The sequence below is a fragment of the Ambystoma mexicanum genome, chromosome 8, assembly GCF_040938575.1.
Source record: "Ambystoma mexicanum isolate Mex_15411 chromosome 8, UKY_AmexF1_1, whole genome shotgun sequence".
NCBI lineage: Eukaryota > Metazoa > Chordata > Amphibia > Caudata > Ambystomatidae > Ambystoma > Ambystoma mexicanum.
Window position 1 is genome coordinate 220,107,524 of NC_090929.1, and position 72,089 is coordinate 220,179,612.

Consider the following 72,089-nt stretch of genomic DNA (forward strand, 5'->3'; position numbering starts at 1 on the left):
GTTTCTCTACGAGCTAGGATTCTTTGGAGGGTTCTCTCATTGTTCTCAGCCTTGCTTTCCCCTAGACCTGATACTTTATATGTTGATGTGGGCCACATGATTTTTTCCCAGACACACTCGGGCCACAACATATATCTCCATCTTTTTTCCACTCTCTGCGATAAGACCCTGATGGACATATCCTCCGACAGGGATACATTACTTACAAACCCTAACAAGGTAAAGGAGTCTCTGTTCAGCCATGATTGGAGCAACACTATCGAAAAACTTCATGGTTATTCCTCACTGAGTGATCTTCAATTTGATCATAAGAAGAGAGGTGTGATGTCCTTTATTTTGATCCAATTTCCTAATAGACACTACCGCTCTCTTCTTATAAAACTCAGATGGAACCTTCTTCCCACTCGGGAAGTCCTACGTAAAAGGAAGAAGTTTTCTGATTTGGATCCCACCTGTCGTTTCTGCAAACTTTTGGGGGTCACTGAAACTTCTCGGCATCTCATTCTTGACTGCAAGGCTTTGACCTCTTTAAGGGACAAATATCTAGGCATTTTTAATGTTATGGGGCGACTGGGGGTAGACAATTGGATTTGGTCACAATGTCTCTCAATCTCGAACATCAAGGTTGGTCTGGCTGTGGCGGGCTTTATCAGAGCCCTTGACCTATATGCCCCTTTGGTCTGATTTCTGCTCCTATTCTTGGAACTATGAATTTTTTACTATATGAGCACAGTGTTTTCAATATGAGCAATGTATTTCATATTTTATACCTTGTATTTATTCTATCTGTTATTCTCTGTAACTAGTACTTTATATTGACTTGACTAATCTTAGACAATCAAATTTCAAATCTGAAACCGGTTGATTATTTATTGTCTGTCCCTTTTCTGTAAAATTTGCAAACTTTTGCAACTTATGTAAATCTGTAATTTCGTATTTCTTTAGCGGGCATTTTCTTTTTCTTCTTTTTTCAAATGCAAATGCAAAGCAATGAATGTTTATCTTTTTTTTTTTTTTACTATTTTGTTTTTAATTATAAAGTTTGTTCTATTTGTAAAGGTTTTTTGTAAACCATATACAATAAAAAAAAAAAAAAAAAAAAAAATTGCAGAGGCTGGTGTGGAGTCTCCACTATGATGTGTTCCCCCTGGATAAACAGGCGGTAATTCTTCAATGCCCACACCGTTGCCAGGAGTGCCTTCTCACAATCGTTGAATTTTTCCTCCACAGAGGATAAAGTTTTGCTCGCATAGGAGATTACTTTATTGACCTTGTCATGCTTTTGGTATAATACTGCCGTCAAGCACGTATTAGAGAACCCTGTCTCCATGAAGAACTCCTTGTTTCTGACAGGGTAAGCTAGGCAAGGCGCTTGTGAGAGGCTTCTTTTGAGTTGTCTTACCGCCTCAGATTGTTCTGGACCCCATACCCACTTGACCCCCCCTTCAAGAGATGAATCAGGGGTCTAGTGATCTCTGCGTAGCCTTCAATGACTTTCTGCTGTAATTAGTCAGTCCAAGGAGGCTCCTTAGTTCCCGCAGAGTTGTGGGGTCTTTCAGTTTCTGGAGTGCTTCCACTTTCTTTTCTTGGGGACAGAGACCCTGAGGAGTAATCTCATGCCCCAAGAAATTAACACGGGTTCTACACCACTGTGCTTTCTGAAAGGAAAGTTTTGCTCCGGCGGACCTCAACTGTGTCAGAACATAACGGATCTCCGCTATGTGTTCCTCCACAGATGAACTTTTGATGAGGACATCATCTACATAAGCCAGGTTACCCCTCGCACCCAGGTCGGGCATGGCCTTATGTAGGAAAATGTTGAATTCATTGCCGGAGTTGAGGTATCCGAAGGGAGTCCGGGTCCATGTGTACTGCTGGCCCCCAAAGGTAAAAGCCAGTTTGTATTGGTCCTCCCTACTGACAGGCACGATCCAGTATCCATTGGTCAGGTCTATTGCTGTGAAACCTGTGACCCCTGAATCTGGGCCAGCCCTTGGTCAATGTAGGGCGGAGGCCATGGGGAAGTATGGACCCGTTTGTTGAGCTCCCTAAGGTCGGCGCAGAGTCTCCACTGGCCGTTTGGCTTCAATATTCCCAGCACCGGATTATTGAAAGTGCTGTGGACTGGACGGATTATTCCCCGGGACTCTAGGTTCTTAATTATTTCAGTAAGGGACTCCATGGATGCGAGAGGCAAGCGATATTGCTTCACAAACACTGGAGTCATTCCAGGGTCCGTGGGAATTGTTGTGGTGTGGATGTCGGTGCGACCACAGTCATATGAGTCTACCGCAAAGAGATCTTGGAAATCCAAGAAAACTTGTTTCAACTTTATATTCTGTTCCAGAGTCACACAGACATCAGCTAGGTTGACTCTCTCTTCCACCATCTGCCTGAAGCCTGGAAAGACTTCTGGTTTGGCTATCTCAGTGGCCTCCTCCAGCTGGGTGGAGAAGTCCCTGGTCAGAGTGCTGATTTGGACTGGAGGCTTCAGGTGGGAAAGGCAGCCCTCATGGACCTGGAAAATCACCTCATCCCTCCTGAAGTCACAAGTCACATCTTCCTTACCGTAAGGGCAAGAAGTGTACACCAGGAAGTTCCCCCCATGCCGGGTGAAGATCCTGTCTGGTGTTGTTTTGTTATCACTGTCACTGTCAAAACAGTCCTTGGGGATTGGTCCTAACAGTTCATTTTCGTAGATCAATGGAGAAATGTCGGTCATCAACCGCCATTCCAATAATGGTGCCTGCGGCTAGAGTAATACTCTTTAAGTCGCTGTTATCCACCTCTATTTGAATGGTGTCATGTTCTATGTTGACTAATGGAGTTGGGTTTACCCCCAACCCTTGCTGTTGGAGAGAAGCATTTGGATGTATATAAGCATCAGGGTTTTGCAATGTTTGTCCTCTTTTAACTTTCACTTCCAGGGAGAATTGTCGGGTAATTTCTGGGATGGTGACTTCCTCTTTGATCTGAATTTCAACTGCATAAGGTAGCAATTGAGCTGACCTAAATGCTTTTTCTGGATCATCAAAGCCCATGGGATTATCCACTAATCGGGACCAAGCTTTGAAGTTTATTAGGTCCAAACTAATGGCAAAGCGATTGAGAATGTCACTGCCTAAGTAAAAGGCGGCAGTGATGTCTCGCACGACCCAACAATTATGGACTATGCTCTTGTTGCCAATGGAGATTTGGAGCATACACCTGCTTGGCAGGAGATGTTTGGAATTAGGTGCTTCCAGGTCCATTTCCCATTTGTCTATCAGTTTGAATGTGGGAATGGCTGGATATTTTGGGAGTTGGCGGAACATGGCTTCGCTGATGAAGCTCTTACCGTTGTTCACACACACTCGAGCGAGAACAGAGTCCTTCCCATCATTTAACTGAACAGGGATGAACAACTGCTCTCCAATTTGCTGAATATCAGCCAGGCTCTGAGCTGATTTCACATCTTTCTGGACTATAGGAGTGGGAGTTTCTGATTGTGGATTAGTACAGAATTTCAGGGTGTTTCCTTCCAGTGTGGAATACCACCTTAAACTGGAAGGAAGGTTGATTTTCAGAAATAGAGAGGACCCCCCATCACCAGTCTGTTGTCCTACTGCTATTACTGTCACATCTGGAATTTGGTTGTTCTGGAAGTGAAATTCTACTTGGTCAGATTTTTGCTCAACAATGTGGCAGGTGCCATTTAAACTAACATGGTTGACACGCTGTTTTAATTTTATTGATCGGCTAGTCTGGGTCCAGAGGACCTTGTTTAGGCAATCTATTAGGGGTAACAACCTTCTCAGGAGGTCATTCCCTAGTAAACAAGGGGTGCCCTCTGGAGTCACTACTATGACCGGTTGTTTCACCTTGTGTCGCCCAATTTTGATGTCCAAATCTGCAGTCCCCTCGACAGGAATTTCCTTCCCGTCAAAGTTCTGCAGTTGTCCAGGAAGAGAGGTGAGGGGAATTTGGTAATTCTCCCCCCTTCCTGCATTTAGTTCCTCAAAGGCCCTTTTGGACAGAAGGGTAGCTTGGGATCCAGTGTCCACCAGTGCCAAAATTGTACCCTGCCCCTGTACTTGTACCGGGGCATAGTATCTTCCCTCCTTCTCCTCAAGGGGGCACAGATAATGCACATTTTTGGACAACTGGTGGGCTAACTTTCTGGTTTTGGACATTGCGAGCAAAGAGATTTGGGCAGAATTCTGTGGAGAGCCTTGGGAATCTGAAAGAAAAAGTTGGCAACTGGAGATCAGAGCCATTGTGGGTTCCCCTGGTTCCGGTTCTGGGCCACCCCCCCCCCTTTTCGGAGGCAGTCACCAGGATGGGTTTGACCCTTGGGATTTTGGTATTGTTGGTTCTGGGATGAGATGATGGGCGGCGGTAGCTCAGTCTCCACATCTCCCCAGTTTGAATTGGAATCCCTTGGGAACCATTTTTCCTTGGGAGGAGTTCCCCCATCTCTAAAGGAGAAGATCCTTTCCCCAGGATCCTCTGCGGATCCCTCTCCCTCAAATTGGAAGATCTGTACCTCCTCCACAAACTGGGTCTGTTTGGGTACTTTGTTTCTCCTATCCCCCATCTGCTCCTTGGGAGGCAGGCTTCAGGGGCAGGAGATTTTGTTTCCGGTTCCTGGTTTTCCAGGGGTTGTTTGCAAGTTGAGAAGGAAGCTTCCTCCAAGGCTTTACACCCCCCTTCCCTGTGTGCCTCCTCCCTGGGAACCGGTGGGTTATCGGGGTGCTGCCCCCGTCATTGTTCTGGAGCACCAGGTCCAGAGTTTGGGGCATTCTGCGGTGGCATGCTCATCTGAGGGTTCTGTTGAGCCCTCAGTATGTGACCCAGATCTCGTGCCATATTTTGGACCTGGCGCTCAAGTTGTGAAACCCGCTCAGGCTGATACGGGGCTCTATTTTCTCCCCTGGGCTGATCCCAGGAAGGGTAGCTATCCCTTCTCTGGTAGTACCCCTGGTTGGGAAGATTTTGGTACCCCTCCACCCTTTGCCTCCCCTCTACCGGATTAGGTTGTCTGGGCTCAGGGAATTGGGGAAAGAAGGATGGATGATTTTGGGGCTGGAAATTGGGCGGATACCTGGGGAAAAAGTTCTACCCAGGATTTGGAGAATTTCTGCCCTCCTGTGGGAAGTTAGGAGGGAAGTTCCCTAGGTTGGGTGCTTGGCTGCATCCCCCCCCCTTGGGCTGGAGGAGTCCACTTGTAGCGGGGACTTACATAGTCAGGGGAGCGGGGGACCCCATTTGTGGGACTACCTCCTCGACTCCCTGTCTGTGAATGGCCCGAGGTCCTTCTGGGCTGTGAATTATTTGGTGCAGGCAGGTTTTTAGGCCCCCCCATCTCCAAATCTAAAACGGGGGCAACCTTTACCTCTGCCACCTTGGCAGCAGCAGGGGTGCTGTTGGTTTTGGGGTTTTTCGGCGCATTATTTTTATTTTCGATGGGCTTCTGCACCTCATAGATCCGGGTAGCCTTTTCAATGACCCAGTCTAAAGATCTTTTCTCATGAAAATCTCTCACGAGCTGGGTCATTATGTATTTGGGTAAGGCATGGAAAAACGTATTGATAAATTCTCTGCTATCCGTGCGCACCCTTCTGGTGGTCTGCGCAAAAGCACGCTTTAATTCTTGCACAAACTCTTGTGGGGCCTGATCCTCCCCACATTGCAAATTGTAGGCTGCCTTGCGAGCCTCTTGAGGATTTCTGTGCACAGAAAAATGTTTCAAGATGGCCGCCCTGTATGTGGACCACCTTGAATGATTTTGATCCTCCAGCCCCGCAAAGAAACTGGAATATTCTAGGGAGAAGGTCCACTTTACATATTGAATACAGCTTTGGCTGTCCTTCAAATGGAAAGTCTCCATCATTTGCTCATAGAGCTCCAAGTGTTCCCAATCAGAATACTTGGCGTTCTTATGATAAGGCGTGATGACACTCCTTATTGCCTTTATTTGTTTCAATGGGTCCTTAAGCAAGGCCCTTTTTGCCTTATTGGCATTTTTGGTTCGGGTAACCCTGGTCCATTCATCCTCCGACTCAGAAGCGCTGCTCCCAGAGGTGCCCGTCTGATCTTCCAGGTTTTCCCGGATTCTGCGAGCCTGGGAATGGCTGGCAAAATGTGGGGACCTGGTCTCCTTTGTCCTGTAATGCTCAGAGGAGTCTTCAGACCCCTCCTTGCTGCCAGGATTTGATGGGTACCCCCCCCCTCTGACCTAACTGGGCAGAGGTTTTCAGGATGCCCTTAGTGGGCCTACACTCCTGGGGTTCCCCACTAAATTGCACTGTGCTTGGTGCCCATACCCGGATGCCTGCCCATCCATTCCTGGGAGGTACTGGCCTATGAGCCCCATACTTCTAGCTGGATAGTAATCTGCCATCCCCGTGGCCCTGGGTTCATGTGCGCAAGGGGACATGGGGTGGCAGAGTCCAGGGACTGGGAGAGATGAAGGCCTCTGGTACTAGAGCTCCTGAGGCTATGCTCAGGAGTTTCTCTTTCCCAGCGAACCTCATCTCTATCCGCCCCTGCTTCCTGTTGCAATGCAAGAGCCTGCGCTTTCAGTTCCTCAGTTAAGGCCTTACTAGACTCTATCAGTCTCTCCTGCATGGCTACCTGTTGCTGGAGCCTATCATTGTGCTGACAGAGAGCCTCATTTTCTCTCTGTGCCTCCTGATTGGTCCTGGAGTACTGGGCCAGTCTCTGCTGCAGGGGGGTTACCTCCTCAGTCCCATCCCTACTGGCCTGCTCCTTTCTTGCCAGAGCCTCCTCCACCCTCCTGGTGTGCTCTAACAAGTTCTGGTGTTCTTTTTGGAGGTCACCCAGTCCCTGGAGGGCCAGGTGATTTTCTTCCATTTTCCTTTTTAAGTGGCAGACTTCCTGGCCTAAGGTATCCCTTTCCTGACTAAGAGCCTGCATCTGTGCCGCCAGGTCGTCCCTTTGCCTTTGGAAGGCACCAGCTTTCTGGCGCTCCTGGTCAAACTCTGCCTGGGTATCCAGGTCTTTCAAAATCAGTTTATTGCTCCCTATCTAGGTGGCTTTGCAGGGTGACTACCTGCTCGGCACATGCCCTATTGAAATCTAATTGTTGCTCCAGCTTTTTCTGGCTCTGCAGTAGGGAGTCCAAACCTTCTTGGTACTCCTTCTGCAAGGCCAGAAATCTGGTATCCTGGTCCGCCTTTTCCTGTTGCAGCACATCCATATCCTCCTTTATTTTAGTGATGTACTGTCTGCTGTCCTTTTCTGACTCCTGGCTCCTGAGCAGCCTCTGCTCAGAAGAGTCCAGATCAGATTGGGCCTTCTCTAACGCCATCTGTTACCTATTTGCCAGATCTTGGCCTTCAGCACATTTGTCCTGCATGGCTCCCATATATAGATACAAATATGCCGCTATCCTGGCAATCTTATTATGTTCATCTTTGGCTTTAGGGGCCATATATAGTTCACTCAGGGCCACATGTAGGGGACCCTGATCTCCCCATTTATCTGACCCTGTTTCAGTGACCTGTTGCGCGATTGCCTGCAACCAGACCGTTTGGTCCTGATGAGTCCACTCACCTCTCACAAATAGCTTATGTAAGAAGTGCTCTCTGGCTATTTTGATGTCTACCAGTGTCGTCATTCTGGAATTTGAGTTCCTTCCTGACTTACAGAAGTTTGTATTTTATTTTTGCAAAACAGACCGTTTCCTTAGAGCATTCCTTTAAGGAGTGCTTTACAGCGTAACACAGCGTGGTGATCCGACCGGATGTATGTCTCCTGTCAGTTAGCACACTGTATTAATCTGCACAAGTGATAAATCTAACCCAGAATATACCGGCTCGAGCCCCCACTTCTGTAAGCGATATTTAATCAACACTACAGCCAAGTCAATGCCTAGTCTGGGATGCTGAGGAAAACCCTTATTAATGTATTTTTATGTCTAGTTCAGTACTCTGGATGACCACCCTTGTATAACACCCCCCTCTTAGAATCCCCCTGACCCCACTGAGCCAAGAAGTAGGTTTGTTTTGCAAATTAAAAGTTTTATTTGAAAAATTAAACAATATATATATATGTCACACTTTTATAATAAATTAATATCTGATAGTACACTTAGACATATACAGGGTAATTCATAGAATTCAGCGCACAAGTAGCGCACGCGGCTGGCGCACAGCGTGCGCGTGCGATAGTCTGCGCCAGCCGCGTGCGCCAAAACCGAATCCGGCGCACAGCGTATTCATGGATTTTAGCTTCCCCAGGCAGCCGTGGCGCACAGTGGCGCAGCGACTCGCTGCAGCGCCAGTTACGCCCCCAGGAACGCCCCTTGCGCTGGGAAATCTCATAAAAATCACAAACCAGCGCAAGGGGCTGCGCTAACCCTGGACCATCACGGCAAGCGGCCCATGCGATTTTCAAGGGTGCGCGGGAAGTTTCACACGTCAAATCCCAGGCTACGTCCATTTCAGGGGTGCGCGGGAAGTTTCACACGCGAAAAGCCAGGGTACGTCCATTACAGGGGTGCGCGGGAAGTTTCACACGCGAAAAGCTAGGCTATGGGAATTCCAGGGGTGCGCGGGAAGTCCCACACGCGAAAAGCCAGGGTACGTCCATTACAGGGGTGCGCGTGAAGTTTCACACGCGAAAAGCTAGGCTACGGGAATTGCAGGGGTGCGCGGGAAGTCCCACACGCGAAAAGCCAGGGTACGTCCATTACAGGGGTGCGCGGGAAGTTTCACACGCGAAAAGCTAGGCTACGGGAATTCCAGGGGTGCGCGGGAAGTCCCACACGCGAAAAGCCAGGGTACGTCCATTACAGGGGTGCGCGGGAAGTTTCACACGCGAAAAGCTAGGCTACGGGAATTGCAGGGGTGCGCGGGAAGTCCCACACGCGAAAAGCCAGGGTACGTCCATTACAGGGGTGCGCGTGAAGTTTCACACGCGAAAAGCTAGGCTACGGGAATTGCAGGGGTGCGCGGGAAGTCCCACACGCGAAAAGCCAGGGTACGTCCATTACAGGGGTGCGCGTGAAGTTTCACACGCGAAAAGCTAGGCTACGGGAATTGCAGGGGTGCGTGGGAAGTCCCACACGCGAAAAGCCAGGGTACGTCCATTACAGGGGTGCGCGGGGAAGTTTCACACGCGAAATCCCAGGCTACTTCCATTTCAGGGGTGCGCGGGAACGTTTCACACGCGAAATCCCAGGCTACGTCCATTTCAGGCGTGCGCGGGAAGTTTCACACGCGAAAAGCCAGGGTACGTCCATTACAGGGGTGCGCGGGAAGTTTCACACGCGAAAAGCTAGGCTACGGGAATTGCAGGGGTGCGCGGGAAGTCCCACACGCGAAAAGCCAGGGTACGTCCATTACAGGGGTGCGCGGGGAAGTTTCACACGCGAAATCCCAGGCTACGTCCATTTCAGGGGGGCGTGGATAGTTGAACACGCTACTCCGATCGTTGGGTCTTCACAGGTCTTCCCTGTACAGCCTCCAAGTCCCCTGCATGCAGTCCACACCACAGGGGATTACCCTGCACACCTGCTCATGACTCCCACCCCCCAGCAGTCATGGGGCACCCTCCACCAGGCCCCCACCCATGTCTCCCACCACCCCCACCCCCCAGCAGTCATGGGGCACCCTCCACCAGGTCCCCACCCATGTCCCACTCATGCCTCCCACCACCCCCACCCCCCAGCACTGTGGGGCACCTGCCAGCAGGCCCCCACTTATGTCCCACTCATGCCTCCCACCACACCCACCCCCCAGCACTGTGGGGCACCTGCCAGCAGGCCCCCACTTATGTCCCACTCATGCCTCCCACCACCCCCACCCCCCAGCACTGTGGGGCACCTGCCAGCAGGCCCCCACTTATGTCCCACTCATGTCTCCCACCACACCCACCCCCCAGCACTGTGGGGCACCTGCCAGCAGGCCCCCACTTATGTCCCACTCATGCCTCCCACCACCCCCACCCCCCAGCACTGTGGGGCACCTGCCAGCAGGCCCCCACTTATGTCCCACTCATGTCTCCCACCACACCCACCCCCCAGCACTGTGGGGCACCTGCCAGCAGGCCCCCACTTATGTCCCACTCATGTCTCCCACCACACCCACCCCCCAGCACTGTGGGGCACCTGCCAGCAGGCCCCCACTTATGTCCCACTCATGCCTCCCACCACACCCACCCCGCAGCACTGTGGGGCACCTGCCAGCAGGCCCCCACTTATGTCCCACTCATGCCTCCCACCACACCCACCCCCCAGCACTGTGGGGCACCTGCCAGCAGGCCCCCACTTATGTCCCACTCATGCCTCCCACCACACCCACCCCCCAGCACTGTGGGGCACCTGCCAGCAGGCCCCCACTTATGTCCCACTCATGCCTCCCACCACACCCACCCCCCAGCACTGTGGGGCACCCTCCACCAGGCCCACACAGATGTTCCCCTGCCAATAGGAAATCACAATACAGATCCCAGGATCCCATGGGCAACCACATCCCACCCCATGTCACCCCAGTCCATACACACATCCAAGGTACACATCCATTCAAAAATCAAATACCCATTACATGATACATAACCAATGAGCAGTATGCGCATGAGTCCAAGTCCGTCAGACTCACACAATGGCAACACATGACTGTGAAAACCCAGATTGTGACAGTCAACAAACCAATGAGAGAAGTCCACACAATAGAATCAAAAGAACAATGTATTAAAATGTAAGAAGGAAAAAAAAAGAAACACCTAAATGAATACACAAAGTAACAGGTAAAAAACAAAAAAAATCTAATGAAAGGTGAAATCCAAAAGAACGGGTGCAAAGTCAATCAAAATGGAAATCAAAAACAAACACATTGCCCCATGGTCCAAATAATAAAATCGAAAATATCCACAAACTATGTACAAAGATGATTGTCCGGGTCCAATATCCCTAAAAACCATAAAATGAAACCTACCCAAAACCTAACTAATGCTAACTATATACAAAAAACGTGGGCCATTGTCCAATCAACCCAAATAATAAATAAAAATAAAGGAAACCTACTATCTACATAACTATATACAAAGGCGGCGGGCCAGTCCTGCGGCTCACTGAGAGATGTTATGGGCCAGGGCATCATCGAACTCCCTTTCTATCTCCCCGAGGCGTTCATCCTCAATGGCCCCGAGGGCCCGCAGGGCTGACGCAGTGTCCACCTCCAAGCCCCTGCGGATCTCCTCGAGGCACTCGGCACGCCTCAGGGCCCTCTGCATGGAGTCCACCGCCCTGACCATAGCGAGCCGCCCCTCTTCTGCCCGCCGCCTCTCCGCATCTATTGCGTGGCCTAACCGCTGCCACACGGAAGACACATTCTGTCCAGGGTCCTCCTGCCCTCCAGCCGATGGCTGCCCCTCCGATGTTGATGGCCCCGAGCCATGACGCCTCCCACGTCGCTGCCGCTGCCTCTGCAGCCACTGCCTCTGCCAGCACGACGGCATCCAGGCTGATGGTATCCACCGACGCCGTCGTGCACGTGCCCTGCCTGATGATGCCGGCACATCCTCCACCTGCAGGGGTCCAGTTGCCATGGTGTCCACACCAGCTGGACCACCGACTCCCGACTGTGGCAGGGATGGGATCCCCACTGAGCCGGCTGCATTGGTCGGGGCAGGTCCACAGGGGGCCCTGGTGTCAACTGGGCCGGAAGACGGCAAGGAGAACGACCGGCGCATACTTTCCACAGAGGAGGAGATGCCCGACACATTGGCCATCACCTGCAGAAAACCCGCGCCAATGGCAGATCCCAACTGGGCCACGTCGGCACGGTGCTCTTCGTGATGATGTGCGTGCTCCTCCCGGGAAGCACGCACGTCATCACGAATGACCCCCGTGCGCAACGCGACCCCAATCAGGACCTTTTCCATGCGCCCACGGGTCCCCTCGTCCGCAGGTGGAGGGGAGTCAGATGACATAGACACCCCCTCCACCTGCGGACGGGCCTGGGATGGGGCATCCATGCTGGTGCATGGTGGTGCACTGACAGGGTCAGGGACAGCGACATGCACAGGCACCTCCACGGCGACCTGTGCTGCCTCCTGCCCCTGGCCCTGGACTGCACCACTTGCACCAGCAGGGATGCCCCCACCAGGCCTCAGGTGTGCCTCAGTCTCGGCCGCCTCCTCCTCTGTAGAAACCACCAACCTGGATGGCTCCTTGCCCTCTTCCGCTGTAGCTGGCCCCTGTGGGGGCTCACCCACCCCTTCCGCCGCAGCCGTGGGGGCATCCCCGCCGTCTACCTCCACAGCGCCGTCTCCGCCCTCTCCATCACTAGCCGCTGCATAGAGGGAGACATAGAACACAAGCATCAGGGCACTGTACAATGGTCCCCTACACAGGAAGCAATATCAGATGACTGGCAATGGTAAAGTACACTTCTATCATGTCCCTCCACAACACATGGGTCAGGCAATACACACACGCAACACCCATGGTCCATGGCATGCACATCAACATACATGTCCACTGCACTCTTCTAAAGTACGATGTCATGGAACTCACATGCATCATTGGTCATGCAAATCACACGCACACACTTCACCTCTGTCACATCCATGTGGCCTCGTACATCACAAACACAGTGGATACAAGGATGATTAGGCAGCATCAGTGAATCTGTACAGTGTCACAGACATGTGTCATGCATCCATGCCATTCAAAAGTCACAGACATGCAGGTCAAGCACACCGACCTCGACACCATACATGTACCTGGCATCAGCATCCATCCCTCACCCACACCCATGTCCACGAACATACACTTGCATGCTCACATGTGTCCAATCTGCATAGGCCTCCTCAGGTTGCATAGCAACACATACAACAACCATGTGATCCACAAATTACTGGTCGCACATGCATCGCCATGACAACACTGCACACATACATGCCTACAAGGCCCATTCCACACATACAGCATCACACAACCAGCACACTGCAACATGCACTGTCTCACACAGCAATGCCTGCACACTTACCGCTCAACTCCAGACGGGTCTCCCTCTCAAGGACCTGGGAGTGGAGCGCTGGGTGTATGCGTGCCAGGACCCTCATTTGGATCGAACTCATGTGGCCCTGGCCCCCCTCCACGAGGCGCCGGGCCTTTGAGAGGGTCCTGGACCTGCAGTCCTCCCAACGCTTCCTGACATGTGGGTTGTCGCGGACTGCCACCCCCTCCGCGTTGATGGCAGTCACGATGTCGTCCCAGATCCGAGTCCGTCCTTCATAGTTGGCGCGGCTACTTCCGAAGAGGGCATCATACTGCCCCAGGACTCGCTCCACCAGGACCCCAACCTCGGTGACACTGAAGCTGGGGCCCCTCTGCCTCTCTGGCTGGGGGTTGCCAGTGGTGCCAGATGTTTCAGTGCCCGACATGGCAACCCCAGAGGCAGGAGTGGGTGGGCAACTTGGTCCTGGGGCTGGGCTGTGGAGTGGTGTTCTTCCAGTCGGGAGTCTTCAGTTCCAGCAGGGGTGGACACAGCAACTGTACGCCTGCAGATGGCTGATGTGCAGGCACCAAATGGCAGGGCACGGTGGCAGCAGGCAGGCAGGCAGGCAGCAGCAGATGGCACGTGGGAGGCTGCTCGGGGCACTGGGGGGCAGTAACTCGGCCTTCTGGGCAGGAGCGTGGTCTTCCGTGTGTGAACGCGTGGCCAGCTTGATACGGAGTGAATTGGCACGTGAAAATCATGCACGTCTGCGTGGAATCCGAGGAAAGGCCCTCAGCGCGTAAGCACATCAGCACGCGTACGCGATTTCATTGGTCCAAAGGGCCAGGCGCGTAAGCGCGTCTATAACGCACGGCCGTTTCCCAACCCGCGTGATTGGACCAAAGGGCCAGGCGCGTAAGCGCGTCTATAACGCACGGCCGTTTCCCAACCCGCGTGAAAAAATAAACCTCCCGCGCGAGCGCGTCAGCACGCGTACGTGATCTCATTGGTCCAAAGGGCCAGGCGCGTAAGCGCGCCTATGACGCACGGGTGTTTCCCAACCCACGTGAAAGAAACACAAGCCAGTGTCAATGCGTGTGATTGGAGGCTGGCCCTTCAGCGCCTACACGCGGAAGTGACGCAGGACCTGTGGGCCTGCATAAAAGGTACATGTAGAACGCCATTTCCTTGTACGTGCTTTTCGTGGAGAGCGAGTTGGTGTATTCTGTACTTCTTGTCAGTTGACACGCGATTTACTTCACGGCGTTCAAAGGTCGTACTCCCTGTTACCTCTGACAGCTTTTTCTCTATTGCTCTTTTTCCTGGGCCTGTTTCCTCACACAGCGTTCCCTTCTACTGTTGTCCTGTCTCCTCAGACAGCGTCCCATTCTTCTTTTGGCGGGGGTGTTGCCAACGCGCACACGCGCGTCTTTTTGACGCATTTCTCCCTGGCAGATGGTGAGTTGCGCACGCATCTATCATCTGTGCTTGCCCCGTGTGTCACGTACCTCTTCAGAGGTCAATCTAGGCTGCGTGTGACACGCATACGTTCATTCTTGTGTTACTGGATGCCACAGCGTAGTGCAGGGTTTTTTATACGCACACGTGGTCTAGGAGGGGTATCGTGCACGTTCCTTAACTTTTTTGGGGTGCCTGTGCGTTGCGTGACCCGTCATCTTTCCCCAGGGGTGTCATATAGCCTTGCCACTGCACTAGGGTACGAATACCATCTGGTACCCAACCCCTTTGACACCCAATTGCCCATGACAATTGTGCACACCCACTCCCATACGCACAATAACATCAGTGCCATGGTTGGGAGGCGTGCAAGCCGTAAGGGTGGCAAAGGTGGCCGAGCCACACGTGGTGGCCGTGGAGGATCCACTAGGGGACGTGGTTGTGACTTGCAGGGTGCCCCTGTCCCCCCCAGTCTGGAGGACCAGTCAGGGACACCCATGCCCCCCCTTCCCCCCCCAGGTTGAGGGTCATGTGGCTGATACCAACCCTGATCAGCCCTTGTTGGACCAGCCCATTGTGGCACCAGACCTGTCCGAGGGTGACTCCATCGCTGACATCCAGGTCAGCAGGTCCACTGCACGTGCACCGGTGCACATTGGTGTCATCAGGACACGCGCATCTATGCCAGATAGGTCATCTGCTGCCCCCCGTGGGCAGGGTGTGGCTCCATCCACCCCACCGCCAAGACTGTGTCGGTCCTAGTTCATGCACCTCAGATCAGGCCTGACCCTATCCCTCTACCCCCAATGCCTGCACCTACTCCCATGCTGAGTGTGCAATCCCACACACCCAGTACTGAGTCCACCACGGCTCCTGCCCCTAGTGTCCACAGCGGCATAGGACACTCTGGATCCCCACCCCCTTCCAAGCGGAAGAGGAAGAGTGCACGTCCGGCACAGGCTGATGCCCCAGGCACGGCTGCACAGTCCGGCCCATCAAGGAAGCCCAGCTTCACAGACGCCGAACTGAATGCACTTGTTCAGTATGTGTCAGACCATGATAGGGAAATGGTCATCGTTGCAGGGTCCAAGACCACACATGCCAGACGCCAGGCACACTGGCAGACCATTGCTGACAAAATAAGTGCCCTTGGAGTAGTGAGGCGCACAGCTAGTGATTGCCAGAAGCGCTGGAATGACCTTAAGCGCAGGGCAAAGGATAAGCTGGCCTCAAGTCATGCCGCAACCTTGGTGACTGGAGGTGGGTCCCCAGCACAGGAAATAGAACTCACACCACACGAGTCCGTAGCTGGATCCTACGTCACCGAGGGACAACTCCAAGGTGTGGGAGATCTCCCTGATTACGAGGCATCATCCGGTGAGTGCACATGCATGTGTGTTATATCCATGTGCATGGTGTGTGTGCGAAGCCTTCATGTTGGGTGCCTGTCAAGGGGGTGTGTGGCAGAGTTGATAGTGTCACCCATGTGCCTCATCCAGTATGTTCAGTGCAACACCATGTGCCCACACCACTATCCCTACTGGCAACAGTGCACATATGGCCCTACACCATGGAAGTTCCCCTTGAATTGTCATTTTGTCACGACATTGTTGCTCATTCTCCCCTGTCTATTCATCTTATGTCTTACATACCATTCCTACACTTTCCCCCAGCCATTCAAGTTCCATCGTCACATGCCTGACATGCAATGATACCACATGCTAATGCGTCCTCTGTATATACATGGCACTCAACATGCTGTCATACTCTGGAATTTGCCTTGACACCCACCTCCTACCTGTGTGCTCTTGTTCCGTCTGGTTTCAAGCCCCATTCCCTCACACTCCATGCTGCTCTTCATGGTCTATCTTCCCTGACTTCTACTGTTCAGACCATCGTGCCCTACTCACGACACCTGCTTGCAAACAGTCAAATGAGGGCACCCTGCCCTCCAATGCGACCCACCCTATTTCTGACAAGTACATCTGAGCCTACTCAAGGTTAACTCTCACTGACATCTGCTCATACATGCCTTTGCCTGTCCCATGGACCCTTCACATGGTCCCAGTCCTCTCTCCTTGCTCCTCTTCCACCATCAATGGTGTGACCCGTTGGGGTGTACTCTTGGCCTCCTTCCAATCCTCAGAGGCCACAATTGATGTGTATGGTAATGGGAGCATCTCAGTCCAAGGCCCTCAGGCCAACCTTATTCTCCTTGACAAATGCTACCCACATCTCATCAACTTCCTTTCCTCTCCTGCTGTCCCCCCTCCTCTCTCCTCATCTATCCTGCACTGCCTCCCCGCACCCTCCCATGATCCTTCTCCGCCTCCCACTCCAACTCCTACACATGCTGCACCTCTGATCTGTAGCACTCCCCGTAAGTCCTACAAGGCTGTCAACCTCCTCCACATTTACACTCCTTACTCTGCCGCTGCATCAGGCATTCCTCCAATATATGTCACTTACATGAGGTAATGCACCTTGACATCCTTGGTCTCATGGAAACATGTCTGACGGCCAGCTCTGTCTGCATCTTTGACACACTCCTACCTGACGTTCAGGAGATCCTCTCCTTGGCCCGGCACTACTGTGCAGGGGGGGGTGTGCCCTTGCCTTCCCTGAGGGTATTCCTGCCACTGTCACTCCTACGTAGACCTACTCCCCTCTGGAATGGCTTGTGTGACGTCTCTCTCCATCTCACCTCGACATTCACAAACTGTGCGTACTGTGTATCGGAAAACTGGTCAAATGTACTACTTCCTTTCTGAGTGGCCTCACCTCTCCTCCTCACTCATGTCCCCAGATACTGAAATCCTCTTCCTTGGTGATGTACGCATCCACCTGCATGCTTGTTGTCCCCCCCACGTGACTTTTCCGTGACCTCAGCAACTCCCTATCACCCTCTAAACTCCCGTCTGTCCCTACTCATTCTGCAGGGCACACTCTTGATGCTCTGATCTCATCTGACCTTCCCCTCTCCATCCCTCTCTGCACTCCTCTCTCCTGGAGTGATCACTTTCTCCTCTCCTCCCACCTCACCCTCACCACCCCACAGGCAAAGCCACCCTCACCACAGTCACACACCTTCTTGGTATTCCAACCCATGAAGTGTGTGTCAGTCGAGGCTTATGCTGCCAAAATCTCCCCCCCATCCAGCTCCCCCTTAGGCTCACTCCCATCCTGACAGGGCCCACTCCATGCTCCACTCTATGTCAGGTACACTGGATGTCTTTGCCACGGTCATGACAATCCGCCTGAAGCCCCATGCCAATGCTGACTCCTGGCATGACTCGGATCTTGTGAACCCAAAACACAGGTCCCGGGTGGCAGAGAGGAAATGGCCTGCATCATGCTCATCCTCTGGCAAACTGGCCTGCCGCCTGCTCCAAAGGCAATAGCGTCTCACCCTTCTCACCAAGATGAGAGCCCCAATCCAAGGGCACATATCTGCGGCATCTGACAACTCTGCAGGACACATTGAAATCTGCAAGGACCTTGCCGAGCCAGATGCAGTGTGTACCTCCCCTGTCCCCTCCGAGCCCACAGCACTGCATGACTGTCTCTGTACCCCTATAGGCCACCCCCCCAGCACTTGTCTGCGCCTACCACCATCTGCCCTCGACGTTAAGTCCTACTTACCTTGTACAGCACTTCCAGCCGCAACTTCCCCTTGCACTTCATTGTGCCACCCACCTCTGCACTTGCGTTACATGAATGACACCAGCACCAGTAGGATTGTTGAATGGCATCCCCTTCTGCCCCACCACCCCTCAGTGCTCCGCTGTACCTTCATACATTTCTGTACAGGTGCTTCACGAATGCTATATGAATCCATTACAGGTGATGGGGAGGTGGAATCTCATTGTTTACTGCATTTTGTTAATGTTGACAAGGCACTGTGCATCGTGGCCAATTGGGACTAGCAGATCCATGTCCAACATGTTAACTTCTTGATGTGATGAAGCAATGTCAGGACCAGAGTGGCCAAAATCCAAATTAGTTGCCCTCCTCTCCCTCTTCACTTGGTGGCTATGTCACATGCCATGTGTGTGATGGCATGTGCATTTGACATGGCAATCACCGGCCAATGTGTGATGCCAGTGCTAGGCAGCATGGGGAGCAGGCGTTGCTCTCCATTCTCTGTGTCATCATTGTGTGCCCTGAGCCTCCCCTCCAGACCCAGTGATGGTGAATGCATAGGAGGTTTCCCAGTCATGTGGGACATGTGTCATTGAACTACTGGCTCTGTTGTTCATCAGCCCTTGTTGTATGCCATGGTGCTAATGTCTGTTTCCATTTCTCTCTTTCATGTCTTTGCAGGGGACGACGCACTTGTTGATGCTGGGGATGTGGTGGTGGAGCCGTCCCAGGAGGGCAACCCGGGCCGACCTTCCACAAGTGAGGGACGTGGTGTGTTTGTGGGTGAAAACCCACAAGTGCTGCAGGTCGTGCTGTCGAGGGGTGTCTCTGGGGGTTCCTCCCCCGAGCAGTATTCAGGTGTAGACTCGGAGGATGACACCTATGTGCAGTCGCAGGTGAGTGTTCTTGGGAGAGAATCTCCTCTGTCCGACCCACCTGCAGCCGGGTTATTGCCCTCAATGGGGATGTCAGTGTCGGCAGCTCAGCCTCCGGTGGTTACGGATGCAGGGCCACACCACACAATCTCTGATCCTGTTCCTGGGGCTGCAGATCAGAGAGGGAATGCAGTCCTGCAGCCTGAGGCTTTGCCGGCACAGCAAGGCGCAGTCCGCCTTGCCCCAGGCAGGTGTGGTGCCCGCCAACGTGGTGGCCGTATGCCACCTGGCAATACCGCTTGGGAGCAATCCATCTACGGTATGGCCACCCAACAGGCAGCATCATCCGAGATGATTGCACAGGCCATGGATAGGGTGGCCACTTCCATTGTCCCCCCAGAAAGGCTGATGGAGCGACTGGAGCAGGCTACAGAGTCCATCTGCCAGGCACACAGGGAGGACATGTTGGCGTCCAACATGGACAGGCGGGCAGGACTGGCGACTCTGCGGGAATCACTTTCCATGGAGTCCCAGCGCCACAGGGAAGGCCTGAGGGAAGAATTCCATCACCTCAGGTCGACCCTGTCAGAGCTTGAGGCTTCATCCCATAGAAGGACAGAGGAGCAGCTGGAGCGCCTGACACGGACGCTCTCGGCCGAGATGCAGGCAACTCGTGCGGAGGTCAGGTCATCCCGGAAGTTACTGCATGGGGACCTCCGCATGATTATAATCCAGAACCAGACCTTCCAGACCCGCCTGCTTGCAGCCATGGAGGAGCAAACTCGGGCTTTGCGTGGGCTGCCTCCCATTGTCACACCATCTTCTGAGGCAGCTCCCCCACCTCCTGAGTCAGCTGCAGGGTCTGGCCAGAGCGATAGCGACTCATCTCCCACAACAGAGTAGCCGTGTGGGCCACGAGCCTATGGGGTGTTTTTACTTCCCATGATCCACACAGGTGGATTGTGGCGTGCATCCTGTCCTCAGACCTCATAGGTGGCCCCCCCCTCCCCGCCGGCCCTTTCATGGCCATTTTTTCTTATCATATTTTTCTTTTTCAAGTGTGTTGCCTTGTGTGGGTACCTGGGCATACACTGTATTGTGGCTGGGCACATGCAGGCTTGTCCTGAGTTTGGTTTCGATGCTTGGGTACCTGGCATCCACACCCCTCCTGCTTCCGTTTCCATGGGCTTGCAAAGGGTGTGCCCAAGTGACAGCAAATTACACGGTGACATAAGACTCCCATGAGCTGTTGGGCAGTCCATAGTCAATACTGTGTAGACATTCATAGTGTACATTGTTGTTGCACCTAACTATGCATGATGGTTTGATATGTGCCTCAACTTACATATGTTACTCATGTTTTTCTGGTATTTCACACAGTTCTTCACACGGGCATACTCTCTGGAGTCAGACTACATGTCGGTAGATGTGCAGTGACACTTTTGCGTGGCGCCATCACTGTACATCTGGACGGTGAGGACATACCAGCACAATCAGGTATTGAGACTACCATTGATTACATGCATTGTGTCTTGTTTTGGTGGGCTTCAGGGTGGGTTGGTGTGTAATTTGATTGAAATGACTCTTACACAGGTGTGTAGTAGTGCCTCCATCACGGTTAGCTGTTCAAGTGCGGCTATGTTCCATTTGTGGCACTGCAATTTGTGACACCGGTGTCATGTTGTGAGGGTCAGTTTGTTTGCTCTCACATACCATGACATGGTGTCCTCTGTGGCGGGACTGTGAAGGGATTGGGTGACATGGCAATGTTGTCATGTAGCAATTCGCCTGTGCCAATGCATATTTGATGAATGAAGTTGTGTCTTTTCATAGTTATGCATTGCTGGTGTATGTGTAGGTAGGGGTGCACACATAGTGACACTTCCATGTTAACAATCTCAGGCTGATGTGTTTCTGACAGTTTATTGTCAAGAAATTTTGTGACATTGTCAGGTAGTGTCATCATTGATCGTCAGATGGTATGTGCCAGAGCAGTGTGCACTAGCCAGCACTGGGATTCCTAGGTGAAGAAGTTGGCCACCAGTTGCGTACGGGCTGCCTCCCCCCGTGCCCTTTCCCCTCCCATGCGCAGCGGGCGTGCATGTGGTTGTGGATGTGGGGGCACCACCATGTCCACGGGCAGGCCCCGGCGTGTTGCAAGGTTGTGCAGGACACATGCTGCCACTATGATCCTGCACACTAGTGGGGGAGCATATAACAGCTGCCCGCCAGAACGGTCAAGGGAGCGAAAGCGTGACTTCAGCACTCCGAATGTGCGCTCCACTATGCCCCGTGTTGCAATGTGGGCTGTGTTGTACCTTACCTCGGGTGGCGTGGTGGGGTTCCGGATTGGGGTCATCATGTGGGGGCTGATAGGGTAGGCACTGTCCCCTGCGGAGGTGGTGATGGGTATCATTAGTGGTGTTGTGACATGACCCTGTATCTGACATGCATGCATGTGCAGTGGCATTCATGCTCACCAAGCAGCCATGTATCTCCATGCCGGCCAGCCTCTAGGTCCCGGCTTAGGGTAGACATTCTGTAGATGAAGCTGTCGTGGGTGGACCCGGGATAGTTGGCATATACTGATGTGATGATTCCCTTGGCATTGCATACAACTTGCACGTTGATGGAATGCCAGTGCTTGCGGTTTCTATAGATGTGCTCTGTTGCCCTGGGGGGACGTAGAGCCACATGGGTGCAGTCAATTGCACCAAGCACTTTGGGGAATTGAGCCACACCATAGAATTCCTGGATGCACGCCCGCCTTTCTGCAGGAGTCCTGGGGAGATATATGTGCCTGCGGACTGATGGCCGTGCAGTGATGATGTTCAAGACCTGGTGTAGACAGCGTGACTGCGTGGCCTGTGACACACCACCCACTATGGCACTTGTCCGCTGAAAAGATCCAGTGCCCAAGAAGTGCAGTACATTGAGGACCTTCTGCAGGGGGCTGAGTGCTTGGGAGCACAGGGTGGGTGATGTGAGGTCATCCTCCCACTCACTGACCAGGTCCAGTATGATGTGTGCTGGAAACCTGTACCTCCCATACACCTGGTCATCAGGCATCCCGAATAGGCTGGTTCTGGGTGAGAAAATTCTGGCCCTGACTCTCCTCCTCCTCCTCCTTTGGTAACCCACAGCCACTGCTGCTAGGAATGGTATGTTCATCTTTGCACTGAGCTTGTAGGATGTTTTCACGTGAATATTTAGACGTGCCGGGTCACGTACGCCTGCTTCCTGCAGGCGTACGTCTTTCCGTATTGCCTGTTGTAATTTTGCACGTGTCGTGGCCGAGCGTGTGTGACTACATGCTTGAGGTTTACCAGGTTAAATGTACGTTATTAATATTGTAATTGTATTCAGATGTAAATGGTAACCGGGCGTTTTTCACACGCGCTGTTGAATATGCGATTACTCGCTGTGTGCATTTGGACCAATGAAATCGGGTACGCGTGCTGACGCGCTCGCGCGGCACGTGTATTTTTTTCACGTGGGTTGGGAAACACCCGTGCGTCATAGGCGCGCTTACGCACCTGGCCCTTTGGACCAATGAGATCGCGTACGCATGCTGACGTGCTTACACAGCCTTTCCTCGGATTCCACGCAGACGTGCATGATTTTCACGTGCCAATTCACTCCGTATCAAGCTGGCCACGCGTTCACACACGGAAGACCACGCTCCTGCCCCGAAGGCCGGAATCCTGCCCCCCAGAGCCCCGAGCACGCTCCCACCTGCCATCTGCTGCTGCCTGACTGCCTGCTGCCCACGTGCCCTGCTGTTTGCTGCCTGCACATCAGCCAGGGGTGCAGTTGCTGTGACCACCCCTGCTGGAACCAAAGACTCCCGACAGCCGTACCATCGCTCCACAGCCCAGCCCCAGGACCCAGTTGCCCACCCACTCCTGCCTCTGGGGTTGCCATGTCAGGGAGCACAACATCTGGCACGACTGGCAACCCCCGGCCAGCGAGGCAGAGGGGCACCAGCTTCAGTGCCACCGAAGTTGGTGTCCTGGTGGAGCGAGTCCTGGGGCAGTATGATGCCCTCTACGGACGGATGCGCCTCGACAAGGAAGGACGGACCAGGATCTGGACAGACATTGTGACTGCCATCAACGCAGAGGGGGTGGCAGTCCGAGAATTCCATCAAGTCAAGAAGCGCTGGGAGGACTACAGGTCGAGGACCCTGAACAAGGCCCGGCACCTCGTGAAGGCAGTGGATGCCAAGGGGCGGCGGGGCCACTTGTCGCAAGATGAACTTCAGGTCCTGGAACGCATACCCCCAGCGCTCCATGTCCAGGCCCTTGGGAGGCAGACCCGTCTGGAGTCGAGCGGTGAGTGTACATGCATACTGATTGTAAGCTGTGTGTGTGGTGGTGTGCCAGGAGTGTGCATGTTGCACATGTCTTTGTGTGGCCATGTATAAATGTGTGTGTGCAGGGCTGTGAGACAAGCACATGTGTGCCTGTGATGTGTGAGACAAGGATGGTGCATGTGTGTGTGTGTGTGCTTGCAGTGCAAATGCTTGTGTGTGGGCACATGTGTTTGACTGTGCATGTGAGTTGGCATGCTTGTGGTGTGACACATGGATGTTGATTCCAGGTGCATTAGTCTGCAGCGTGTGCGTGTGTGTAGTTGTGAAGGTTGCAACAGTGTTGCTACATGGATGCAGGTGACACTGTCATGTTGGAGAGTGAATTGCAAATGTGACATGGATGTTCATCTCATGACTGACAGTTTGCGGAGTGGTACACATGCTTGGATGTGTGCTTTGCATGTGTGCATGTGTATTTGAGTTCCTGTGTATCATGTGATGTGTGGCTCACCTTTGTCTGCTCATGCTGCTGTATGTGAATGTATGTAGCGGGCTGTAGCAATATGGCTGTTGAATGACTCATGTGTGTGCGTTGAGGAGACAAGTGTGTTGGGGATTGTGATGCCAGGTCTGGAGTATGACAATGCCACTCTTGTACAACTGTTATGTGTGTGAGTCAATTGTACAGTGTCCTGATGCCTGTCTCCTGTCTCTCCCTGCCTGCAGCGTCATCTGATGTGGAGGGCGGAGAAGGTGCTGTGGAGCACAGCGGCAGGGATGCCACCGCCAGCCGGAGACGCAAGGCCCGGCTCCCCTCCCCTGTTGTCATCTCGTCGGGGAGTGAGGAGTCCGGTGCTGTGTCCCAGGTCGCAGCTGCCGAGGGGAGGTCCAGGAGGCGCAGGAGGAAGTTGGACTCCTCGGCAGCAGAAGGGGCAGCTGAGACCCCACAGGGTTCCGCGGCGGAAGATGGCAGGGAGTCATCCAGGTTGGTGGTGGGTTTGGTGGAGGAGGAGGCCGTGCAAGGGACTGAGATGGGGTCTGGAGGTGGGCATTCCACTGGTGCTAGTGGTGCAGCACAGGGGCAGGGACAGGAGGCAGCACAGGCCGCCGCGGAGGTGCCTGTGTGTAATCCTGTCCCCGGTCCTGTGTCTGCATCATCTTGCACCAGCAGGGTTGCCCACGTCCGGACCCATTCTCAGGGAGACCAGGCTGTGTTCCTCCATACACTGGGCCTTGTTCCAACCCCCTCCTCACCTGAACCCCCTATGCGCCAGTCGTCCTCCGTGCCATCTTCCTACCCACCTGTCACCTGGGTGCCCTGTGGAGCTGCCTCTGACGATGGGGCCAGGCTGGTGGAGGACACATCCCTGCCCCAGTCGGGAGTCGTGAGTCCAGCAGGGGTGGCCACCGCAACAACAGCACCCCAAACAATGGAGGATGTGCAGGCAGCAGGTGTCAGGGCACCGGCACCAGCACGTCAGCAGCAGGAGGAAGAAGGTGGGAGCCTTGATGGCTCGGGGCCATCACCATCAGAGGGGCAGGCATCAGCCGGAGGGCAGGAGGACCCTGGACGTCAAGTGGCTTCCGTGTGGCAGCGGTTGGGCCATGCCATAGATGCGGAGCGGCGGCGGGCGGAAGAGGCGCGGCTCGCTATGGTCAGGGCGGAGAACTCCATGCGGAGGGCCCTGAGGCGGGCCGAGTGCCTCGAGGCCATCCGCAGGGAGTTGGAGGTGGGTACATCGGCGTCCCTGCGGACCCTCGGGGCTGTGGAACGGGGCCGCCTCCGGGACATCGAGCGGGAGTTCGATGATGCCCTGGCCCGGAACAACAATCAGTGAGCCGCAGGACTTGCCCGCCGCCTTTGTATATAGTTCTGTAGTTTACTTGTAGTTAGGTTTCCTTTGTTTTAATGTTATTATTTGGTTGCCAAAGGACAATGCACCACATTTTTGTATATAGACATTTTCTTACTTAGTGTAAATAGTTAGGTTTCATTTATTAGGGCTCATGGACCCGGATCATCATGTTGATAGTTTGAGGGATGTTAATATTTATTTTAATTTTTCACATGAGGCAATGTGTTTCTTCTTTCATTTGTACTTGGATTTAATTTTGGACTTTGACTTTGGACCCCTATTTTACTTTATTTTTGTTAATTAGTGTTCCTGATTTTTTTGGTTGTACTTTTTTATTATTTAGTTTGCATTGCTTGTTTATTGTTATTTTTTATTTTTACCATCCTTGTTTATTTTTAATACATTTTCATTTGATCCTTCAATGTGTTGTATCATCTCATTGCTTTCATGCATGACATGTGGGGTGTTTGGACATTCACTTGCAACATCTGTGTGTGACAGACATGTGTTCATTCATATGATTTACATTGGGTGTGTCACATGTCATTGTGTTTGATATGTGGGTGGATGGGATAGTTGTTTGGGAATTCTTGCAGGGCAGACTGTCCATTACGGTCATGATTGTGTGGGGTTGTGACCCAGGTGAAGGTGGACATGGATGGTACATGGGTGGGGGCCTTCTGGTAGGTGCCCCTGACTGCGGGGGGGGGTGGTGGTGGTAGACATGGGTGGGGGCCTTCTGGCAGGTGCCCCTGACTGCGGGGGGGGGTGGGGGTGGTGGTAGACATGAGTGGGGGCCTGGTGGAGGCTGCCCCTGGTGGCGGGGGGTGGGGGTGGTGGGGGGCATGGGTGGGGGCCTGGTGGAGGGTGCCCCTGCACTGCTGGGGGGTGGGGGTGATAGGGGACATGGGTGGGGGCCTGGTGGAGGCTGCCCCTGCACTGCTGGGGGGTGGGGGTGATAGGGGACATGGGTGGGGGCCTGGTGGAGGCTGCCCCTGCACTGCTGGGGGGTGGGGGTGGTGGGAGACATGAGTGGGGGCCTGGTGGAGGGTGCCCCTGCACTGCTGGGGGGTGGGGGTGGTGGGAGACATGGGTGGGGGCCTGGTGGAGGCTGCCCCTGGTGGCGGGGGGGTGGGGGTGGTGGGAGACATGAGTGGGGGCCTGGTGGAGGGTGCCCCTGGTGGCGGCGGGGTGGGGGTGATAGGGGACATGAGTGGGGGCCTGGTGGAGGCTGCCCCTGCACTGCTGGGGGGTGGGGGTGATAGGGGACATGGGTGGGGGCCTGGTGGAGGCTGCCCCTGGTGGCGGGGGGGTGGGGGTGGTGGGAGACATGAGTGGGGGCCTGGTGGAGAGTGCCCCTGGTGGCGGGGGGGTGGGGGTGATAGGGGACATGAGTGGGGGCCTGGTGGAGGCTGCCCCTGCACTGCTGGGGGGTGGGGGTGATAGGGGACATGGGTGGGGGCCTGGTGGAGGCTGCCCCTGCACTGCTGGGGGGTGGGGGTGGTGGGAGACATGAGTGGGGGCCTGGTGGAGGGTGCCCCTGCACTGCTGGGGGGTGGGGGTGGTGGGTGACATGAGTGGGGGCCTGGTGGAGGGTGCCCCTGGATGGTGGGGGGTGGGGGTGGTGGGAGACATGAGTGGGGGCCTGGTGGAGGCTGCCCCTGGATGGTGGGGGGTGGGGGTGGTGGGAGACATGAGCAGGTGTGCAGGGTAGTCCCCTGTTTTGTGGGCTGCCTGCAGGGGCCGTCGAGGGTGACAGGACCCACCCAGCCTAATCGCGTGTGTAACTTCGCACGCACCCCTGTAATACACGTACCAAGCCAAATCGCGTGTGATAATTCCCGCGCACCCCTGAAATACACGCGCCCAGGCTATTCGCGTGTGGGACTTCCCGCGCACCCCTGCAATTCCCGTAGCCTAGCTTTTCGCGTGTGAAACTTCCCGCGCACCCCTGTAATGGACGTACCCTGGCTTTTCGCGTGTGGGACTTCCCGCGCACCCCTGCAATTCCCGTAGCCTAGCTTTTCGCGTGTGAAACTTCCCGCGCACCCCTGTAATGGACGTACCCTGGCTTTTCGCGTGTGGGACTTCCCGCGCACCCCTGCAATTCCCGTAGCCTAGCTTTTCGCGTGTGAAACTTCCCGCGCACCCCTGTAATGGACGTACCCTGGCTTTTCGCGTGTGGGACTTCCCGCGCACCCCTGCAATTCCCGTAGCCTAGCTTTTCGCGTGTGAAACTTCCCGCGCACCCCTGTAATGGACGTACCCTGGCTTTTCGCGTGTGGAAATTCCCGCGCACCCCTGAAATACACGTACCCTGCTGTAATCGCGTGTGGGACTTCCCGCGCACCCCTGTAATACACGCGCCCAGCCTATTCGCGTGTGAAACTTCCCGCGCACCCCTGTAAATGATGTACCCTAGTTTTTCGCGTGTAGGATTTCACGCGCACCCCTGGAATTCCCGTAGCCTAGCTTTTCGCGTGTGAAACTTCCCGCGCACCCCTGTAATTGATGTACCCTGGCTTTTCGCGTGTGGAACTTCACACGCACCCCTGATATCGACGTGGCTAGGGCAATCGCGTGTGGGACTTCCCCGCACCCCGGGATACACGTACACAGGGCAATCGCGCGAGTGACTTCTCGCGCAACCCGTTGTACACACACGCGCGAATTGTTGAACAGTGGGTGTCCGTGTTAATGGCGTACACCTTTGCACCTCATTTGTCCTTTGGGGTCACGGTATGGCCCATTGCTGTATGTGGGTGGTATTTGTTGGCGCAGGTTTTGGCGCACTTTCGTTAAGTGCGTCGGGACGCTACCGCCTGCTTACTTGTGGCGTACGTTTTTGGGCCTGTGCGCTGGTTTGATCGAGCGCTGTTTTGCCCTGTTCGAATCCATGAATACGTGTTGCCGGAGAGCGTGTGGGCGTTCCGCGCACTTGCCTCCTGTACTTCCCCGTGCCGCCCACATTCTTCCCCATTCCGAGTGTTGTGCCCCATTTTATTCCCCATTCCGAGTGTCCCGCCCTGTGTTCCGCCTACTTTAGAGCTGTGCGCTGCGCTCGGAGTGATAGCGCAGTGGCCGTGGCGCATGCCGTTGGTTGACCTGTGCGCCGGCGTGCGCCACGCTCTTTTTCAGCGCACGTCCTATGCTTTTCTTACGCACGGACTTCCATGAATCGACGTGCGCTGGTTTCCCTGCGCTTTTCGCTATTTTTCGGCGCAGCGCACGTATAGGCCCCTCTGCGCCGGAATTTTCGGCGCACATTTATTCCATGAATCGGCCTGATAATGTTGATCAACAATCGGTAATCTGGCACTAGCACACTTCTTTACAATCAATGAGGAGTTAGTATAGGATGGATACAGTAGCAAAAATACTTTTATGGTTTCAAGGGAAAAGCAATGAGGAATAAAATGCAGTACAGAAATACTTGATATGATTTTAGCAAAAGATAAGATAATCACTTTTTCTCTGGCAATTCACCCCCCCCCCTATGCAATGTAATAAATGGAAGGAGATGGAAAGAGGAGCACACAGTTCTCAGAAATGCAATCAAATACAATACGAAATTCAATTCCCACCCCAGCAAGCTTAGAGAAAACAGGTATGAGTTTTAAAACACAGGCCCAAGTGCTTTGCATGTGGTGAAAGTGAAGTGAGAAATATGCTGAAAATGCTTTTAGTTCCCTTTAGGAGGTTCAGGGTGAGTGAGAGCTACTTGGGATGAGCTCAGGCTCACTTTAGCAATGATTCAGGGATGGTTATTAAGAGGCAAACACATTTTTAGCAAAGGAAAGCCAAAAGCTGCTATCTTTTTACAGGTAAAGAAATCAGGCCAAATCGCAAATCGCGGCAAAATTTGCGAGTGCGTGAATCGTGATTATGGCAAAAGTATAAGGAGTAGCAAGTCGGTTTTAGGTTCGTTGGAAAGCTTAGATTCTAAGTTACATTGCGCTCCTAGCCCAAACGGTTCCAGAGATACGGATGATTAAATAAAGGTCGATTTACGGATTTAAAGTAAAACTCAAAATGACAGGTGACAGCTTGCAGCTTCAGAATTGACAGGTGACAGTGGTGCAGCTTTAAAAATGACAGATGACACGATTTCTAGGAGGCTGGTCTACTTAGGTTAAAATAGTTTGGATTAGATTATTTTAACTAAGAGATTGGTTCTGCACAGTTCTGCTAGGTACTCACAATATAAATTTGAAATAGGCCTCGCCACGGATCTGGTCAGGTTTTGGACTGGACTCCGGTTCTGGACTCGGCACTTCACAGCGATCTGGGGCACTGGTTCTGCTTACAGCGGTCTGGGTCACTCTGGATCTCTGGTCTGGTCTCTGGCAATTGCTCTTGGCAAAAGAATTCAAACAGCTCGCCCATCTGTGGAATAGTTTTCAAATGATTTTAAGGTTGCTGAGGCCTGCTGAGAAGAGTTCTCAGTTTGTGGGTTTAGGCCCTTGCTTTAAGTTCTGAAGTAAAGTTCTGGTCTTTGGAGATTGATGGATTTGAAGTCTGGATCTCTGGATGTGAAGTCGTCGGTCAGCATGCTCCGCAGCAAATGGAATTGAATGTCTCTACCTGTCCCAGCAGTCTCTTTTTATGTGTTTTGAAAATGGGTGTGTGCCTGGGCCTAGGTAAGCCTGCCCCTCTCTACTTGTCATTGGCCCAATTCTCCCCTCTCCCATGATTGGGGGAAGGAAATGGATTGTCAGCATGATGAAGTCTGTTTATGGGTCAGAGGATCCTCCCCTGGTCAGTTTGCCCACAAATCTATATTTGATTCAAATACATCCTTCCCAGATATACAATTTGTTGAAATTACATGTGCACATTGTATATTCCTTATGGTCCATGCTTGTCCGCCTCTGATCTTCCTGGGGGCTTCAATTAAAAAATGACAACATTTTGCGCTTTTTAACTGGTTTTGCAATATCGGACATTTACCCAAAATTACACACATGTGCGCAAGGAGTATGGACATTAGTTGATGAAGTGTCAGATTTTTAACATGCAGACATTTGGAGTGAGACCCTATTTTCCGCTAGCAACCCCCAGAATACACCACAGGGTCCTAACGCCTCTCAAAATGTTCACAGAAAAATCACATAAATAATGATATTACTTATATAATTCTGACAAGTCCGCACTATGAGTTATCTATCTTTTTAAAATTATGCCCTGGTCAAAAAGGGGTGTGGCTTCCCACATCACAGGGTGGAATAACTGGTTTATCCACTTCCCCCAAGCTCAGCTGCTAGCAGAGGCACTGCCCCTCCCAGTTTCCCCTAAGAGGAAGCCACTTTTACGACGCCCCCAATATAACATTTGCCTGAGTCCAGGACAGGCCTTTGTTCAACTCCCTGTAGTCCCCAGCTGCTCCACCCCTAATCTAATCAGAGAGGTGACAACTCCTTTTGGCAAGGGGAAGAGTGGCTGAGCAGGTTTCAACTCCTGTCGGGGGTAGTTGTCACGGAAGAAACCAGTTTCATTAAGCCAGGTTTCAGCTAAATGTCACTTTTTGTTCCCAGTTTAAATCACTTACAATTTTTACATATACATTAAATAATTAATTCCTTCAAGTCATTTCAGAATATAGTTTTACATTGTATCCACCTCTTAGCAAGTCTTTCCTTGGTCTGGTTTTGTTTCATTTGTTCAGTTTTACACAAAGGTCTGGTGGTTTTAAAACGCCGGCTTTCTGATAGTGGTGAGTACTGGTAATGCAACCATTTTTGGGATTAAGAAAATGAATTCCCCACAGTTCTGAGTTGCTTTTTTGGCAATCAGCATTGCCATTTCCAATGGTTTCAGGCTACTGTGTGTGTAGCCCACTGGTGGTTTTAGGCAGTGCCCTCCTTTGCTCACAACATAGGCAAAAATGGGTGGCAGCCTATTCTTCATGTTTTCCCTGTGAACTCTCTGGGGAGTTCTGGCCATCATGATGTTTTCCATGCCAGTACTGCACAGTTTTATTGTAGGGCTTGGATGCATGGTTAAAAACATGCCACAAGCCCCCCCTCTTGCGATGGCCATTCTGTCCTTTCACTGATGGAGCTCGCAAGATCAGGGATGTTCGCCTCCTCTTCTTCCAATTCCATAGGTGGCACAGTTCAGCATCTTTTCCTCCCTCCAGTTGATAAATCAGTTCTCCTTGCTGGTCATGATGGGAGGATTGGGCGGTAGCCCGGGCCCCTTGGGTCTCTGCTCCCGGTCTCCGGATCGTCCTCCTTGGCCAGTCTCCAGGTTTTCTTTCTCCTAGGACGACAAAGGAAAAGCGGCAATACCTATTCGTAGACATTTTTCCATCACTACTAATGGTGTGGCAGACATATACATTTTATACTTTAACATACCTAACATTTTACTTTTGAGATACAAGTTATCATTCAAAGACAGTGGCTTACAAGAGTATAATATTTTAGAGACTATATGAGGGATATTTTAGGGTTGGAACTGAATTAATCTGGAGCGGTCCCCTCTGGTATTTCAGAGGACTCCTCCAGTTGCTGCAAAGTGTGCCTGGGATGGCAACACTTTAGCTGGTTAATATGGACCCACTTGTCTTCTGCCAGACTGCCTTTGGGGATGCAGATCTTATAGGCAACAGGGGAGATCTTGTCTATAATTTCAAACGTTCCCTTCCATGTAGGCAAGAATTTTCGCTGTTTGGCCTGGTTCCTTTGAAAATTGTATAGATAGACCCGATCACCCACCTTATATTCCTTTCGGGTAGTTTTTAAATCATAGTGGGTCTTCATGCTCTCGGCTGATCTTTCTAGATTCCGCTGAGCATAGGCAAAAGCATGCTGAAGGTGTTTCCTTAAATTCTCCACATACTCATGAGTTGTGGAGGCATTTATCAACGTTTGCTCTTGGGTTCTGTAGAGCAAATGCTGGGGAAGCACCATCTTGCGTCCAGTCATCAACTCAAATGGTGACATTTTGGTTGCAGATGAAGGGGTAGATCTGATGGCCATTAGGACCAGAGGTAATCGGATATCCCAACCTGGCCCAGAATCTGCCACAAACTTTTTTAAGATGCTCACAATGGTTCGGTTGTATCTCTCTACTGCCCAGAAGAAGCTGGCCGGTAAGCAATATGTAGCTTTCTTTTGACCCCCAGTATCTCCCACATCTTTGTCATTACTTCACTGGTGAAGTGGCTAAGATGTGGTTAATCATCAGGGCAGCTGCTGTTTCTGCCTTGCAGTTTGGTGCCGGGCGACATTCCACCCACTTGGTAAACAAGCATGTAACGGTCAACATGTACTTGTTTCCTCTAGACGAGCGAATCACAGGCCCTACAAAGTCGATTTGCAAATCTGACCATGGCAGTGTCATCCCCCTCTTTTGGAGAGGCGCACGGTGTGTGAGGGATGATTGCTGAAATTGTGCACACACAAGACACCCCTTCAAGTATTGGATGCATAGTAAAAACATCCCACAGGACACAGAGAGGGATTGGGTTAGAGATGCTGAGCTTAGGACTGATGTTTCCAATGGAGACGAACGATGCATCAGAAGGGGCCCTGCATTTAACACTAAGGAGTACTATTAGTCTTTCAATTTGAGACATCCATATAACTACTCCATTTCAATCACAGGACTGGCTAACCATTGTTGTATGTTGTTATGTGTGCAACTATAAATGTAATATATTTGAAGTTGTACAAGACCTACAAACCTCACTGTGCATGGTGGCTGCTCCCAACCAAACGAAGCAGCCATGTCTCATGATCAATACAAGGAAATGTACAGAAGATGGCATCAGGTATTTTTGTGCCTGGCATAATTAAAGCAATACTTTGAGATGCATGTTTTGGGCATGCACATTTTACAAACAATATTAAGTTAGCACAGGTCATAGGAGAGTGAGGCGCAGGTAAGTTGACGGGAAAGCAGGTAGATGGAAAGGACACATCCTCTGGCATTAACCGGACCTCAGCTCCGAGCCTCAGTTCAACAGCCACTTTCAGAATCCTCAGAATCCTCAGGTTTTCTGGCATGCACTACACTCCTACTCAACAGCACAGCATTTACCAAACAGCAGCCTTTTTTTATAGCATGTGTCTTGCTTACCTTTCCCTACCACATCAAAGGGACATGTATTATCACCTGTGCATTCTTGTCATTCCGTGCTTGCATGATTATGTCAGATGCTCTACTTGCGTGTCCCTGTCATGTGATAGAAAGTTGGGGATACGGCTTGGATACATACTCCACTGATTGCCAGTTGATCATGGGATGCTCGTGATCTCGTGGATATATATCTCCGATGCTTACCTTATACTTATCTTGGATACAAGTTACTGGATGACCTTCTTATGTGATTAAAGCCTATACCTTTTCTGCTTGAGACGCTGGCGTGCAATATAGTCTATTTGGCTTTCCTTACTACAGGCATCCATGCAAAGCATGTAATGCACATTAAAAAAGTGCCCCTTTTTAACAAGCATTGGCACAGCGTCTGTAGCATATTGCATTTTACATTTAGGGATGTAATGAGGAATGGCAGATCAGAGAGACATGGCAGCATGGGAGGGAATTAAGGGCAGTGAGAAGCACTGTGGCGGGGGGCAGGGGGCGGGTAAGAAATACATGTCAATGAGAGGACAAATACACATTTCCAATAGATAAAAGGCAGGCCAGCAACAATACACATGAACATTGTACAACATTTGAAGGAAGGAGTAACAGTGAAAATCGGGGGAAGGAGTGACACAGCAAGGGGGGGGTGGAGCAAAAGCTCAAGGGGGGCTAACTGGTGGTGCAACAGTGGCCGGAAATGGCTGATTTCACTTACCTACTGAGTCCCTCAGAAGCTTTGCTGGATTTCTAGGATTCATTTTTTTCACCTGGTAAGAGTGTGAGCCCTTTTTCCCACTCTTACATGTGTTTTTGGCTATGTGTGTACATTTTGTGCTCATTGACTATGGAGTCTCACCTACTCCATAGGCATCATCTTTTTACTGTGTGTCACACAGCACCTTTAGGGCAGTGACACAGGGTTGTCTTTTAGTCTTCCCACTTTAAACTCCATTTTCTGTGACTGAATACTGTCTCCCAGAACATGTAAAGTTGCCATTAACTTTACTAGTCTTTTTAAATTTACAGACCCAGTACAACCTATCTTCCATAGAGTACTGGAAGGGTTAATAGTTATCCCTTTTTGTCTGTTTCTCATGGAACATTATTTCATTCCCCTTTCTTTAAGATTTGGCTGGTAGCAGTGGTATCTCCCATTTTTTCCTATCGCGAACTATGAAAATAGCGTTAGTACTGTTGGAGGCTATAGTGGTAGCCTCGAACTTTAATCCGCTGGACCCCTTTTAATTTTATTTGGTTCCACTTCGGTTTATTCACCATTTCTTTTTGTAAAGGTCTTTCTCGTGTTTTACTCTGCACCCCAAACCAGGTTTGGTTCGTTTGTTCGCCGTCCTTTGGGGGGCTTCTGCACAGAAGCCCTCCTTAGGCGCCTGAATGTCTGGGTGAACAGGATGTGAGGGAGGGGTTTTAGGCCCACTGCACAGGGTCTCCTTGGACCCTAGTTGCACTCTAGTTTGATTGGCTAGGTGGCTTTCCTGCCAGGACAGCCACGCGGCTGTGTGATTGACAGCCAGGCTGTGTGAATGGGGGTAAACTGCTTAAAAGCAGGTCTCTGGGACTTGGAAGGCAGAGTCGCCACTGGATTGAGAGTACCGAAGAGAAGCTGAAGGAAGAGGACTACTCGATTACTGAACCTCCCGGTGAAGCCCTGCTGCGGGTCCAAATTGCCTGAAACTTCGACGACAGGAAAGATCTGCAAGGAATCGTCTCCCCTTGAGCTGGTGGGACCAACCAGTTTGCCAGACACCAAGCAAGGCCTCCCTCTCCTGGTTGAATTTGCTGTGCATCGCTGCAGTGAACCAGATAACCAGGAGGACCGGACCCTGTTTGGGTTTTTAAGGAGTGCACCTTTTATTTGTCGCTTTGCTCTGCTGCTGGTTTCTTCCCTGGGCAGTGCAGGACCCTCCAGTCTTCCTCCTTCATGTCAGTCCAACAGTCGCTTCTGGAACCGTGAGCCTGCAGGAACTGCCAGGAACTGCCAGGAACTTCTTCCTCAGCTACAGCATTCTTCTTCTACTAAGGTACTGTTCACATCCGGTCATTCGTTGCGTCCGACCGGGGTGAAAGTGTTTTAAATCTTTCGCTAATCCGAGGGCTTGTCCTTCTCTACTCTTTTAAATAACTTTTCTTCCGACCAACTACGTTTCGAACTCTTGGCAAAGACTTAACCGCAAACTACTCTGAACTGTGTGATCCTCTGCGAAGACACTGAACCATTAACAATTGGCCCAGGCTTATTGATTTGAATCCTAGTTGTAGTAAGCATTTTCTAGATTGCCCTGCCTATTACTTGTTGGTGCTGCTTGATTTTGAATAACCTTGTAATTTTGAGCTTAATTTGTCCAGAATTTATTGGGTGTTGTGTAGTGTATTAAGCCTGTGATGTTCTGCTGTGTTATATTAGTGAACTGTTTTATAACTGACAGTGTAAATACATGTATATTCTTTTACTCAGAAACCTTGAATCAGTGTTTGCTTGAACCACAGTCATTTCTGTCCTTTGTGTAATTTCTGATACTGCTCACTTTACTCTTGAGATAAGTCTGGCTGCTCAGCCATCACTACCACTTTACTGTGTAGTACGGGCTTGTACCAAAGGTGAATATGTACTTACACTTGTAGTCTTAATTGTGTGTGGTGTTCCCAAAGGGTACTGCATATGATTCTGCCTAACAAGGAGTAACAGTGAAAATCGGGGGAAGGAGTGACATGGCAAGAGGGGTGGAGCAAAAGCTCAATGGGGGCTAATTGGTGGTGCAACAGTGGTCGGAGATACAGCGCTATAGGGGGAGGAGGTAAAGTGCAAGGGAGGAGGGACAGCTCAAGAGTGGATGAATGGACACCTCAGGGGAAGGAGCAGTGCAAGGGGGAGGTGGGACAGCACACAGGGAGGATTAACAGCACAAGAGGGGGTAGCATAAGGGGGTGGTGGGCCAGTAGAAGGGGGCGAGAAGGGACAGTGCAAGGGAGTGACAAGGAACAGCACAATGAAGAGAGGAGGGAAAGCAAAAGGGAGGGAGGATGGACAGCGTAAGAGGAATAGGAGCAATAGTGCAAGGGGAAGCGTTGACAGCGTAAACGGAAAGGAGCGTATAGGAGCAGGTGGATGCTTTCACACTAGTTACTGGTGCCTCACTGCTGTCATATTGGAACAACAGAAGAAGAGCAGTAAATGGAGTCCTGTGTATTGTTCCAATACCGCATTGAGTGTATGAGAGACGCTATGCAATCAGACAGCCATATAGAATGTACGCTCGCACTGAAAGTGGAAGGATACCCCATGGACTGATGTCAGCATGAACCTATGGACATCAGGGATGTTAAATTGAATCTGATGAAGGCAAAGTGATGTCATAAAGAGGATGTATGAACTAACACTGAAACAATATGAAAATACTTAAGAGCAACAATGTAACTGAAGCACCAAGAGAAACATGTACCCAAAGCTAAAGTAATCATGACTACACAAAAGATGAAGTTACTTACTGGTCAATAAATGTAAACACACAGTAATGCAAGGTAGAAAGTAAAGATATAGAAGCTTGCTAAAGAGCTATATATAACGTGGCAAGGACAGCCATGAGAGGATAAACAGACATTGGCTAATGTCGAATTCAACCAGGTTGCCTCAGAAATAGATTGAGGGTGTAGAATCCAGAAAAGCAGAAAAGCTCTGTGTGCACAATAACTGCAAGGCTACATTGGCTGAGGACCAAGAAGGCTATTTTTGAGGAATAATTGCAAGGCACAAGGGGAGTTAACTAACGATAAGCAGTGAACGAAGGGCACATTGCTCTTAGATTAACAAAGATTAAAATATCTGCAAGATCCAAGTAATGGGCAATTAAAAGTGTATAAAGCTTGTATGCAATGGAGTGAGAAAGTTCCAAGAAGAGCAACAGCACATGCATGCTTTAATAAAGTGACAGCAAATAAGAGGCTGAAATTGACAAATTTGTGATCTCTTCACACTTGACTCAGAAGTCAAGACAAGGGCTATTCATTAAAGCCTCAGACAGAGAGATATTGGTGAATCTGCACTCCCTTGAATGTTCCAGGACAGTCTGCAAGCTACAAGGTCAACCGCAGATGGACAACTTTGGCTTATATCAGACCAATGAGAGGTGATGGCCAAATTGGGAACACGGGGAGTAGTCTGACGGGAATGAACACCTATGTTTTGTTTCATGCGCAATGCTGTTATAGAGCCAAAAGTCCAAGGTTGGGGTCGTATGCCATCCAATCAGTGGGTCTTAGAGGCAACCTAATATACAATGTTGCAGAAACCAATCTGCTGCTATTGGTACTGCTATAATCAGTACTATGTGTGTTTCGAGGTAGTTCAAGGTGTGTCCTACAGATAAGGGGAATCCAATAAAGCATTCATCCATATATGTTTCATGTGTAGACATGTTCCCTTAAGCCAATCCCATGCTCTGATAGGTTTTATGATTTTCACATAGAATGATGTCATAGATGACGCATGTTGGGTACAAGAACTAAATGTAACTAAGTTTGTTTGTGGGTGAGCATGTATCAGTCCGGTGTCTGCTAGTTTGCCCTGTTTTATTAAATAAGAATAAAATATTGTTTTACGGCACTCTTTGAGTCTGTCTGATTATTTGGTCTAAGATCATTATTGTAATTCCATCTAGCACAAAAGACGCTTCAAGGTGCTATAGCACAGGAACAACAGCACAAGGGGAAAGGAGCGACAGCACAAGGGAGGGAGGAGGGACAGTGCAAGGAGCAGGGAAAACAGAACAAGGGGTGTTTGAGGGACAGTGAAAGGGGGAGGAGTGACATTGTGAGGGGGAGGAGGGACAGCACAAGGGGTGGGGAGGCGGGACAGCACAAAGGAGGGAAGAGGGATAGTGCAAGGAGGAGGGAAACCAGAGCAAGGGGGCAGGAGGGACAGTGAAAGATAGAGGAGCGACAGCACTAGGGGAAGGAGTGACAGCACAAGGGGGAAGGAGCGAAAGTGCAAAGGGGAAGGAGGAACAGCGCAATGGGGAAGAGGGGCAGCATAAGGGAGGAGGAACAGATCAAGGGGGGAGTTATAGGACAGTGTGGGAAGTGGGCCAGTGCAAGGGGGTGAGGAGGGACAGTGAAAGGGAGAGAGAAGGGAAAGTGCAAGGGAGGGTGGAGGGACAGCGCAAGTGGGGAGAGGAGGAATATTGCAAGGGGACTGGAGCAGCAGTGCAAGACGAGAAGCAGCAACAGCACAAGAGGAAGGAGTGACAGCAAAAGGGTGAGGGGCACTAGGGGTAGGAGGGACAACACAAGGGGAGGGGAGGGACAGCACAAGGAGATGAGAAGGGATGGCACAAGGGGAAAGAAGCAACAACAGAAGTGGGTATTGACATCGTTTGGTTGTATGTATAATTGCAGTCTTTGGTCGTAGTTGTCCTATATTGTAGTTTTGATCTCAATGTTATTTCTTACAAGGACACCGGTATGTTGTTAGTGGTACTGCACCAATCCAATGAACTACAAGCTGCAGATGTCCTCACAACTTATTTTATCGGAGTAGTGAAGTACTATTGACAACATAAAGATGTCTGCATAAGAAATCACAGAGATTGGAAAAGTGCAGTACCACTGACAACATACAGATGTCCTCATATGCTGTCAGTGGTGCTGCTCCTCTCTAAAATATAAAATCAACACAAACCAGGGAAACATGAAATTGAAATGGAAATAGGTTATGTGCAGGACAACACTTTTGTCAGTCGTACTGCACTTCTCAAATGAACTACAGATGTCTTCACAACTTCTTTTATTTGAGCTATTCAGTATCCCTGACAACATAACGATGTTGTCATTAAAAAAATCACATTAAGATGTGAGAAGTGCAGTAACACTGACAAAATACAGATGACCTTATAAGAAACCTGAAATGTCTTATAAGGATATCTGTATGTTGTCAGTGGTGCTGCACCTCCAAAAAGTGTATGTATCGTAACAGTATTCCGAAAGAGAACCTTCATGTAGCCCAATGGGGCCAATAATGTAGCCCAAATATAGCCCAACTCCCTCTTGCTACAAAAAGAAAGTACACTGGACCATCCCAGCTTTAAAAGCAACACAGTCGCATGACATGGTACAGAACTCCTGTTTGGTAGAACATGTGTTAAACAAGGCACTATTTCATTAGATTGGTGTAATGGAACAGGAAATATCATTTAGTGTGTCTGCCCATTATGCCATGGCATTTCCAGTTGTCATGCCTAACACAAAGTCAGCTTTCATGCACCCCTGCACTCTCTATCTTCTCTACAGCAATGGTGTTGTCAATATTTTGGCATCACTGCCAAAACCAAATATAGTGCACCTAAAACACATCTGTACAAAGGCCTACTGTAGTGAAATTCCGACTTACACATTGTTTGGAATTCTAGCATCTCTCCAAAGTGCCTGAGAAAATCTTCTCAACCCTACCTGCTGCCTAAACTATGATTTTTCAACATTCACCCACATTGAATGCTCTCCTTGTGGTGAAAAAAGTTCCTGTAGCCTACAGGCCAGCACAATATCATTGGTAAGGCATAGTGCCTGCAAGCCAAACGTGTACAACATTGTCTTCACCAAGATTGCAGACGTGCAGAGCTCTTCATCTAGAATGAGAAGTGCTTGTGTCCTTAGGTGAACCATACATTTTTGTTGAAGCCTCTGTGCTGTGCTTCTTTTTTAGAACATTGCTTTAGACTATAACACGAGTTGTGACTGACTGGACACAAAGGGCCTCATTACACGGTAGGCGGTAAGTAACGGTCCTTATGGGCATGGCGCTAATAACGTGTCCGTGTAGGAAGCATCCGGTAATTGCGTGGCATTACGAGTATGCGGGCAAAAGTTTTACACCATGCCGGTAAGGACATTACCGCCATGCCGTTAAAGGCCCCAAAAAGTCCCTTAGCGGCACGAAAGAAACCGCTGATAGCACTTCCGCCGTCCATGAATCCGGCATTAGCGGTCACCGCTAAAAGCGGTGACCGTAAATAAGCAGAACCGGAAGTAGCGTCATCGCACAGGAACGGGAAAGAGCACGGTAGCCATCTTCAAAAACACAATCCATTGCCATCATCTGCCCCGAGGACCTGCAGCTACACCACAGCTTGCCAAAATCATCCCTACAACCCCGGAGAATACCCAAGGCCTTAAAAAAAGAAGCAGCGCAGCAGCGCAAGGAACGCTTCTCCAATAAAGAACTGATAATGCTATCAGACACACTTGCTGCCAATGCTGAGGTCGTGTTTGTAAACGACATGCGGTGTCCCGCACTGATTAAGAAAAAGGAGATCTGGGCACAGGTGGCCCGTAAAGTCAGTGCGGTGAGCTCCACCCCCCACACTGTGAAGGACATACGCAAGCGGTGGGACAATCTGCGCCCCCGTGTACGGAGTATTCTAGCAGCCAACAGGAGCCTGGCCATGGGCACAGGAGGTGGAGGAGGATCCCCAATCAAGCTACAAGAGTGGGAGGAGACATGTGCCAGCACCATTGGCGTCAAATCCATTGAGGGAGTTGGTGAAATGGAGCGCAGTGTGCCGTCATCGTCAGATGGAGGTGAGTGTCCACACAAAACACTGCAATGCAAAGCATGAAGTAATCCCCCAAATGTGACCTTGAAATCAGCCCATGGATGGTGCCATCAAACATACATGTACACAACCCAGCCCATATGCTGCGCACATCCCCACACAACCACATGCATGCAGCACCTCAGACACATGTTACCCAGACTCTTGCATGTATGACCCACCCATCTGGCTAACGACCTGTAAGTCCAAACATGAAGTCCAAATGCATAGATCTGCAGCAACAACAACATCTGCATGATGCACGTTGACCCATCACTGATGCTATCCCTCTCTTTGTCCCCCACAGGCTCACAATCTGACAGTGAGGAGCAGGACTCTTCGACCCAGGCCCCACCTCCAAAGAAACAGGGCAAGGGAATGGAAGCAGGCACCATGGCCAGCACATCGAGGGGCACTGGAAAGTCTGCACTGCCGCTGAGGGCCAAACCCACACAGCCACCCACGTCACCAAGGCGTGAAAGTCCGTCAGACAATATTGCAGCACCCACTCCAGCAATTTCCACCACAAAGGATCCACCTGTGGAAGGGTCACTGTCCGCCGCAAATAGCTCCATCGGCGAGGCAGCTGCCACGGCACCCATGTCCGATGTGGAGGAAACGTGTATTTCACCCATTGAACACCACACACCCAGCCCGCATCAGTCAGCCCAACAGAGCCCACACCCCACATAACATGCAAGCAGCCATGAGCTGTCTGGGGATGAATTTGTGGCAGGGTGCTGGAGTATCACGGTGACCTCACCTGATGGTGGACACATGCCACAAGCTACGTCAGGTACCATCAAACGCAGACACTGAGGCCATGACATGAGCATCATCCGACAGCGCCAGGAAGACATCACTGCCAAGGGCATTAAACAAGCCATTGAAGCCAGCACCAACCGCATTTGTGAGGAATTATCAGCTGTGAGGCAGGTCCTCACACGCATCGCAGACGCTATGGATAGGCAGAACCCCCCACCGGGACCGGACCAACCAAGCACCTCCTCCTCTGGGAAGTAGGGCCAGCCTGATGTTGGTGACTCGTGTACTGTAATGCTGCACTGATATGCAAGCCATGTTTGGGGGAATTGTGGGGGGAGGGGGTAAAGGGTGTTTGGGAGAGTTGTGGGGGAAGGGTGTAAAGGGTGTTTGGGAGAGTAGTGGGGGGAGGGGGTGAAGGGTGTTTGTGGTGTAATGCCCATGCACTTCATTTTCTTACGAAACTTAATACACTCTTGTGACATGACGAATCACATGAGTGAACATTTTTCATTGTGTATGTGTGCTTTACGGGTGGTCAGTGCATAGTGTACATTTCCCCACAAAACCCAGTGCCCCAATACCCACATCCATTGCACCCTCTACATCCATGTGTATTAGAAATATTGGTCTATCAGATGCTGGCGCACAGCACGTCCTTCCTGTGCATCGCCACCTGCATGACGTGCAGCCCCGTCTTCTCCCTCCTATTCCTCATCATCATCCTCACCAGGTGGTTGCAGTTCAATGTCAGGGGGCAGAGGCACATTCCGTCTGATGCACATATTGTGCAGCATGACACATGTCATGGTGATCTTGGCCACCTTCTCATGCCTGTACAGGAGTGCCCCACCCGACCTGCTGAGGCACCAAAACCGTGTCTTCAAAAGGCCAAATGTCTGCTCAATTACAACACGAGTATGGGTATGTGCACAATTGTAGTCCTTTTCGTGCCTGTTCTGTGGGTTCTACAGGGGTAAGGAGCCTCCTCTTCAAGGGATAGCCAGCATCACCTACATGGGTGCAACAATGGGTATGTGTAAGTGATTACATCAAATGGAACCAGTACCTATCACACAAGTCAACTTTGATTTGTGAATGACATCCACATATCCCTACATGCATGGAGGTAATCAAAGTAACTGCAATGTGGGAAGGTGATGTAGTCCTTGCAAGTGTTTATGCACTGTGCATGCCTATGGCAGTTGCTGCCATGTATTAGGTGATGTCCAGTCATTCGTATCCTTTGTTCCTGTCACCGTTTGAACCACACTCCTAGTGAACTGCCATTCCAAACTTAATGTCCCCATGCTGGCATGTGGCACTTCTGTTGTGGTGTACGTGTGTGATTCAGTATAATAGCTACAGGTCAGTGGCGTAACACAAAATGTGGGTCCCCCCTGCGAGCCATTCTGAGCCCCCCCCCCCCAACTCAGCAACAAATCACGGTTCGTGCTACACACTGGGCAGGCCTAGATTATCACGCTTGCACAATACGCATGAACGTGCTGCTGAAGGGGTATACCGCACAGTGTACTAGGAGAAAGATATAAATATGTGTTTTATTGCAATATACAGCACACTTTGAGAATAATCAGCTAAAAAGCCAGCGTATTTGCAATTATTTTTAGGGTAACACCAATCCAATACACGCTAGTCGCCAACGGTGCACAGGAACATGAATGCTTTGCTATTAAAAATGTCATGGCACATTGAAAACAGGTCCCACTGGCAGCACAATGTAGACCAGTGTAGACATGTCCTAACACTACAGTAATGCATGCCAGGCCACATTTAGACATACCTAGACTGGTTGCACAAAAATGCCAGTCGAAGCAATAACACTCATCGAGAAGAGAGCACACACTGAAGCCCGGATCTCTGCTGCCTCCAACAACACGGCCAAACTCTTTAAAATCTGCATGAAACTGGTCAATCCTGTTGCAGTCTCCATCTCTCCTGTTCCCTCCCCGGCCCTCTGCATGGCTCTGGCCTCGCACTTCTGTGCTAAAACTCAGGACATCCTGTCAACTATCTCCTCTTCCTCTCTCGGCGTCCCTTTGGCCATCTCTACCTCTCCTCCTCCTTTCTCCTCTTTCTCTCTGACAACACCTGACAAGGTTTCTAGACAAGTCTGATCCAAGAAAAAAAAAATCCAAACAGCTACTCCCCTGCTCCTCCTGAACCCTTAAGGACCATAGTGACACCCTTGCTGCACCTTGGCCGATTTCTTTAATCAGTCTTTCATCACTGGAACGTTCCCCTCTCCCAAAAAGCACTCCCTTGTGCACCCACTCCTCAAGAAGTCGTCTGCCAATCCTACCTGTTCGGCAAACTATCGCCCAATCTCCATCACCCCTTTCCTGGGCAAACTCTTGGAAAAAAGCTGGCCATCTCCCAGCTTACTCTCCACATTGAATCTGTTGGTTGTCTCCATGACCATCAGTCTGGCTTCAGAGCTCCCAGAGGCACAGAAAATTCTCTCCTGAACACGCGTGAAGATCTGCTCTCTAACCTTGATCCCAGCCTTCCTTCTGTCCTAATCCTCCTTGATCTTCCCTCTACTTTCGACACAGTCAACCACGCCATCCTGATCAATCCACTATAAGAGAACCTGGACATCAAGGATCAGGCCCTGTAGTGGCTGACCTCCTTCCTCTTGGACTGCCCCTACCCGGTCCAACTTGATCCCTTTCTCTCTGCCACCTCTCTCTCTACCTGTGGCATTCCCCAGGGCTCTATCCTTTCACCCTGGTTTTTCAACCTCCACTTGACCCCTTTGGCCCACCTGATCTCTACCTTCTTCTCTAACTTTCAGTGTTAAGCGGATGGCACTCAGCTTTCCTTCAGGCTCCTTTCATCTCTTGCTCATTCCTGACTGTCTATCCGTGATTCAGGATTGGTGCACCTCCAACTATTTCTACCTTAGTGCCATTAAGATGGCAATCCTTCTCATTGGGACCCCTGCCCCTGCGTTCCCTCTCTCACTCTGGTCGCCCACCTTGGGCCCTCTTCCTTCGCCATCCTGCAAGGTAAAAAACCTTTTGTCATCATCGACTCCACTCTCTCTTTCTCTCCTCGCATCTTGGATATCGCCAAGAAGTCTCACTACCTACCAGCTTCTCCTCCTCAAAGGGACTCTTCCCTTTCTCACTTTCCCCGAGAAGCTCACTGTCTCCAGAGCACTGTTTCTCTCTAGGCTGGACTACTGCAACAGCCTCTTTCTCAAGCTGCCTTCCTTTACTCTCCACCCTCTGCAACTAATCCAGAACAGGACAGCAAGACTTATCCTTGGCCACAAGCCCAGGGATCATATCTCTACAGCCCTGAAATCTCTCTACTTGCTCCCGGTGGTTGCAAGAATTAAGTTCAAGACCCTTTGCATTGTCCACAAGGCTTTCTGGGGAAGGACCCACACTACATCCAACGCTCTCTTCCAAAATACCATTTTTTTCTAGCCCTTCCCCCGGCTACCTCCAACTCTCTAAGGGCTAGATGCTTCTTTAGGCAGAGAGTGGGGCTAGATCTCTCTCCTCTGCAAATGCCTCCCTCTGGAATGGCCTCCCTGCCCGTCTCAAACATTAGCGGACCACCTGATGTTCCGAAAGCAGCTCAAAACTTTCCTCTTCTCCTCTGCTTTCGCTCTCTCCCTCCCCTGCTGACCTACCTGTCTGCTGTACTGACTGGTTGCTTAGCGAGTCTCACTGAGCCCAGGCTCTTTATTGATCAGTCCCCCTTGCACTGCTTGCAGCCTACCATGCACTTAGGCACTATAACTGTAACCCTACAGTCCGTTGTTATCCTTGCACTATCCAGAGCCGCACTGTCCTGGCTGCACTTACTAGGAGCCTTTGAGCCCTGTTTTCCCCTCCCTTCTTCCTTGCACTTCCCCCCTCCCTATCCCCTTGCATTTCTCATTCTCACACTTGCAAGATTTGAATGACACATGAACTAATAAGATAATTTGTCTTTTCCACCCTCTATCTTCACTCCATTGCTTGTCGCGCCAAGAAATACTTGTGTACAGGCGTGTTATAATACAGTTATATCATATCATTTTATCACAGATGCTCCAAAAAATATACAATGCTGCAGTAAGAAATAGCTAGACTGGCAGCACCCAAATGCCAATCTAGCCAGGTAATTACACTTAGCAGGACTGCGCAGTAAAAAGAAAAGTCATACAAAACTGAGGAATAACTAGACTGGCTGCACCAAAATGCCTCTCTAGCCACTAATACCACATATCATGCCTGCTTAGCCTGGACATGGACAACCATTATGATTTATCGCACAATCCCACCGTCCACATATCCTCTCTCCCTCTTATGCCCTACCCCAACCTCCAAAATCAGATGCTTGTCCCTCTTCCTTGTCCCAGAACTTACGTTTGAAGCTCCTTGCCTCATAGGTAAGTACTGGGATGAGGAAGTGTGGCATTAGGAGTAATGAGGATACAGGTAGCCAAGTCAGGGATTACCTCCATGTACCTCTACCTCATCCCATAGTGCCTCATACACAAGTAATGCCTCATACACAAGTACAGGGACAAGGAAGAATAGGGCTAGGAGTAATGACGATCACCACTATGTAATTAAGGCATTAAACACAAGTAGCGGCTTAACAATATTCAGTTGACTGGGCTGCAGCACTCACCCCCAGAAATGTTGGGCTATGTTGACTCAACCTGGCTGACTTTCAGAGAAGTTGCCGGACAGAACAGGAGACAGATGTTAAACGGCACCTGGGTTTCTCTGTTAACAAGGGCCCATCAGTTACTAACGTAAAGCATTTCACTGTTAGTACCTGCATTCAAATGCCAAATTTTTTAGACAATTGAAATTGTGATGTGGGCTTAGTACTTTCATGCCAGGGAAGTGTAGAAAGGGAACATGTGATCGTTCATTCTCACAACAGTTCATAAGTGGGTGCTTTCACACTTAAAGTAGAGGGTTTACTGCTTGTAACATTGAAGCTGTACTAGAATAGTCTCATTAAAATGCGTAAAGAAGTTAGATGCCCCCACACAAATATGTTTGCCTCCCCCACCAACCGTGAAGTTAGCGCCTCTCCCAACATTTGAAGGATCAACCTCCTGAAATGTAGGTTTTGTTGCACCCCTGAACACAAGCACAAACACCATTCACCATATACACGCATGCACACCCAGCCATCCTTACATTTAAGTGTGCACTCTTTCACCATACAGGCACACCCAGGCAGCCATTCATACATTTATGTGTGCGCCCTTTCACCCTGCAGACACACCCAGACAGCCACCCATACATTTAAGTGTGCACCCTTTCACTGTACACGCACACACGCACACCCAGTTACCCATACATTTGTGTGCACCCTTTCACCATACACTCACACAGGCAGCCACCTCCACATATAAGTGTACACCCTTTCCCAATACACTAACACACGCACACGTCATGGGGTTGAGGGGAGCCCTATTACTTCAAAAAGAAATTGGGCCTCAGTATACGTTTGTCGGTCCGGTCAAAACAGTACCGGTAAGCTTGCCGGTACCGTTGTTACCAGACCGGCAAACTACGAGTTATGCTTGCGGGTGCCTTCCCACCGGTAAGGTCTGACTTGGCGGGCGTACCAGCACCCGCGAACCGAGCATGTTGGATGCACCAGCAGCATTCTGAATGGTGGCGGCGCATCCAAGCTCCCCATTCCCATTGGAATATGGGGATCAAATGGGAATGGGGAGCATTTTTTCCTGGTGCCTGTGAATGGGCAATTACTGCGTCCGGTGGAGCCGTAATGACCCGGTAATTGCCCATTCTCGGGTGCTGGAAAAAAGCGCAAGTTGGGCGGCAGTCTGCCGGTTTTACCAGCAAGGCTATGGCCAAACTTGTAATGAGGCGGATTGTTTCTTTTGAAATCACTCTGACTTCATAAAGAAATGATTTCTGTTAAGGACTGATCCATAACTGAAATAATTTCTTTATGAAGGCAGAGTGACTTCAAAAATAAACTATTTATTTTTGTAGTCATAGGGCTCCTCCACCCCATGACATGGAGGCCTCCAGCCTGGGGTCTTCCATGTCATGGGGTAGGGGGAGCCCTCGGACTTTAAAAATAATGTTTCTTTTTTTAGTCACTCCGTCTTCATAAAGATATTATTTCTGTCACAGAAATAATTTCTTTATGCAGGCAAAGTGATTTCAAAAAGAAATAATAAAAAAAAGATTTAAAAAAAATGGGGCCCCCTCGTAGGACATGTGCTAGCAGGCCCCCCGCACCGCAGGGACTGCAGGTGCCCCTGTTATTCCAGTGCTACAGGTGATCCCTTTGTATGCACTCAAGGTCGCATTTCCGTTGTGATGCTGTTCAGCGTACATTTCCATTGTCCATATTGGCTGCATGTTGCTGTATTGTGTTGTAGAGGGTACGGTCTGATGATGTGCAGTGTGCATGTGGATGGATATGGCATGGTTGTGGTAATGTCTTCATTTCATTGTTGTGCAGCTTACATCTTGCATGTGGTTTTCATTTGTCAGGTCCAGTCTGACCTGCCTTGGGGGACATTGGTGTATTTCTGTATGGGCATTGTTTATTCTGTCAACTAATCATACCCAGTTGGAGTATGCATCTCTCCACCCCCCAATTACACCCAGTTGGAGTATGCATCTCTCCACCCCCCAATCACAGCCAGTTGGAGTATGCATCTCTCCCCCCCAATCACACCCAGTTGGAGTATGCATCCCCCCAATCACACCCAGTTGGAGTATGCATCCCCCCCCCAAATCTACTCCCCACATCACACTGCCATGTGCTTGCCATGCTACTCACCAAGCAGCCACAAACATTGTCCAGCATGTCGCTCCATGTAGCGTGGTATCGTTGAGTACCGCAGGACCATTGAATCATGGTTTGATCCGGGATATTGGGCAAAACAATGTGTGATGATCTTGTTAGAGTCACATACCATTTGGACGTTGATGGAGTGGTATTGCTTTCTGTTTCGGTCCACTGCCTCAATGGCATGTGGGACCACCAATTCCACATGGGCACAGTCGAGGGCCCTGATGCAACTTGGGATGCCTGCCAGTGAATGGAAGCCAACTTTGGTGTTGGAGATCTCCTGGGCAGTCCGTGGCATGGATATGTGTTCACTTGTGTGCTTCAGGAGGGCATCGAGCACCTGGTTCAGCGTGCATGAGAAAACTGGTTGTGATATGCCATGAATCTGCCCTACCGTATGCTGGTAGGTGCCTATGGCCAGGAAGTGGAGCACAGAGACCACCTTCAGTAGAGGGGGGATGGCAGTACGGATGTCTATGAGGCTGACGATGTTGTTGTGTATCATGTCCATGATGATGGTGATGGTATACCGGTCCAGACGGTACAGGGTGTGTATCTGCTCAGGGGTTAGGTTGAATGGACTTGCTCTGATTCTGGGGATTGGTGGCTGCCTCTGTGGTACAACTAGCTGCACTGGTGGTGCTGTGCCTGTCTCGCACTCCTCCTGCGTCTCCTCTGTGCTGCCTGTTGTTGTTGCTGTTGCAATGCAATCATGTCCTCCAGCCCATGTAATGCTACCAGTATCCGATTCATTTTGGTGTGTCAATGGGTGTGGGAAGGGGTGTGGTGTGCCCCTTTTGTGCTGGCCCAGTCTCCATTGCCTCCACCTGGCTGATTGTGTGCACCTGTGGCAGTTGGGAACACTGCACATGGCCCTTTACGGTGGTTTGCGATGCTGGTATTTCCGCCATGCCGGTATGGGCTTTTTGGGCCTGCTCCATGCCGCTATTTGCATGTCCGCATGACTTGTGATGGACTCCTATTTCTGCCATGCCGCTATTGCTGCAATGAGGGTTCGCGTGTCCGCGACCGTGCTGCTATTAGAGACACCGTTCTTAGCGGTGCCGCTAATAGCGGATAAGCAGGTCGTATTAGACAGGAGCAGTTAGCGATGCCGGTAATTCTTTACCGCCATCGTTTTTCCCTTACCGCCTACCGTGTAATGAGGCCCAAAGTTCTGCAAATGGTCTGGAAGCATATGAGTGAATGCCTGGCCTTTTCACCTGACTGCCACTGTGAAATCCTTACATTCTAGATTGTAAGTATTCAGTCCTGGTGCAAGTGCATGCCGACTCACAGTTGAATTGTGCACAAGTGAACCTGCACTGCCTTAAGCATTCTAATTCTCCAGGTTCACTAGACTACTTACAGATGTACAACTTGACAAACTCTTCACTAGAAGGTATTCCTCACCACAAATGCTTGACCAGTTTGCAGTGTGAAACACTGTTTCTATAGTAATGTGTCAGTTTGTATGTCCTTTGACTCTTCATAGTTGTATGATAGTTCCCAAAATATCTAAAGACCACTGCTCATTTATTGAGCTTGCATAAATGTGCTGTGCTATAATCTGAGCCATAACTTGTGCCTTCTAGAGAGTATAGCCATGTAATGCAACCCCCTCCCAATTGGTGAATCAGTCAAACCCCATTGAGTATAATGAGGTATCTGAGGTATATGATCATCATCTCTGGATCTCCCAAACCTCTTAGGAACTCAGACACCACCTCTTGGTGCCACACTCCCCAGGCCTTATTGTCAACCATCTTGATGTGCTGCCCCTCCACTGCTCTGCCATATGGTTCCTCACACTAACAGGATACATTATGGGGTCAAGAAATTAATTCGTTTTCTGGATTTTCTTGAAGTGTGTATAAAAGGGGAAGTTGATGCTGCGCCTGTCAATCAACATTCTGCATTGCGCTACAGAGCTTTCTGGCATCATCTGTATTTCCTAGTGGATTTGTGCTTTGTGCAGTGCAACTGCTGGGAACTGTCCTTCCCCAACATCACAGTTGGTCCGCCACTGTTATGCACCCCAACAGGGATTACCTGCTTCTCCCCTGCCTTCTGATGCAGTCTATGGTGCAGACATCAGGTACTCTTGGGGTGCAGCATCCACCTGGGCAACTTCCGCTTCCAGCATCACAGGTGTGCATGAAACATGTCAGCATGACCCTCCGTGACCAGGGAGTATCAGCCTGATATCAATTATAGGAAAATACTGATAGCATCAATTTCTAAAGGAGACATTCAGTGCTCAGAAAGCCCATCCCTTAGAGGAAAGATCCGGCTGGAATATGAGACTGCACAGCAGAGACAAGTACGAACTGATTCGTCAGTCAAAGGGGCCACAAGGCAACATAACAAAGAGAAATCTGGTGATCAGCAGCAGTCAGACCACCAAAGCTGACTTGCTTGGATTGCGAGCTTGGCCTTGGAGCTGTGGATACCTGCAGCTCATCATGAACTATCCGCAATCCTACTGCTCTTCCCAATGCCAGGCTTTGGCTAAGGGGATGGGAGATGTTATGCTTCCCCGTGTGGCCATATCTCTTGAGCGATGGCAGGCGGTGTGCCTCAAGGAATCCCTGCCACACAAAACACAAGCGCTTATTAAGGATTGGACTCCCTGTACTTGGGAGTTGATTTTGGACGTGACACCCGAGGCCTCTCGACATTTCTGGAGAGATTAAGCATTAAAACTTTCTGGAAGTGGCCAGCTGCCGGCCTTGTGCCTTTGCAATTACTGAGCCGATGCCAAACATATGCGAACCATCCCACCAAAGAGAATGGAGCAAAATAATAAGACAAAAAAACTCTTAGGCACGATCCTCGGTCTATTTTGGCAATGAATTTGTAAGGCAATAAAAAGAGGTACTGGAGCCGACTCCACAGTGTGACGGTAAGTGCTTTTTACTGCCCCGGGAAGGTGGGATATCACAGCCTTAGTCTGCTTGGAGCTGCAAGGTTGGGAGAGATGCCTGCAGCAACACTCAATACCATCTGGGGGTAGAGGAAACAGACAGGCACCGCTGCAGGTACTGAAATATAGGGCTGCCAAAGTATAGCTCTGACTAGAGACCTGCCGCTGCGGTCTGTGGAGCTGCGTCTGTCTGCTTCAAGAGGGATGGGATAGCAAGGACGGCTGCCAGCTGCCAAGATAGGAAACTTTTGGCTGATGGCTTTCCGGCTTCCCTTAGTGTGCTGGCAGCTCTCGGGATACAAACAGGTGCTACCCGCAAAATGCCACGTTCGGTACAAAAAATGAATTGCACGGTACAACAGCTCGGAATAGAGTTTCCATTCAACCATGCGTGGTTTATGTGTGTCGCTCCATAAAATGTGTAGATGGCGGCGCTAATGCTTCACGTCCCAGCGAATTGCACGTAGGGACCACCTACATTTGCACTTAGGTGCAAATATGTCCCCTCTGTGCAATTGTCATTTGCACTACAAAGTGCGAAAGACCAGTGTAAAAAGCAGGTGAAAATACCTGTTCAACTCCCTCGTATACTTTGCCATGCAAATTGAGTGAACGTCCCCTGCCTTTTATGCGTGGCATGTAGTGTTTACAATGGATTCTGAAACTCGCCTGCTTTTTGCTGGTGTAAAAAGGCGGGTGAATTCCATATGAATCTGCAGTATTTACACTAGCATGTACATCGCCTGATGGTGTATATGCTGGTGTATTTGAATGGTGGAAAGAATTAAAGTGTCAAAACCTGACATTCCTTTCTGTGACGCCTCGCCGCCATACAAAAATGTGGCACGGTGTAATGAATGCATAACATTCTTAACACACGTTTTTTACATATCACTTTTACAATATGGCAGGCTCAACATGAACTCCAGCGTTTACTGGCATCTGTGATGCACAAAATGGTGGGTTGGTCTTTCAACGCCGTGTTTGCATCACCATCGTGACAATATGATTCCCCTTGGTCAGGTAACATTGTATTCCACTATTAATTCTCTGAATCAACTATTAATGGGTAAGTGCCTGTGTTTGTGTTGTGTAGTTGAAGGAAACATGTCCATTCCTCTTTGGATGTACTGTTGGCCATTATAGTGAAGATTAACATATTGACTAATTATGTGTACATGTGCAGCTCAGAGAATGTTGGGAGAGTGCTTTGAATCAATGCTCCAGGTGAATGTCTGTTTGGGTCTGATCTTGGAGACATGAGGTGGCTTGTGCATCTCCTGTGACAAATGCTGTTAAAAGACTTAACACATACCTGATTCTGAATTTAAGTAAATAAAGCCTTACATCTCATGAACCTGCCATCCTGTGGCATGCCTGGGCCACATACCTTTCAGTATAACAACTAGTGATGAGGATAGGATGCATACAGAAACTCCAAGCACAAGGCATCATGTGTGAGGTCTAGTTTTCTCTGCATTCCAATACAGTCTAGTGTCTGGTGTAGAATGTATGATACATTCCCACTACTAACTGTACCTTCTCAGAGGTATTCTACCTTTTCTCACTTTCCCCCAGAGGTCCACCGTCTCCAGAGCCCTGGTCCTCTGTAGGCCAGCCTCTTTTTCAACCTTCCTTCTTCTACTCTCTGTCCTCTTCAACTCATCCAGAATAGAACCATGAGAATCATCCTTGACCTCAAGCCCAAGGACCACATCTCTACGGCACTGAAATCCCTTCACTGGCTCCCCATGTCTGCAAGGATTAAGTTCAAGACCCTTTACATTGTCCACAAGGCTTTCTGGGGCCTCGGTCCACTCTAACTGCAACACGCTCTTCCTTAATACTCTCCTTCCTGAGCCCTCCACTTGTCTTCCTCCAACTCTCTGTGGGTGAGCCGTTTGTCCAAGCAGAGACCTGGGGGGAGATCTTTATCCAGTGCAGGTGCCTCCATGTGGATCAGCCTCCCTGCCTCCCTCCATCTTGAGTCAGACCTCCTCAAGTTTTGGAAACTCCTCAAGACTTTCCTCTTCGCCTCTTCCTTCTTTCTCCCTCTCCCCTGCTAACAACCTCTTTCTGCTCTCTCGCTCTCTTCCTCTACTTCTGCTCATTTTAGCTGACTGGTTGCCTGGTGTCTCGTCAGAGCCCAGAGATCCCAAGCTTTTCTTGCCAGTCTCCTGCACTTATCTCTGGGCCTTGCACTTCCCGCAGCACTAATGCACTTCGGTTACGACCCATGAGAGTGGTATCTCTCTGCAATTAACCCATGTTCTGACGGGACTGGGCGCACTTGGCCCTTATCACCACCACCCACCCCCACGCACTTCCTGTTCTGTGCACCTGCATGATCTGAATGTACCACGGCTAGTAAAATTGTTTGTCTAGTCTTCCATATATCTACCCCTTCCATGCATGGTTGCGCTTTGAAACACTTGTGTTTGAGCGCATACTAAATTAACAATCAATCAATCAATGCATGCTTTACTATGCAAGGAGCTTTCATATGTTTGTTGTCCTCCGTGTCCGCCTTTACTGTGGGAAGTGTGGCTGTTTTCTGCTTTCCTGGCTGGTGAGGTGTGCTCTCATGTTTCTGTGAGTGTGCTTTTGTGAGGATGGGATGAATGTTGAGTGGTGACCATATGCCTGAGCGGGTGACTGCTTGTCTGTTTGTTGTGTAAGAGAGGGAGAGATATGTGTGCTGTTTGCATGCACTGCTGGTCATTTGTTTTGTGTAACTATTGTATTTTCATGAACACACCACCATAACAACTTATCGAAATACACATGTCGATTCAAGAATGAACTGTCAGACATTATCAGCTTGATTAAAATCAATGCAGCAGATGACCTCATTGTTACTCCTCTTTCTGTTCCCCATCTTGGTTAGTCAACAGGTATTGTACATAGGGGACCCAGACATCTGGTGGCAAAGCATGCAAGGGCACAGTGCGGATATATGCAGTTTCCATATCATGGCAACATGCTACATCTTCCAACAATGAAGATATTACGGGTGGAGGGCCCTTCCACCAAGCCATAACTGCCCTTCTATGGTTCAACACCAGGAGGGGACCAGCTAACCTATGGATATGCTTGAATTGGGACCCAGCAACACTATTAATGGTTCCAGCCCAACCTTTTCCATGGGAACAAGCAAAATCTAAGCCACCAGCTCCCACCAGGAAAGGCTATCAGTGAGCATCCCCAGGCTAAGTGCAGAAACTATGCCGGGGGTGCAGGCATCTAGAGTCTCAGGGAAATGTTTGTGCATCTTAACTGGGGTGTGGTATGTCAGGTGGACAAAACTGAAATGAATCAACTTGAGTCTGCCATTTAGGGAAACCTTCAGAGTCTGAGTAGGATATACCTCCAGCCCTCTTCACCAATGTCCATCCCCAGTGCCTCTCCCCATATGTGTGGGGAGTGTTTCCCTCCCATGGGATGTCAGTCAAAAGGCTCTGATATAAGCGAGAGACAAGGCAACCCTCCCCTGAGTTCCAGGATAATCCATTGTAATAGTTCCCATGGATGTGGCTGGTCCAGGAATGAGGGAAACCTAGCCTTTAGAGTGTTCTTAGTTCTGAAGTACATAAAGAGGTCCAGGGGTTTAGTTCCCCCATTGTCTCTTATCTACTGTACAGACAGGAATGTACCAGTCGGGTAGTAATCCCCTAGAGAAATCACTCTGATCTTATCTACTCACTGTAGGTACACCTGTTCTCTTATGACCTCTAGACCGACCACGTGCTTGGCGGGGAGAGCCGGCGAGAATGGATTGTTAATGCCATTTTACCTGCAACCTTTTGCCATAGAACACGTGTGAAGTCGTCAATGTGCATGCTGTTTGTAATCAGCCTGTTAGCACCCATGATTGCTGTCCTCGGTAGGTTTGGGGCTAATAGGGCTCTCTCTACTTGAACATGCAGACTAATAAAACACATAGCATACCAGACCGACAGGTAATGCACCTGTGCAACTCAGTACTAACTCTCCAGACCCGGCCCAAGCCAGCGCATCTCTGCTGTATGGTTGAGAAAACATGTTCCAAGATACCCTGAGTTGTCGCCTAGCCCACAGCAATTCTGCAATGATCTCCATAGCCTTGTGAAAAATCTGGATGACAGGTATTAGGGAATGTTGAGGAATAAGTACAGGAATTTCAGGAGAATTATCATTTTCACTTTTGATACTCTCCCCTGCAGTGTAAGTGGGAGGTCCCACCATTTATGCACCAGATCTTTGCGGGTGCTAGAAGCCCTTCCATAATTTTTCCAAAACAAATTGTCTGTGTCCCGCGAGACCTCAATGCCCAGATATCTCATGTTGTCCCACTCCCATTTGAACTCAAGCTTGTCTGAGAAGGCCCTGGTATGTTCCATAAGTGGGAAGACCAACGACTTACTGTGGTTAATTTTTAACCCCGAGAATTCTCCAAATGTAATGGCTTGTCCCATCACCAGTGATAGGTTACTAGTTGGGTCACTCAGAAACAACACTATATTGTCGGTAAACAGTGAAATGATCAGCTTGTGAGGTCTTAATTGTATGCCGCTCTGTATGTGTTACTCCGTAACAATGTCTGCTATGGTCTCCATTTATAGGGTGAAGAGTAATGGAGAGCGGGAGCAGCCCCGCCTGGTTCCCCGGCCCATCCCTACCACCCCCGATAAGTTTTAGGACCTCATCCTCTTGGCCATGCAGACCCCCGGATATCAAATTTTAGGCTCTCCCATATTACCCCCTGTAACGTCACAGATCCCTCATTATTGATGAGAAAGTCAGTTATTTCGGTTTGCACCTCCTCTTGAAAGACTGCATATTTCAGGGCGTTGGACGATAAGCGCCAGGTTTTTGCTCCAACGTGCCTCCCTCCTGCTTGACACTCTAGGGTAACGGAAAATGGTCAGTCAGATATAGTCCTCTGAAGATCTGGCATTGACCCATTGTGAGCCCCCGTTTCTGCGAAACCAGAAAATGATCTATTTGGGACCACAACCCATGCATCCATGAATAAAATGTGTATGCCCACTCCCCCATATGTTGTATCCTCCAAGACTCCACCAGCCCACACGTAGCCGATATGTGCTACCTTATTGATGGCCCTGGATTGGGTTGCCATTCTGCTGCTGGATTTGTCCTTGTCTTGGTCCAGGGTGGTAGTAAGGGCCACCCCCTAAATAACTGCAGCATCATCACACATGGCTAGGTTGACGAATACCCAATCAAAGAAACCAGGATCATCCACATTAGGTGCATATGTATTAATCAGGACCACTTTCACTCCCTCCAGGATACCGGTCACCACCAGAGCCCTTCCTTCACTTTCCTTCACCACCGTCAGTAGACAGAATTTAAGAGATTTGTGTATCACAATGGTGACCCCACAGGAGTATGCTGAGCATGAAGAGTAGTACCTGTGGCATCCCCACTGAATGGCCCACCATACCTCTGTGGTAGGTGTAAGATGCGTCTCTTGAATTAAGGCAACACCAATATTAAGCAGCAGCATGTACAGTTGGAACCTTCTGGTTTCATCAGGCTGATTCCCACCCCTAATGTTCCCTGTGATCACCTTGAAGTGTGCTGGCCATGTGTAACGCTCACCTGATTCTCGCAGAGGCGCCGGTCTTGACTGGGCGACTACCGTATCTTCAAAGGTGATGTGTAGCACCCGGTTGGCTCTTTGGGCTGGACCTCTGTGCACTGTATGCCTGACGTGTAGAGTAAGATGTCTGCAGATAGAAAATATGGGGTTAATGAACTGGGGTTATTGGGGTGTCCCTATCTCTTTCCTCTTCTCCTCTCCTGTAGACCCCCAAAGGTTAACGCTCTCACCTTAGGTAAGTGAATGCCGAGCTCTCCATCTGCCTCGGGGCAGGGTGCTGTAACCAGTTTCTTCACTGGATAGGTAGCGCAGGCCTCTTGACTTCAGAGGACTGCTGTCCGTCGTTTACTGCACGAACGGTAAGTTTCGAGTCATTCAAATGTCTTTAAAGTCTTTAGTAATGATGTCTCTTGTTTTGCAGGGTTCCGGCGATGGCGGATGACGGGCTGAAGTGAGTTGAAGATGGAGCCCGTGTGATGAATAGAAGCGCCTGGAAGCACGTAAGTAAGCGCTTGTTGCCTGCTTCACTATGCGCTCTAACTGTCTTTTTATTTTGCAGGTACGAGTTCGGAGCGGCTGCAGGGTGCCGGAATACCCACTGGATTAGATGTGGAAAGGAGTAATGGCACGTGAGTATTAAAGTTCCCCAATGTCTTTAAACGCACCTTGTTTTGTCTTTCAGATGCGGGATGCAGCGCCGAAGGCCTCCGGAGCGTGCGAAGAGTTGGTAAACTTTTGTCTTTCAGATGCCGGAATGCAGTGTGAAGACCTCCGGAGCGCACGAAGAGTAGGTAAGCCTTTGCCTTTCAGATGCCGGAATGCTAACCTGTTCTTTCTTGTCTTTATAGGTGTTGCTGAAGACTGGATTCAGGATGGTAAGCCTTTGCCTTTCAGATGCCGGAATGCTAACCTGTTCTTTCTTGTCTTTATAGGTGTTGCTGAAGACTGGATTCAGGATGGTAAGCCTTTTTCCTTAGGCCCAGGACCGGATGTAGAAGACATGATGAGCGTTCTGCTGCAGAGGTTGCAGAATAACGCAAAGCAAGATTCATCCACCGGGTGTGGTTTAAATAGCCTCCTGTAGTGCTTAGGTGTCTCCTTCCACAGCCACGCCTAAGTAAGAAAAGAGTTCCTGGTAAGAAAAGAGTTCCTGCCTTCCAGAAGAGTTCCAGTGTTCTGAATCTAGGGAGTGGCTCCAGCCCCACCCAACAGGAAAAGTAGTTCCAAACAGAAGAGGATCAGAGGCTCAACTGGCAGGCAAGTAAGGAGCATGGTCTGCTGAAGGTAAGTCCACCCAAGCATTATGAGCCCGGCGCTTCCAGCGCTGGGACTGGGCATATTTATGAGCCTGGTGCCACTGGCGCCAGGACTGGGTCCAAAAGGTCCCAATTGGGACTGGTTGGCACTCGGAACCTGGGTTATGGATCTGCTTCCAAGGGAGTTGGGAAAACCCTGACCTTTTGGAAGCAGAGATCATGACAGTACCCCCCCTCAAGGCCCCTCCCAAACCGGGCTTCTCCGGGGGTTTTGGCTTGTCAGGAAATGTTCGGTGAAATCTTTTGATTAGGCGAGGAGCGTGGACATATTCAGCAGGTTCCCAGGATCTCTCTTGGGGGCCGCAGCCTTTCCAGTCAATTAGGTAGAATAGTTTAGATTTGGAGATCTTGGAGTCCAGAATGCTTTTGACTTCAAACTCGAGTTCTCCATCCACTAGGATAGGTTTTGGAGATTTGGTTAGTCGGGTTTGAGGTTGCACGGGTTTTAATAGAGAGACGTGGAAGACCGGATGTATCTTCATGTGCGGGGGCAAGTCCAACTTGACCGCTACTGGGTTTACTATGGTAGTGATGGAATAGGGACCAAGGTATCTTGGGTTGAATGTGCGTGGCCCTTTTAGAGATAGATATTTGGTGGATAACCAGACTTGATCCCCTACTTGATAGTGAGGGGCTTCCTTCCGATGTTGATCTGCTCCTTTCTTGTATTGTTCTTTAGCCCTTTGAAGGTGAGAAACAGCTTCCTTAAAGGCTTGGGTGATTGTAGAATGCAGGTAGTCTACTGCTGGTCTTTCAAGATCTTGGAGGGGATCCAACTCCGAGGTTCGAGGGTGACTGCCGTACAAAAGAAAAAACGGGGTTTTCCCAGTTCCCGAATGGACAGAGTTATTGTAGGCATACTCGGCTATCCAAAGGATATCTTTCCAAGTTTTTTCAGTTTGTTGCAGCATGCAGCGTAAATACTGTTCCAGAGTTTGATTGGTCCTCTCGGTTTGTCCGTCGGTCTGAGGGTGGTGACTGGTCGATAGTCTCACATCAATTTGAGCCGACCGACAGCAACTTCGCCAAAAATGAGAAATAAATTGACTACCTCGATCCGAAATTAGAACCGAAGGAAAACCGTGCAGTCGGACGATGTTTTCGAGAAATTCTCGAGCCAGAGTTGCTGCTGTTGGCAAGCCTTTGAGCGGAATGAAATGCGCCATCTTGGAGAATAAGTCCACGATTACTAGAATCGTATTGTATCCGGAGCATGGAGGTAGATCGGTGATGAAGTCCATAGAAAGCGTATGCCAAGGGCGAGGTGGGATGTCAATAGGGCGTAAGAGGCCTGCTGGTCTTTCCTTTTGACTCTTGTTTTGGGCGCATACTCCACAGGACATTATAAAGTCTCTGATATCTTTTTTCCAAGACGGCCACCAGAAGTAGCGCTTGATCTTTTCTGAGGTCTTGGCTATACCGGGATGACCTTCCATTAAAGAGTCGTGATAACAAGAGATTACTTTTTTCTGTAAATCTGTGCTGGGTAGGTATAATCGTTCTTGGAAATACAATAAGTTGTCCTTTACTGCAAAGTCCTTTCCCTGCAGATGCCAATTCTGTATGTCTGCTGGAGTTACAAGTTGCCTGGCTTTATCCTTAACTTCCTCTATGGATTCTGTGGCGATTACACCCAGAATTCTTTGTTCGGGAATGATTGGTACAGGTTTAGGGTTGACCAAGTGTTCTTCCACTCCCATCCGAGAAAGGGCATCGGCTTTACCGTTCTTTTTACCAGGTCGATAGGTAATTATGAAGTCAAACTCGGCAAAGAATAATGCCCAACGGAGTTGTCTAGAGGATTGGGCTTTTGCGGTCTTCAAATATTGCAGGTTTCGGTGATCCGTAATCACAGAAACGGTGTGTCGGGCCCCCAGCAGATAATGCCGCCAAGCCTTAAAGGCAGACTTGATAGCCAGAAGTTCCTTGTCAGTAATCGTGTAATTGATTTCAGGAGGCGAGAATTTGCGGGACCAAAATGCCACGGGATGCAACTGATTGGTTACCGGGTCCTTTTGTGATAGAACTGCCCCCATGGCAAGGCTTGAAGCATCAGTTTCCACGATGTAGGGGAGTTCGGGGCGAGGGTGTTTTAAGATTGGCGCAGAGATAAATTTAGTCTTCAAATCCTGGAAAGCTTGTTCCGCCTCGGTAGACCATTCAAAACGTTTGTTTTTCTTTAACAAGGCAGTGATGGGCTGGACTATTCGAGAGAATTCGGGGATAAACCTGCGGTAAAAGTTAGCGAAGCCTAACATGCTTTGCACACCTTTTACGGAGGATGGTGATGGCCATTTGAGAACTGCATCGACCTTCTTTGAATCCATACGCACTCCGCCAGGTGATAATATGAATCCCAAGAATTCAACTTCAGTCACGTTGAAAACACATTTTTCCAACTTAGCGAAAAGTTTGTGTTGACGCAATCTTTCGAGGACCATTTTCACGTGTTTCCGATGTTCAGATTCCGATGAAGAATAAACGAGGATGTCGTCAATGTAAACAACAACACATACATCTATGAGCTCTCTGAGGACATCGTTCATAAAATATTGAAAGGCGGCCGGGGCATTGCAAAGTCCGAAGGGCATGACCTGATATTCAAATAGCCCATACTTGGTGCGGAAGGCCGTCTCCATTCATCGCCCTCTTTTACTCGTACCAAGTGGTAAGCTCCTCTAAGATCCAGCTTTGTATATATGCATGCTTTTCTGACTTGGTCCAGGAGTTCAGGGATCAAAGGTAACGGATATCTATTCTTAACGGTGATCTGGTTCAGGGAGCGATAATCGATACGAGTTCTAAGGTCTCCTTCCTTTTTTGGAACGAAGAACAAAGCTGAAGAAGCAGGGGACTTGGAAGGACGAATAAACCCATTTGCCAGGTATTGATCCAGGTATTGTCGAAGGTGAAGGTTCTCAGGCTCGGTGAGGGCATAAATTCTACTACAAGGAGGAGTAGATCCAGGTATCAGGTCTATCTGGCAGTCATAAGACCTATGAGGAGGTAGAGAGTTAGCCTGATCCTTCCGGAAAACATCTTGGTATTCTAGGTATTCGGGAGGTAACTGGGGAGTCTCTGAAGAAATTGCGGCCAGTGCAACACCAGGTGGAGGGTGACAAGTAGAGACACATTCTGGAAACTGGACCGTTCTTGCTCGCCAATCGATCAGAGGATTGTGTTTCTCTAACCAAGGTATTCCTAGAATAATCTGAAACTGAGGGGCCTTGATCACATCGAACACGATCCACGATCGAACACATGGTGTCCATCTTGACTTACTAGCGTCACCTCTTGAGTGGTATGCGTTACTGGCCCGGAGGCTATCTCCGTACCATCCACCGTAGTAATGACGTCCTTTATAGCCTTGGGACAAAGAGTTAGATTCATCCTCAAAACCATTTCATGATCCACATAGTTGCCGATGGCACCGCTGTCGACGTAAGCTTCAATTGCATGTAATCGATCCGGATTATCAGGGCTAATGAGGACCATAGGTATCACGAAATGCGAGGTCACGGAACTGGTTTTCACGCTCGGCAAGAGGACCTCTATTCTTGTCGGGCGAGGTCGTTTCCCTGCTCAGAGTTTGTAACTTTGGTAACTGCAGCTCCTACTGCCTTCTTGGCAGGTTTCACCGGACAGTCTCGAAGAAAGTGCCCTGAGTTTCCGCAATATAGGCATAATTGCAACTGTTTCCTCCTTTCCCGCTCCCTTTGTGTTAGAGGACCTTTCAGACCCCCTATTTGCATAGGTTCCCTGGAGTCTACTCCTTTGGAAGGAGTTGGCGGTTTGGAAAATACTCGAGCATCAAACTTGGAACGATCGGCCTTCCTGTTCTGCAGCCTGTGATCTATTTGAACGACCAAGTCTATATAATCCGAACAGTCTTGTGGGGGATTCACTACTTGGGCTAAAACGTCTTTGAGCTCTCCACGTAGACCTCTATAAAACAGCGTAATCCTTTTGTCCTCAGGCCATTGAGTTTCCACTATTAGTCTATTGAAAGATGCAATATAAGCCAAAAGGTCTTGATTACCCTGTCGCAACGAAAGAAGCTCATTGTCCAAGGCCTGCCCCTGTGAATGTCTTGCGAACAGTTTTTCCATATTAAGCTGAAAGGCTTGAAAATCATAGAGAACCGGATCATCTTGATTAACTAGAGGGATCGACCAGTCTGCCGCATTGCCACTAAGGTACGAAAGTACAAAAGCTACTTTTGCTTGATCAGTTGGAAAGGCTGCTGGCCGGCATAAGAAGTGCAACCGGCACTGATTGATAAATACTGCAAACCTCTTTGGGTCACCAGAAAATCGTTCGGGCGGAGCCAGAGGTACATTCCCAGGTAGGTTGATCTGCACTGGATTCATAGAGGATGTTGAAGGAAGATTTGCCCCTGATGCGGGTAACGGGGTCTGTCTAGCTTGTGATCGTAGCACTTGTCTAGCAAGATTGTCTGTTCTCTCCTTGGAAATAATGAGTTCCCTTCTTAGAGCATTTGTTTCCTGACGAGCTGCATGCACTTCTGCCCTTAGTTCCCCAAGTAACCGGGCTAGGGTGTCAGTATCCGAGGTTTCCATAGCGCCTGGGCGAGAGTTTTGCGGTAGGCTTTGCGTTCTGTAACGCTCACCTGATTCTCGCAGAGGCGCCGGTCTTGACTGGGCGACTACCGTATCTTCAAAGGTGATGTGTAGCACCCGGTTGGCTCTTTGGGCTGGACCTCTGTGCACTGTATGCCTGACGTGTAGAGTAAGATGTCTGCAGATAGAAAATATGGGGTTAATGAACTGGGGTTATTGGGGTGTCCCTATCTCTTTCCTCTTCTCCTCTCCTGTAGACCCCCAAAGGTTAACGCTCTCACCTTAGGTAAGTGAATGCCGAGCTCTCCATCTGCCTCGGGGCAGGGTGCTGTAACCAGTTTCTTCACTGGATAGGTAGCGCAGGCCTCTTGACTTCAGAGGACTGCTGTCCGTCGTTTACTGCACGAACGGTAAGTTTCGAGTCATTCAAATGTCTTTAAAGTCTTTAGTAATGATGTCTCTTGTTTTGCAGGGTTCCGGCGATGGCGGATGACGGGCTGAAGTGAGTTGAAGATGGAGCCCGTGTGATGAATAGAAGCGCCTGGAAGCACGTAAGTAAGCGCTTGTTGCCTGCTTCACTATGCGCTCTAACTGTCTTTTTATTTTGCAGGTACGAGTTCGGAGCGGCTGCAGGGTGCCGGAATACCCACTGGATTAGATGTGGAAAGGAGTAATGGCACGTGAGTATTAAAGTTCCCCAATGTCTTTAAACGCACCTTGTTTTGTCTTTCAGATGCGGGATGCAGCGCCGAAGGCCTCCGGAGCGTGCGAAGAGTTGGTAAACTTTTGTCTTTCAGATGCCGGAATGCAGTGTGAAGACCTCCGGAGCGCACGAAGAGTAGGTAAGCCTTTGCCTTTCAGATGCCGGAATGCTAACCTGTTCTTTCTTGTCTTTATAGGTGTTGCTGAAGACTGGATTCAGGATGGTAAGCCTTTGCCTTTCAGATGCCGGAATGCTAACCTGTTCTTTCTTGTCTTTATAGGTGTTGCTGAAGACTGGATTCAGGATGGTAAGCCTTTTTCCTTAGGCCCAGGACCGGATGCAGAAGACACGATGAGCGTTCTGCTGCAGAGGTTGCAGAATAACGCAAAGCAAGATTCATCCACCGGGTGTGGTTTAAATAGCCTCCTGTAGTGCTTAGGTGTCTCCTTCCACAGCCACGCCTAAGTAAGAAAAGAGTTCCTGGTAAGAAAAGAGTTCCTGCCTTCCAGAAGAGTTCCAGTGTTCTGAATCTAGGGAGTGGCTCCAGCCCCACCCAACAGGAAAAGTAGTTCCAAACAGAAGAGGATCAGAGGCTCAACTGGCAGGCAAGTAAGGAGCATGGTCTGCTGAAGGTAAGTCCACCCAAGCATTATGAGCCCGGCGCTTCCAGCGCTGGGACTGGGCATATTTATGAGCCTGGTGCCACTGGCGCCAGGACTGGGTCCAAAAGGTCCCAATTGGGACTGGTTGGCACTCGGAACCTGGGTTATGGATCTGCTTCCAAGGGAGTTGGGAAAACCCTGACCTTTTGGAAGCAGAGATCATGACACCATGGCTATGTGAAAATGGTGTGAGCAAAGTCGAACCCAGTGTTTGCCCTCTGCTGCCAATTTGAGCTGGAGTCTGATGAACATGATTCAGACACTCTAAACAAACATGCCCCTTCCCCAAACCTATATCCCTCCCCCCAATCTCCCCCACAAGCAACCCCAACTGGCTCGAAACCCCAGCCCTTCCACCCCTTACCTGTCAAGCTCTGCACGGGGCACTAGCACCCGCCCCAGGGCCAATCAGCCTATAACGAATAAAGGACAGACATGGTCATTGAGAACTGTGTTAATGGAAAGTAGAAAAGAAGCCCACTTGTCTATGGCAAGCTCCGGTTTCAACATGGTTGGTGTACGATCTATGGACCCGGTGGCTGCTCAGGAATCCACTTGTCCTACCCTATGGTTCTTGCCCCATCATGGGGTCTTGGGTTGCTCTTGCGCGCTGATTTCTCGATGCCATTGATGAAAGAGCTGGTGGCCTCTGCTTACCTGTAGAAGAACACCTTCCCCTCGAACTGAATGCAAAGTTTAGCAGGAAACAGAATAACATAATAGGGTATTGAATCCCATTGTCCCGGAGCCTGCCCTTTGCTCTGACAAATGATCTTATCAATGCCTGCTTCTACGCAGAAAAGTACAGAAACACCTGAAGCCAATCCCCGTCATAAACCATATTCCCCTTTTGCCGTGCCAATTGGAGAATGGTGTCACGGTCCAGGTAATTTAGGATGCATGCAATGATGGGGTGTGGTGTAGAGCCTGGGACTGGCCTTGCTGTTGGGATCTGGTGTGCCCTTTCGAAAATAAATAGAGTGGCAGGCTCACCTTTGCCAAACACTGCCTTGCATATCTTCTGTACAAACTCCTCCAATTTGAGTTGCCACTGTGTCAGTCTAGAAAAATAGATACCTCTCACGACCAATGGCAATGTATCATATTGGCCGACGACCAACCGTCTCATGCACTAAACGTCAGAAATACAGACTCATAAGTTTGACCAATGTGTGGCCATTTTCATGTAGCTAGAATCGCCATTTTGTTCTCTAACGTTTGCTCATTGCTTTTTGTTCAAAACTGCTTAGCCGAAAGCTTATTCTGCTTATTCTGCTTTTTCTGCTTCACTGATTACTTTGTTGTTCAAAGCGAAAGAGCAAGGCCGCGAGGCTGGGAGTTATTCGTTGAAACATAACATAGGTAGCCCCAGAGGGGAATGCCCAATCCCCTCCCGCATATAGCCTTGGAGGAGAACAACACAGCATTCAATCATTTCACTGATGCCAGCCAGTCTCGTTAATATGGTAGAAATGCTACAAAGAAACAGCTAAAGGCTTGAATTATGCTTTTCTTACGGCCCCCCCTTTCCTAAACCCATCAGAGCGTGCTTACTCCCAGGACACGAATAGCAAATAGGAGATAGCAAGGCCTGGAATGCGACTCTTCCCCCGTTCCCAGCTTGCCTGCAAGAACAGAAGCACTGTGCTCTGTTCAACAAAGAAATATGTCTCTAGACTCGCAATGTTGCATATTGTTGCTTAAATAGATGTTCGAAGGTGTCATATTCGTCGAAATTGTCAATCATCAGACCCAGTACAAAGGAACTGTACAATGGGCGTAATGACCATGTCATGACTGATTGCAGGATGTCCATTTTGTATATATTTAACTGATGTACGTTATTTGCTCTCTTACGTCCCTCGAGGTCTGGAGACACACGTCACGGGGCGTGAGACCGAGTTGGCCAACTGAGACTATTTGCTTTGCAATAAACCCTAGCTTTTGGGAATACAACCTCGTGTCTGGCGTGTCAGTTCGTGTGTGATGATTTGCCTTGTTTACATTACGCGAGGGTCCCCTAGGGGCCCCTTCAACTGCTGCTCACAAATGCCCACCAACCTGATGTTATTCAGGTCGGCACTTCCCTCCAGATTCTCGTTTTTGGGCCAATACTGTTTCAAGTGAGGATTCCAGCATTGTAACCTTGGACACTAAGGAGAGGGTGGTGTCTTCCAGGTCGGAAATTCTAGTTTTGGTCTCATCCAGATGTTCACTGTGTTTGTCCATGCGCAGTTGCAGCATATCGACTTTGTGTAGAGCGCATCAAGCTTTGAGTCAAGCCTGCCTGCCTATGCCTGCCTTAAACTGAAGAAGGAGCTCCTTGAGTCCTGATTCATGCTCTCCGACAGGATCGTTACAGTTGGTCTTGGCAGTACAGGCTCTAAGTTTGGCTGAAGGAGTTTGGCCTTCTTGGCAGCCAACCCACCCTCAACAGAAAGGGTTTTCTGGTATTTATCTGTTTTTCCCATGACTGGTTCTGTCCCAGGTGAGGGGTGGGGGTTAGGCCTTCCACCAAACAAACGTCCTGAAGTGTTCTTGACCTGGTATTGCAGTTTCAGTTTGTTAGGCCTTGCTCGGATACATTTTCAGGTGTCCCAATGAGATTCTTGATCCGGCTCAGGAGCCCCACACGGACGCACCCACCTTGCCCCTGTGTTGCTCCCCTGAGACACGCTGGAGGAGCATCATGGCAGGACCCACTGTCCCTTAGTGCTGGCATGTTCCCCACATGCACGGCCTCCGCGGTTTATTGAACCCACTAGGCCTCACCAGAACTGGAAGGGTGAAGTGGCTGCTGATTGCAACCTCAGGACTGCTGCTGTGTGGGTTCAGTGGGTCCTGGTCCCCCTACTCCTCCCGGACTCTCTCAGCCAGTTACTGTATGGGGGCTGAGCCTCCTGCCATAGTGTGTGTGCAGCGTTCACCCAGGATGTTGGAGTCCTGGAGGCTAGTTCTGGCGTGTGGGGCCTCCCCAGTATACTGATCCCGCAAGGCCTTACCGAATCGCAGAGTGGTGTTGACTCACTATTATGAAGTGGCTGCTGATTTTGTCCTTGGGCTGCTGCTGCATTGGTTCTAAGGGTGCTGGTCTGCCTTCTCCTCCAGGGCTCTGCCAGCCAGCGGCTCTGCAGCCTCTGAGCCCCCTGCCGTAACGTCTGGCCTGCCTCTTCCTGGGTTGTTGGAGATCCAGAGGTGCCATCACTGAGGTCCACTTGCTTCCCGTTTGTCTCCTGGTCTGGTCAGGGGTGTGGTGCCCTTCTACCGCAACTGGCCTCCTCCTGTAGTAACACAGGATTTTGACTTCAGGCTCACAGCGGCCCAAAATGGCAGGTTAAGTCAGCAAAGCAGAGTCACGGCCTGAAGTGTTGCTATTGTAAGGCACGCTTTTCCTTCATCAGTAGCCTCACTGCCAAGGCCTCAGTGTTTCCTGCCAGGGGCTCCACCCCTGCAAATGTCAGAGCTAACATCCGATTCAGGCTGCCTCGCCGCTTACGTGGGCTCATTCTCGGCTTTAAAGAGTACTCATGACCGCTATTATTGCAAGATTAATAAAGGTTGAGCGCCGGAGCTCAGAGAGTCCAACATGCAGGTCAGGGCTCTCTAGTGCCACTAGATGCCCTGCTGGTCATGATGGGTGAGAGATACAATGTTGTTGAATGCTGTGTGCATGTGCAGATCAGAGAGTGTTGATAAGTTCCTTGAATTAATGTACCATGTGAATGTCAGATGGGGGATGAGCTGGGATGAATAATGTGGCTGGGGGTGTCTCCTGTCCTTATGTTCCTAAAAAAAAGGCTTCAAACTGAAAAAAATCTGAATGTCAGATGGGGGATGAGCTGGGATGAATAATGTGGCTGGGGGTGTCTCCTGTCCTTATGTTCCTAAAAAAAAGGCTTCAAACTGAAAAAAATCTGAACTTAAGTAAGTACATGCTTAAGCATCATGTGCCTGTCCTCTGCCATACCTGTGCTACCTACTTTTGAATATAACAGAGAGCTAACATTGCTCGCATAAAAGAGCCACCTATGGGTTTCCTCTGCCTTCTTACACAGAATGGCAGAATTCAATCTCCACCTGGCTGACTGGTGAGCACTGGTGTTGTTTACAAATTGCAGCCAATCGTCTTGTGAATGGCTACTGGACATTACAGTGGGGGGGGGGGGAGATTGGAACTCTCTGCTGTTCCTGTATGTGATGCCACTGGAGTATTATCAATGCTTAAATTGATCAGAAATTAAGAAAGAAGGGGCATATGGTAGCCAGTCCCAGGTAATTCCCACTACTAAAGGGAAGTCTAGAGAAACATGGGACATGTGAAAAGCAAATGAAGTACTGATGCAACAGTTGTTTATGAAATATTAAATAGGGTTACAACTTTATTTGTTTCAATTGGAAAGCATTAAGACCACTGGTGATTAGTGGCTCCTAGCCATCTGCATGATTTCACAGCTTTAGCACTGGCATATTTTACAGCATCAACTACATCTCTGTCCTCCTACTTTTAGCCTTTTCTTTACCCGTAAAATGTAATAGATCATTGAAATAAAAAAGAAGCCTGGCAGAACATGGGCAGTCTGAATGTTTACTTCATCCATTTATTTGTGCACCTCAAACAGAAGCTTCATTATGTGGAAAGGGAGTATCTAATTCCGTTATTTTTTTATTTTTTTTTTCTGTTTATTGAAACTCAACTCAAAGCGTTGAAAACAGATAAACAGGGAGCCATAAAAGAGGTCAGGTCATCACAAAACATCAGCATGCATGACTCCAACCTCCATCTCCTTATCTTATTAATTGGTCCCGCCTAGTTGCTCCCACCATACTAACCTACAACAGATGTATTATTGGAACCAAAAAGTGATGCAAAGAAGGTAGGTCTGGGTCAGCCCAGGAGACAAGCACACTAGGAGGGATTGTCTCATAAAAGGTTTGTGATCGCCACATAATCTCCTCTGTGACAAAGTCCCATGAATGAGCCTAGGGGATGGGACAGAGTCCCTTTATCTTGCTCTGAGGACTTTTAGTTGGGGGAACGTGGGGGTAAGGTGTCTCCCCGGGGTAGTGGATGATGAGCTTGTTGGGTGGTGCAGAGAGTGCCCAAAGGGCCTCCTCACTGAGCAACCATGGGTAGGAGATAGTCACATGGTACCTCTGCCAACTTCACCCAGAGATCATCAGATATTGTCAGAGTTCACCCTTTCCATCAGATTCCTATGGTCATTGCCCCTTTCATTATTCAGGAGGAGATCACCCCTTAAATTCATAAACCCTTACATTCTGGGCTGTTAAGGAAAGAACATGCAACCTGCCACCAGGGTGGTGTGCCTACAGATACCACCAAGCTAAGGTCTTCCTTCTTCCTAAGGCCATTAGAGACAGCAAAGTTGATTAGCAACTCGGTAAGCAATTGATGGACTGGAGTAGCAGTGGACTGAATTACCATATTGACTTGCGAATATTGTATGCACCAATTAGAGACAGGAAGCCCATGCCCACTTACAATGGTTGACAAACCAGCATGTGGACCGAGCCAAGTAAAGCATGCAGGCTCCACAACACTGAAACTCCAAACTCACCACAGCTCTTCTGTAAAATGCTTGCAGAAGAGCTAGAAAGCAGCAGAGCCATGGCACACATCTATGCCGGTAATACTGACAATGCCAGACCTTGAGGAAAGAACAGCAACATTATCAGAGACAAAGGAATGTGGTAAAAAGATGGCCTGCAAACCAAAATGGCTGATCAGGTTTTTCAAAAACCTGGTTGTACCTTACTATCTATTATTGTAAGCACCTTGACATTTTTCATTGGGCCAATCGAACAGCAGTATGAAATTGGTGATACAGATGGAAAGCATTACAGGAGTCTCAGCCCAAGGGGAGATGCCACCGTAATATAAAGCACACTGGCTAATTTAGGAGGGGTTTTGGCGCCAGTGCAGTAGGCTGGTGGTAAGATCACAACTCCTAATGAAAGACTATAGGGAGGTAGAGTCAGATGAGAAGGTGTGGGAGGAGATTGGTGTGATACAGTAGGAGGTGGAAGAGAACCTTTTGTGGAAGGAGGTTGGTGAGATACAGCAGGAAGTGGGCGAAGAATATCAGTCAAAGGAGGTTGAAGAGATACAGGAGGAGGTGGAAGAACAAAATCAGTGGAAGGAAGCTGGAGTGATACAGGAGGAGGCTGGTGAGATACAGGAGGAGCTGGAAAATGAACAACAGTTTAAAGAGGTTGGTGAGATGCAGGAAAAATGGGAAAACATCTCTGGGAGGCGATTGGTGAAAGAAAGGAAGATGCAAAGGAGAAGTATCAAGGAAAGAACATTGATGGTAGAAAGGAAGAGGCGGGATAGCAACACCAAGAGAAGGAGCTTGTCCAGACGAGGTGGTAAGGAAACAGCAGAGGAAGAAGATGGGTGTAAGAGAGGCGGTTGATAAAGGTAGAGACAACAAAGGAAGACAAGCATATGGCTAGAGATAAAACATGTGTAGGAGGTGGGAAAGCTTGGGCCCAGGGAGCTGTGCCAACTCTACCAGACTCTCAGAGTATTGTAGAGCAAGTCCACAGTTGACCTGACTGGAAACTGGTGGGCGGAACTTGTTTAAACTGTTTTCATTTGTATTTATTTGTGTGACTTAGTTATTTACATACTTTTACACAGAATACAATTTCAATTAATATATACAAATTCCAGTAAAGGTAATAGTTTGAACTGCACCTACACCTTTGTAAGAAGTGGAAAAGCAGAGCTTGCGATTGAGATGAACAAAGAAGCATGCAAGCAGGTGGAGTGGTGGCTGGAGACCGATGAAGGAACCTGATACTGTGTCAAGAAACCTCTTGTAACTTTGTAGTTTACCCTAAAGGAACCGAGAAGGGTGCAGGAGACCCTTTATTCCATATGAATGGCCCTATGATGAGAAAACCCTGAGGCAACTGAAAAGAGTGGGAAACCCTTAAACCCTGAGTAAAGGATTTAGGGTACAAAACCCTGAAGGAACTTTGAAGTGTGCAGCCAACAATTCAATCTGAAGTCATGGATTTAGGATACAAAAACCTGAGGAAACTGAGAAGGGTGTGGGTAACCCAGAAACCTGGTAGGAACTTTGGATGCGAAAGCAATCCCATGAGCTGTGTAAGAGGAATGAAAGCTGAAGAAATGAAGGAGAGCTCAGGGGCAATACATTCATCTTGGAAACTACACTGAGCAGCATGAGTTTGATACCCAGTCTTCAGCCCTCGCTTAGATGCTGGAGTCTGTCATGAAACCCGATATAAGAAATCAATGTAATTGTTTATTTTAATTTTAAATGTTGGTATTATAGCCCTTTTCTTACATCTCTGAATCAATACATGTTTATTGATTTCTCCCATCTGGAACATGAATGACACTGGGGTGAGAGTCGGGACAACAGCCTACCACGTGCTTCATTCTATAGGCCCTGGAGAAGGTATGTTACACTGTATTCAGCTCCCAAACATACTGGACAGTATGAAGGTAAACCTCGATACTATCAAAATGTCAGAATGACACACACGGGGTATGCAGTTTTGGACAGAGTCCCCATTCCACACATCAATGAGCTGTGTTAAAATGAGACCTGGTTCATCAGTATGAAGCAGCTTCTGAATGCAGCTCATCTTGAACTGCATGAACTATGCATGTCCTTGATAATGCAAGCCTTGGCCCATCAAAGTCAGAGTGGTGGCAGGAAGGTCACTGCAGGCCTGGGTCAGGCCAGAATTCACCATCCTTGTAAGGAATGTTATACAGGTATGGTCTTTTGAGAAATTGGTCCATGTTGCCATTGAGGGGCTAATGACAACATACTATCAGGTTTGTCTCCAGTGCATACAGAATCATGAAAGATCACATAAGGTTACTGCACCTCAAACAGTGATTATTCCACTTGTATCCT